Here is a 72,089-nt window from a genome sequence, read left to right as displayed (position 1 = left end):
GGCGCGGACTGAATATGGGCTACAGTGAAGAAGGAACCACTCTCCTGGACCGCACTTTGGGCCGTTCAGAAGTCCTAATAAAGTGTTTCCTCCTCCAGCTCCAGCTCCTCCTCCTGCTCCTCCTCGTCCTCCTCCTCCTCGTCCTCCTTTCCTCTTCCTCCTCCTCCACCGTCTATGCAACCGATCTCATCGCCTCCGTCCGCTACGGCAAAGACGGAGAAGTGAGATCGTCTGACACCGGGTTTGAGCTTTATAAAAAAAGTTTCCACTGATGTGCTACACCAATACAACTCAACGAACCCCCGTTCATTCCTCATGCAATAATTTTACCTGCGCAAGAATGTCTCTTTGAAGTAATACAGGGTGTGGTTAAGTACATTTCACTTCTCTCTGGTTTCAGGATTTGTAGAGCGACGTGAGTGAATTTTTGATGTCGCATCGATAATCGTTCTGGGTGCCGTTTACAGCTTTGCTTTCCAACCACATTCACCGAATGGATTGGCGCCGATTTTTTTCTTGTCGCCAAAAGCCCAGGAGTACATCAAGCGGAGTGATATTCTGTGCTGCCCAACCAATCTGGTGAAAGATTCAGCAAACCGCCGCAGTTCTGCTCATTCGGAGCTTCTGGATAGAAAGATGACCACCTCTCAGCTTTTTAGAGCCCCGTGATAAGCAGCCTCTCTGGGCGCCCTCATGGGAAGACAAATGGCTTGCTCAACCGCCATTCTAATCATTATATAAAGCATCTTTATGTCCTCCTTGCCGAGAAGAAGACAGGGGGTTGTCGTTAGTGATTCTGGAGAAAACGAAAGCTAATCGAAAGGTGTCGGATTTCTTGAGGCCTCGCTTCTTGGTGGTAACTGGCCGGATCATGTTTATAATTTATTAATGTCGTGTTTGACGCACTGCAAGGATATGTTACTCTTGGTGTTGTCCTGAAGATGTAGGCCCAGGATTTTGATGCTGGGGCATGGAGTGATGGCCTGGCCGTCAAGGAGTATTTGAATGTGTTTCTTGAGGTATCGCCTGGTGTGAGGGCGGACGACAAGGAACTGATATTTTTTTACGCGAACACTGGAAGCCACAGGCCCATTGGCGTCGTACTAGAAGTGAGACGCCATGGGTTAGTGTGTGCTTCCTTTAATCGCTATCGCGTAGAATTTAGCGAGAAGTCAGGCGTTAAGCCGTAGATGTGCTTGGTAAGTGCACCACTTGTCTTCGCCGTCTCTGTGTGGGCTCGTAGCTGAATCGGTAAGACTACGGGCTCTTGGTTTGTTACTCTGTTAGTTCCAGGTTCGATCCCTGGCGGTGCAGTAAATTCTTTTATTTCTTTCGGGGAGTTTTCTGGTGACACCAACGGTCGCGAAAGAACCCTTGGGGGGTAGAGGTAGAAAGCTTTGCTTTAAAAAACATCACAATATCCTAATGCAAAGTGACCGATTAAAAAGCATATTCCCCTAACCACCACGCGTTGTCTACCGACGTAATAAGAATTTAGGTGACTTTCTTACTAACTCTCGTATCAACCGACCGGCAACTACTGGCTGCATGCCCTGCAATAAACCCCGATGTAAAGTATGCGCACACTTGACCACTACACAGCGCGCCACCAGCATGGCTTCAGACAACTACGTAAATATAAAAGGTAACTTTAACTGTGACTCCGCTAATGTCGTATATCTTCTAGAGTGCACTGTTTGTTGGAAATAATATATCGGCCAAGCTGAAACGATTTCCGAATACGGTTCAATAATCACCGCTCTCATCCAAAAAGCTGCCCTTATTTGCCCCTGTCAAGACATGTGAACAGTCCCGGGCATGCATTTGAACATCTTAAAGCAACGATTTTAGAATCCGCCTTCAAAACGCACCACGACCGCGAGGTTCGGGAATCTTATCTCATTTATTTGTTTGGGTCAGCCACACTTGGAATTAATGAAAGTTACGGAAAACTAACGTGCTTATCCCTCGATTAAAATTAGCGGCTTCATAATTTTTATAACTATGTTCATTATTCCTACCCTCGAGTTTCCCATCAGAATTCGCAGAAACTCTCCTAATACAGCAGCTTTATTAGCCTAATGCGGCTCAACAATGCCATTTGTCCTGGGGAAGGAGGCCTCGTTCCCACCACCACTTAAGAATGTTTAACTCTTTGTGATCTATTCATGTTTAACCTTTTGTGACCCTACCTATTTCCTGTTCAGTTGCTAGCTTCTGTGAAATGCTCTTTTGTGCCCCCTATCTATTCTCTTCATCCGCGGGGGGCACACCCATCTTCGCTTCTGCCCCAACCAGTCCCCCCAGCCACTGAACACCTTACTGTATACTCTTCCCTTTCTTTTCAAACCGGGGTTGTCCAGTTTCCGCCATTGTCTGAACTTGCAGCCCGCGCGGCATACGTTGACCCGTCATGGTGCAACCTTGAACGCTGCATTGTTAACACGACCCCTTTTTCTCGCTCTCGCTTCCCCCCCCCCCCCTTTTTTTTTGTTTGTTTGTTTGTTGTAGTTGTAACATACGCGTAGCCCGACTGTATGCACACTCTCCTTTCCGAAACATATTCCCCTCCTTTTTAGAGTTTTCTACAAACCTATATAAGAAATGTGTTCGAAATCTTTGCGACAGCAAAATCATGTACCTTTACTCTGATGAAGGCAAGTCCCGTTGCCGCTACGTAAGTAAACCTTGTTTGTTATTGTTCTTGCTGTGTATCCAACTCTTTTACTATTTCTGCGCGCTTTGTGAGTTTATCTTTCTCTAGATTTATATATATATATATATATATATATATCAAGGTTGCAGTCGTCATTGCCAGTGCTATTCGGCTTTTTTTTTTCGAAATATATAATAGGCCGAATGACGTGTGCTTGTCACGTTTCTTTGATTCATTGATAAATAAGCGAAAATATAAGTCGAGAAAAAATCCGCCGTTTCCGGGAGCGGGACTCGAACCCACATCTCCGCATAACCGGTGCGGTGCGTTAACCGCACCGGTTATGCGGAGACGTCATTCGGCCTATTATATATTTCGAAAAAAAAAAGCCGAATAGCACTGGCAATGACGACTGCAACCTTGATATGTATCTTTACCGAGTCCCTCGTCCCGTATCTCTCTGTTCTGCTACATGCATTACGAGGCACTGGCTCCAGCAGTTCGGATATGCCAATTGCTAACCCCGACCTCCGACCACGTTCTACGTGGCGGCCGCTGGGAAAGAAGACGTTCTACGTCTCCCGCGGTAGTCGAGGGGCGGCGCTAGTTGACCGGCCTCAGAGCTCTTGTAAATATAAACCCCCGCTTTAAAGTCGAGAGAGAAGCCGCTGTGGGGATAGCGTAATTGGTTAACGCACCGCACCGGTTATGCGGAGATGTGGGTTCGAGTCCCGCTCCCGGAAACGGCGGATTTTTTCTCGACTTATATTTTCGCTTATTTATCAATGAATCAAAGAAACGTGACAAGCACACGTCATTCGGCCTATTATATATTTCGAAAAAAAAAGCCGAATAGCACTGGCAATGACGACTGCAACCTTGATATGTATCTTTACCGAGTCCCTCGTCCCGTATCTCTATATATATATATATATATATATATATATATATATATATATATATATATATATATATATATATATATATATATGTTTATATTTATGTATTAAAATTAGGTTCCGTGACAAATGTTGCAGTGCAGACGAAAATAAGGAGGGCACATTCGATGTTTGGAGAAGAAGGCAGTGCGAGGGAACCCCGTCGCTCTATGTGATGACTGCTCACCTTCCACATTCGGCCTCGGCTAGAATGATGAAAAGGTGGCACACATCCCCCGCAGGGGATTGACAATGGTCCTGATTCTTCCGGTGAACGCTGGCAATCTTCTGCATTACAATCAACGAAGTTCGGCACGGGCTTGCCATCAATGTGAGATTTTTGGCTGCACTGTTCTTCAGTGGTAAAAGAGCGAGCAAGTTGGCGGCAATCTTCTGCGTGCTTGGTGGCCTCAGAGGCTAGAGCCCACTCAGATGGATCGGGACGATACGGGAGAATGGTGTCCAACATACACAACGCCTAACGCCCGTATAAAAGGAAAAATGGAGAGAATGCAATCGGCGTATGAATGGCGGTGTTATAGGCATCCGTCACGTACGGAATTGCCAGGTCCGAATTTCTATAATCGGATGCCACGTACTTAGGCAGCATATATCCAAGGGTGCGGTTAAAGCGCTCTGTTAGACCGTTCGTCGGCGGGTGGTAAGCAGCAATGTTGCGGAGTTACCACTTCGGAATTGGAATCATTCCGGATTCATTCTACCTCTTTGAGGTGCCGGAATTGAATGGGAATGGAATAAGGGCAACGCTTGGAGGAATGGAATGGGAATAGAATTAAGCGCCTTTTTCCCGGAATGGAACGTGAATGGAATGGCTATTATGAGAAGACAGCGTCACCATCGCTGTCGCCTTCTGGCTACTCAATTAGTCAGTGGCGACGACTGGGGCATTATATCTCAAAGGGAGCCCCAGCGACGAAAAAACAAGAACACATACCCGGCACCTGGAATCTGCCTCGGCGGATTTGAAAGTGAACTTCGAGCTACGCAAGCGCGTCTGGCCGCCGGAATGGTGGCAACGTTATGTCGGCTCCTCGTGCCTTGGTGGCTTTTTGAGGCACAGCTTTGCTTCCTCTGTACAACTGTCCGTGGCGTCAATGGCAGACCGGCGTGTCAGTTGCAGGCGCCGTGTGCCCAGGCCAGCAGGCGGGGAATCTCATCGAGGTGGGGAATACTGACGGCGTGCATCCGAAGCAGTGGTGGTTCTTACCGCAAGCTGATACTGCAAAATATTGGAGCTAGCACTATAAAGAGTTCACGCATGAAACATGAAACAGCGAGTCTGCTGGGCGTTCTCACACCCTCCATGCCCGGAGCTCAATGACTATAGCGTTGTAGCGTGTGTGCTGACCTGGTACGCATCTCCCGGAAATATGGCACCAACCTGTCGGCAGTCTGCCCGTCTGTTGCAGCGGGGCCCCGGGGCTCAAGAAAATCAAAATCAAGGCAGCAAAAAGAAAATTTTAGGTGAGACCCTGCGTGCTTGGCACGAGCCATAGTCAAGAAGCGAGCTCCAGATGTGTAACTGAGCTTTTTACCTCCACGCTCTCCTACGGTAGTGGGAAGCTATGATTACGATTACATTAGATGTTGAATACTACAATGCAGAAGACACAGTTGCTAAAGGGCGTTTGTGTCTATCAGTTCCGGCTCCAGCAGCGCCCCTGGTTGGGAGTGTTTGACAGCTTTCAGCAGTTGGACGCCGTGCTTCGCTTCGATTCGAAATTAAGGCCTCCTCCTCCAGTTGCACCAAACTGATTTGTGGTTTGGTTGCTGTGTTTCTGTGCATGTGGACTTTAAGCTTGGGTACACACATACCTGAATATTGAAGCCTTAGTCATTGGATTAAAGGTTGGAGCATCGCCACTATTCAGGTAGTAAGTCCTCATTTCCAAATTTTAATCAGGTCCTCCTACATCTTGGTTGCGCATTAATGGAAACAAACTGCCTCAGCATACTTCTTTATTGTACAAGGGCTCCCTTCGCGATATGGTTCTGTCACTTTATCTGAGGGGCCCACAAAGTATGTCCTGTAATGAACGTATTGTGATGAAGTAGAGCTAGGCCAATGAAAAAAAAATCGCGCCAATCCACCCCGTGAATGTGGTTGGAAAGCAAAGCTGTAAACGGCCCCCATAACGATTACCTATGCGACGTCACTTAAATTCCCTCACATCGCTCTACAAATAGCAAAACCAGAGAGAAATGAAATGCACTTAACCACACCATTTATTACTTCAAAGAGATATTCTTGGTAAGGTTAAATCAATGCAAGATGCATGAACGGTGTTTGGTTGAGTTGTATTGGTGTAGCACAAGAGTGGAAACGGTTTTTATAAAATTAAAGCTCCAACCCGGTGTTAGACGATCTGACTTCTCCGTCTCTGCGCCGCGGACGGAGGCGACAAGATTTGCGGCAGAGAAGGAGGAAGAGGACGAAGAAATACTTCTATTCAGATTTCTGAACGGCCCAGAGTGCAGCCCTGGGGAGTGATTCCTTCTTCTGTGGGGCCCATATGCAGTCCGCGCGGCCTTTGTGCACCCGCTGAAGCTGGGTAGGTAGAGAGGGCCTGGACAGCAGCATCTCCCATTTCTCTTGTTAGGTAGTTGACGGAAAGAGAGGAGGGTGCTCAGGGAAGGAGCCGCATTGTACCAACCGTAGGTTAGTTTGTTGTTCTCTGGAAAGGTCAGGGTAAGGCGAAGGTACGGTCTGTCTCAGAAGGCGGTAATGCTGGGTTATCTCCCTGAACGTGACAAGCGGGTGACTGTCCTCGTGCAGCTCCATAGCCCGGGAGGTAAAAGCGCAGGCTTGTTGGGTGGGCGTATTTGTTGCCCTCAATGGAAGCGTGAGGGGGTGTCCAGATGAGCTGAATGGAACCGTTTGGGGAGTGTTTTTTTAGCACGCGCAGTGCAGGTCAGGACACCCAACCCGACTGGTAATTCCAGTAGGCTTGTTGGGAATCGGTGACTACCTTCCGAACCCCTGGTTGAGTGAGAGCCAAGGTGATGGCTGCCTCTTCTGTTGCCGTCATTTCTTGGGTCTAAGCGAGGTAAACGCAAGGAGGTTGGTTCTGGAGGTAGCCATGATGAAGGCGTATTGCTGCCCTCGATGTTTGGAGGTGTCTGAGTAGATAACTGCATGATAACCACCGAGGGTGGTGTTTAGCGCTTGAGCCCGTGCTTTTCGGTGACCCTCCTCATGTGAGGGGTTCATATTTATAAGCAAAGCGAGCATCTTTAGTCTTAGTCGCCAAAAGTCTGGGAGTACGTCAAGCGGAGTGACATTCTGGGCTGCCCAGCCAATCTGGTGAAGCATGCGGTTACCCACCGCAGTTCTGAGTCGGACCTTCTGGTTAGAAAGATGACCTTCTATCATCTCTTCCACCGTCAGGTGGAGCCCCGTGCTAAGCAGCCTCTGTGTGGACGCACTCACGAGAAGACCAACTGCCTGCTCGACGACCTTCCTAATCATTATATAAAGCAACTCTGTGTCTTCCTTGTCGAGACGAAGACAGGGGGTTGACGTAAGTGACTCCCGCGAGGACAAAAGCTTCAATTAATCGAAAGGTACCGGATTCCTTTAGGCCTCGCTTCTTGGTGGCAACTCGCCTGATCATGTGTATGATTTGATTAATGCTGTTTTTGAGGCGCTGCAAGGAGACGTCACTCTTGGCGTTAGCCTCGAGATGTAGGCCCAGTATCTTGATGCTGGGGCTTGGAGTGATGGCCTGGTCATCAAGGAGTATTTGAATGTATTCCTTGATTTGGCGTGAGGGCGGGCGACAAGGAGCTGTGATTTTTTACGTGAACACTGGAGGCCACAGGCTTTAGAACATTGGCGTACTAGAAGTGAGATGCCATGCATTGGTGGGAGCTTCCTTTAATTTTTGTAATTATTTGCACATGAGCAAGGTGCGTACAGGGCCGCTAGACGGGCATCAGTGGTCGCGTGACGCTTTCACGTGGCATTCAGCGAGAACGCAGGGGGTAAACCCGTAGATGTGCTTGGTGAGTACACCACCTGTCTTCCCAATCTTCGCGTGGGCTCGTAGCTAAATCGGTAAGACAACGGGCTCTCGCTTTGTAAGTCTATTAGTTCCGGGTTCAATTCCCGGCGGTGCCAGTGTATTTTTTTATTTGTTCGCTGGAGTGTTCTGGTGACACCAACGGTCGCGAAAGAACCCTTGGGGGGTAGAGGTAAAAAGCTTTGCTTTAAAAGCGAAATGGAGGGCAACGTCTAAGCGGTGTCGATTTTCCTATGGTCAATGCAAAACTGTTAACAGTATTGCGTGACGCTGCCCTACCGTCTGTCACGTCGGAACGGTAGCATTACTGCTCAATGCTGGAAATTCAGTAAAATATTTGAAGTAAGCATTTCGAATGGGTGTATATGTGAGCAAGGTCCGCGCGACATGGCTGTGAGTTATCCAAGGCACAGCAAAGGAAAGTTAATTACGCTGGTATAACGGCGGTTAATTACGCTGGTATAATGGTGCGCAAAGCAGATAGCAAGATCGAACGCGACAGACTGTGCAACGAAACGGAAAAAGCAGAGATCAACATAATAGCTGCTTCATCTAGCGTTCCGCCAAAACGAACTGTTAAAACATGCTAACATAAAAATGAAAATATCATAAGTAGCGGGATCCCGCTACTTATTATGCAAAAGGGGGCAGTGTGACGCTCCCCCTTTTTAAAGCGAAATCTTTCCACTGGGACCGATGGCGTTCTGTCAAGCTATAACATCCTCATAGACCGGTTCCGTGTCCGAAAAGCTCTTATAACATCTCTGGACAGATGGCACGTGCGTGATACCGGGGACCGCAAATCAAGCTTCTCTCTCTCTCTCTCTCTCTCTCTCTCTCTCTCTCTCTCTCTCTCTCTCTCTCTCTCTCTCTCTCTCTCTCTCTCTATCTCTCTGCTTCTGAAACCGGGCCTCCATTGTGTCACCACGGTTACTTGGAAATCACGAAAAAAGAAGCGTCCTAAATAAGACAACACACGCTTCGATTGTGAAGGAGTAAAATAGTATACCTTTATCTCACAAACCACGCAACCGTGAACATTCAGATCGCTCGTAGATGCGTTTACTTAGAGCGCAAAAAATCTTCGCATGGGTTCGTTCTTCGCTTGCGATTTGGCTCTTTGGAGGTTTGACGGTCGGTTTCACGCACTTTGGGCGAAGTTTGAACGCACTTTTATCTCTCGTACTTCTCTCTACTTTAGTTAGGAAGGCATGGTAGTCAAAAGGGTAGTTATGCACGAGATATGTAACCAATCTGCTGCCACCTTCTAAATCAGGGACGAGTGACAGATTTTACATACCTTTGCAGTTTTCAACGTGTATGATAACGTCATATTCACGTGGCGTTTCTCAATAACTCGATGGAGAACTTCAGGCAGTTTTTACACTGAGGAATTAAAGGAATGGAATAGAACTGCCCGTTCATTGCTGGACTTGGAATGGGGTACATTCTGTCATACCGAGGAATTCAAAGGAATAGGCCTCCTGCGCTGGAGTTTTGGCGACATGCAGCGCCCCTAGCGGCCGACGCCTCTGGGTAGTACAAAAGCAGACGACCCTTGCCGCCCTCCATTTGTTTTCAATAACAAGCCAGAGTGAAAGTTGGTTGTGGCGCTTTGTGGCGTGTTTAAATCACTGCATACTGTATGAAATAGCCCCTAAAGTAGCTGCAGAGGCTAAACAAAATAATATCCGCAAAAAGAAGCCGATTTGTCGGCTTTCTTATGAGCCAGCTGTCGCGGTGGTCGCGGCGTGGGACAGTATATTGCCAGGTCGGTGGTTTAACTGTTTGACGACAGTTACAGTTTTTTCTTCTTGCGTGCGGTCGACAAAGGAAAGTTCACGTAGCATAAACACGGAACGCTGCTCATCTTAAATCTTGAGGTAACTGCAAATGTTGCTTCATCGGGAGCATGCAAGCGAACGCAAGAATTGCGCAGCCGACTCAGCTGACACTGCTGGCCTGGCACCGCCTTTGAAACGAGTGGAAATTTTGTTTCGTATTTTCGCAAACTAAATGATTCTTGCGTAACGTTTTACGCCGCACGATTTACGAACGGCAGGGTACATAGCGAGTAGGTGGGGCAATAGCGCCAATTAAATAAACAAATTAAGCGCTATTAAAGGACGCAAAACACGCACCAAATCACACGCCCTGCAGAGATGAGTACTTCTATAACATCAAATAACACATCCGCATACACAGCGTGGGGCCCCGAATATTTGTATACGATCGTCACTGACTGTGTTGGTTTTCTAGTGCAGGGGTCGTACGCCGACACGCCAGTTATGACTTCAAATGGAGTTAGACAGCGAGACAAGAACAGAGAAGTGGCGTCCTCCAGTTAAATTGCACCCCCCCCCCCCCCCCCATCTTCACACTTCGCCAGATTATTGTCAAATATTATTAGAAATTCGCTGAATTTTTTCTCTTTGCATTCAAATCCCCCCTCCTCTTCCTCCTCCCCCCCACCCCCCTATTTGCGGTCCAGCCCTCGGCTGTGTAGGCTGCATGAAACTTAGCCGTTGCTGACCCTGATTCTAGGCTATCCGGTGCGAACTGGGAATGTATGCTGCAAGAGCGTAATTAAGTAAAGTGAGAGCAAACAAGGAAAGCGAGCGGCCTCTTAGTTCGCCCGACCACTTTGTTTTACGGCCACTAATTTCGGAATCGAAAACAGATTTCACGCTTCTGACGGTCGCGGCATTTTGTCACTGAGACACGCAACAAAACGGCAAGCTAACGCTGCACCATGTATTCGTAACGGCGACGCAAACGAGCACTGTTTAATGAAAGCGCACGCATAGTGTGCAGGTACGCAAAAGAGCGGCGCACCGCAGCAGGCGAGCCTGCGGTCCGTCGGACTCGCTGGCTTTTTACAACGCGATCATCGCCGATTGCGTCACTCTTCTTTTTTGATCGGCTGTTTTTAAAAAGTCTTTGTCACCTAGAGTATTAGTTTAAACTAGAAATTTTACTTAAAATTTCACTTCGTACGACCATCGATCGCTGAACCTGCGAGTAGCAGACGCCGTTACGGTCCTGGCACTTTCGTCGGCGCTGTAAACGTGTTTAGCGCTGCAAAGCTTTTTCCCCTAACGTCAAGTTGATCGCTGAAATAGATCTGACGCATTGGGGATGAGCTGGTGACCACGTCGCAAAATAATCGGGAGCGTCGAGCTCATTTTGCTTCTGTCAACACGGGATCCTATGGGACCCGCGCAGCTTTGTACTACCCGGAAGTACTGCCCGGAAGCCGCTTGCGCAGCTGCAGCGCCCCCTGGGCAGCGCAGGAGGCCTATAGAATCCCGACAAGTTCTAATTCCTCGTAATGGAATTGGAATGAAATGGGGATGTCCATTCCGCAACACTAGTAAGCAGTGGTCATGCCATGGGTGATATGGCATTCATTAGGAAGCGCCGAAATGACGTCGGACAGGAAGACGCTGCCCCGTTCACTGAGCAGTTCTTAAAGGGACCCCGAAAAGCTTTGTGAAGGTGGCAATCAAATGCATTCAGGTGGTAGAACACATAACGGGGGATTTTTGAGCCAAGTGTGAGCCCCATACGTTGTACAGATAATTTGTAAACAATTTTTGAAGATCGCCTTTCTCAGCCGATGAGCGCGACGCCGCAGCGAGCCGACCGCGGCTGACGCAACGGCGACCGCGGGTGACGCAACGGCGATCGCTGCTGACGCAACGGCGAAGGCGCCCCCTGATTCGCCCAATCGCCGGCAAGGTCGGCCGCCGGCGGCGTCACTGCCATTGGCTTCCGGCTGCTCTTCCTCCTTCCTGCGCGATCCCGAGGCAAAGGCGGCAAAGGCGGGTCCGCAGTGATTGACGCGAGCCTAGGCGCAGGAATGTAGCTAGCTGCTTTGAAGGAGGCAGAGAGGGAGGAGGAGTCGATCGGCAAGTGAGGAGAGGTGCCTTTAATTGCTTCTGGCGCAGCTAATACTGAATGTAGATCAATAATTCCAACGGCATTGAATCGCTATATTAGTGCTACGTGACAATACAGGCCTTTTGTAACTTCTACAGAAGGCTTTTCTGGGTCCCTTTAAGGTGCACCTGGACGAAGTATAAAGCGATGTAAGAGAAAAAAAAATTGGCGCCAATCCACTCGTCGAATGTGGTTGGAAAGCAAAGCTGTAAACGGCACCCACAACGATTATCGATGCGACATCACAAATTCACTCACGTCGCTCTACAAATCCTGAAACTAGAGAGAAGTGAAATGTACTTAACCACACCCTGTATTACTTCAAAGAGATATTCTTGCGCAGGTAAAATTATTGCATGAGGAATGAACGGTGGTTGGTTGAGTTGTATTGGTGTAGCCCATCAGTGGAAACTTTTTTTATAAAGCTCAAACCCGGTGTCAGACGATCTCACTTCTCCGTCTTTGCCGTAGCGGACGGAGGCGATGAGATCGGTGGCATAGACGGTGGCGGAGGAGGAGGAGGAGGAGGAAAGGAGGACGAGGAGGAGAAGGAGGAGGAGGAGGAGGAGGAGGAGGAGGAGGAGCTGGAGCTGGAGCTGGAGGAGGAAACACTTTATTAGGACTTCTGAACGGCCCAAAGTGCGGTCCAGGAGAGTGGTTCCTTCTTCACTGTAGCCCATATTCAGTCCGCGCCGCCTGTCCACCAGTTGAAGCTGGGTAGGTAGAGAGGGGCTGGATAGCAGCATCTCCCATTGCTCTTGTTAGGTAGTTGACAGAAGGAGAGGAGGTGCTCAGGGCTAAACTTGCACACCCCGATTATGTGGCAGAGTGTTCCTACTTATGAGCAAAATTTGCATGCAGCGTCTTAGCGATTCGGATGCATTAAGTGAACACGCATCCGGTGTGGGAAGGAGCCGGATTATATGAGCCGTAGGGTAGTTTGTTCTTCTATGGAAAGGTCAGGGTAAGCCAAAGGTAGAGTCTGCCTCAGATAGCGATAATTCTGGTTTATGTCCCTGATTGAGACAAGCGGGTGACTGTCCTCGTGCAGCTCCATAGCACTGGGGGTGAAAGTGCAGGCTTGGTGGGCGTATTCGTTACCCTCCATAGAAACGTGATCAGGTGTCCAGATGAGCTGAATGGAACCATTTGAGGGGCGGTTTTTTAGCACACGCAGTGCAGGCCGGGACACCAAACCCGACAGGCAGTTCTGTTAGGCTTGTTGGGAATTTGGGACTACTTTACAAACCCTTGGTTGAGAGCCAAGGCGACGGCTGCCTCTTCTGTTGCCATCATGTCTTCGGTCTAGAGTGTGGCACAGCAAGGAGGTTGGTTCTGGAGGTAGACACGATGATGACGTACTGCTGCACTCTATGTTTGGAGGCGTCTGTGTAGATAACTGCATGATCGCCACCGCTGGTGGTGTTGAGCGCTTGAGCCCGTGCTTGTCGGTGACCCTCGTCGTCTGAGGGGTTCATATGTCTAAGTAAAGGGAGCATATTTTTTTCTTGTCGCCAAAAGCCCAGGAGTACATCAAGCGGAGTGATATTCTGTGCTGCCCAGCCAATCTGGTGAAAGATTCAGCAAACCGCCGCAGTTCTGCTCATTCGGAGCTTCTGGATAGAAAGATGACCACCTCTCAGCTTTTTAGAGCCCCGTGATAAGCAGCCTCTCTGGGCGCCCTCATGGGAAGACAAATGGCTTGCTCAACCACCATTCTAATCATTATATAAAGCATCTTTATGTCCTCCTTGCCGAGAAGAAGGCAGGGGGTTGACGTTAGTGATTCTGGAGAAGACGAGAGCTAATCGAAAGGTGTCGGATTCCTTGAGGCCTCGCTTCTTGGTGGTAACTCGCCGGATCATGTTTATAATTTATTAATGTCGTGTTTGACGCACTGCAAGGATATGTTACTCTTGGTGTTGTCCTGAAGATGTAGGCCCAGGATTTTGATGCTGGGGCATGGAGTGATGGCCTGGCCATCAAGGAGTATTTTAATGTGTTTCTTGAGGTATCGCCTGGCGTGAGGGCGGACGACAAGGAACTGATATTTTTTTACGCGAACACTGGAAGCCACAGGCCCATTGGCGTCGTACTAGAAGTGAGACGCCATGGGTTAGTGTGTGCTTCCTTTAATCGCTATCTCGTAGAATTTAGCGAGAAGTCAGGCGTTAATCCGTAGATGTGCTTGGTAAGTGCACCACTTGTCTTCGCCATCTCTGTGTGGGCTCGTAGCTGAATCGATAAGACTACGGGCTCTTGGTTTGTTACTCTATTAGTTCCAGGTTCGATCCCTGGCGGTGCAGTAAATTCTTTTGTTTCTTTCCGGGAGTTTTGTGGTGACACCAACGGTCGCGAAAGAAGCCTTGGGGGGTAGAGGTAGAAAGCTTTGCTTTAAAAGTCAACGTCCCGTGCTATGGCAGTTAGTAGAGCCGCGGTCTCTGCATACCGTGTTAAGTGGTCAATGGCCACTATAGCCCAGCGGTTTCATGCGGCTGTGCTAGGTAATGGGCCGTACAAGTCAATGCCAACATGGTCAAATGGCTTGGCCGGCCGGGGCAGCGGTTGTAACTAAACGCTCAGATGAGACACCGGCGACTTTCTTCGTTGGTAGTCCTGGCAGTACCGAACGTAATTACCCACAAAGCTGTGCATCCCACAGCCTGCACGTGCCTATTTCTAAGGCCCGGGCCCGTCCCGAGCCCGCTTTATGGATCTCTAGCACGACCCTGGCCCGTAACAACTATTCGGGATCCGGCCCGGGCGCGGGCTTCAATAAGTGAGCTTGGCCCGGGCCCGTAGTCTCAAGCCCATGGCCGGCCAAGTGCCGGTTACTCATTTTTAAGCCTAAGGAGCGCCCGCGCGTGCGTCTTCAGGCCCAAGATTACACGCTGAAGGAAATTTATTATATTAGGGGTTCGGGATGTAGGTGTCTCCTGTCGTCATTATCGTTTCATGTAGTCACGGTACTCAAACACCGGGACACCCGTTTTCGGAAGCCTCGCGCGAGAACGTAACGTGTACTAAAAGAACACACCGGAAGACTCATTTTCCAACGCCTCGCGCTAGAACGCTTCATCTCCATGGGCGAAAACGCGTACTCAACGAACACACCGGGACACTAATTTTCCTTGCCTATGACACTGCCTATTTTTGTGTTGACAAATAAAGCCATCAAGAAGGTATCAATCTGAACAGGCGGTTTTGTGACGCGTCTGGAGCGGCTGTGACTATGGCACAAACAAAGGGATTTTGGTTTGGTGAATGGGGGTACGAAACCCCCCTTATTTTCTGGCATTACTTGGGATAAGGATGCACTTCAATATCTAGGTGTACCTTTGCACAAAATAAGAAGCAACGGGTCGCATTGGTAATTGGCACTACAAAAAGTCAAGCGAATCTCGCAGGCGTGGATGGGGAGAGAACGTTCTGTGTTTGCGCGTGCGCAGGTTTGTAAAGTCTTTCTTGTCAGAGAGCTTCTTTATGTTCTGCCAGTACTTCATTGTGCGCGTTCTAATAGAGATTTTGCGACTTTTGTGTGGGGGTCTCTATGGGAACCTATAGGGGGAATTGGTTTCTTCCATTAGTGTCTGGAGGTGCTGGGCTGACACATTTGTTTGTACCCCAGATTGTATCTCGGTTTCTCTTGTATAAAGTGACGCATCATCCACTACTGCAAAACGTTATTCAACAGCGAATAAGTTTTCATTTATCTTTTTTGCTTGTTTTTACGGGTGAAGTTAGTAGGAAGCGGCCATGGGGCTATTTAAAGGAGGTGGTAGACACCGTTCAGTTTATTACGGCGAGGTTTCCCTGCAATATCTGATTACCCTTTTTAAGAAGGTTTCGACGAACTCTTCATGGAGAGCCTGTTCCCAGGGCCGGTTTATCGCCAATCTTACATTGGCCACCATAAGAACAGTGTTTTGACGCGTGTCACACGTATGTGCCTCCCACCAAATGCAAAACGTTTTAAAGCAAAGATTTTTACCTCTACCCCCCAAAGGGTTCTTTCGCGACCGTTGGTTTCACCAGAAAACTCCAGCGAACAAATAAAAGAATTTACTGGCACCGCCGAGAACCGAACCTGGAACTAACGGAGTAACAAAGCAAGAGCCCGTTGTCTTACCGATTTAGCTACGAGCCCACGCAAGGACGGGGAAGACAGGTGGTGTACTCACAAAGCGCATCTACGGGTGGGTTTACCCCCTGCGTTCTCGTTGAATGCGAAGTGAAAGCGTCACGCGACCACTCACGCCCGTCTACCGGCCCCGTGCGCACCTTGCTCATGTGCTAAGGGTTACAAAAATTAAAGGAAGCTCACACCAATTCACGGCATCTAACTTCTAGTACGCCAATATGCTAAAGCATGTGGCCTCCAGTGTTCACGTAAAAAATCACAGCTCCTTGTCGTCCCGCCCTCACGCCAAATGAAGGAATACATTCTAATACTCCTTGATGGCCAGGTCATCACTCCAAGCCCCAGTATCAAGATCCTGGGCCTACATCTCGAGGCTAACACCAAGAGTGACGTCTCCTTGCAGCGCCTCAAAAAGAGCATTAATCAAATCATACACATCATCAGGCGAATTGCCACCAAGAAGCGAGGCCTAAAGGAATCCGGTACCTTTCGATTAATTGAAGCTTTTGTCTTCTCGAGAGTCACTTACGTAAACCCCTTGTCTTCTTCTCGACAAGGAAAACATAGAGATGGTTTATATAATGATTACAAAGGCGGTCGAGCAGGCCATTGGTCTTCTCATGTGTGCGTCCACACAGAGGCTGCTTAGCACGGGGCTCCACAACACGGTGGAAGGGCTGACAGAAGGCCATCTTTCTAACCAGAAGGTCCGACTCAGAACTCCGGTGGGTAACCGCATGCTTCACCAGATTGGCTGGGCAGCCCAGAATGTCACTCCGCTTGACGTACTCCCAGACTCTTGGCGACTAAAACTAAAGATGCTCCCTTTGCTTAGAAATATGAACCTCTCACATGACGAGGGTCACCGAAAAGCACGGGCTCAAGCGCTAAACACCACCCTCGGTGGGGATCATGTAGTTATCTACACAGACACCTCCAGACATCGAGGGCAGCAATACGCCATCATCGTGGCTACCTCCAGAACCAACCTCCTTGCGTGTACTTCACTTAGGACCCAAGAAATGACGGCAGCAGAAAAGGCAGCCATCACCTTGGCTCTCGCTCAACCAGGGGTTCGGAGGGTAGTCACCGATTCCCAGCAAGCCTACTGGTATTACCAGTCGGGTTGGGTGTCCTGACCTGCACTGCGCGTAATAAAAAAACACTCCCCAAACGGTTCCATTCACTCATCTGGACACCCCCTCACTCTTCAATGGAGGGAAACAAATATGCCCACCCAACAAGCCTGCGCTCTTACCTCCCGTGCTATGGTGCTGCACGAGGACAGTTACCCGCTTGTCACGTTCAGGGAGATAACCCAGCATTATCGCCTTCTGAGACAAACCGTACCTTTGCCTTACCCTGACCTTTCTAGAGATCAACAAACTACCCTACGGCTCCTATAATCCCGGCTCCTTCCCACCGCCTACGCGTCTTCACTTAATGCATACGAATCGCTACGACGCTGAATGTAAATTTTGCTCAGAAGTAGGAACACTCCGCCCCTTCATCGGGGTGTGCGACTCCTCTCTTTCCGTCAGCTACCCAACAAGAGCAATGGGAGATGCTGCTGTCCAGGCACTCTCTACCTACCCAGCTTCAGCGGCTGGACAGAACACAGGCCGCGCGGGCTGCATATGGGTCCCACCGAAGAATGAATCACTCCCCAGGGATGCACTCTGGGCCATTCAGAAATCTGAACAGAAGTATTTCTTCCTCCTCTTCCTCCTTGTCTGCAGCAAATCTCGTCGCCTCCGTCCCGGTGCAGAGACGGGGAAGACAGATCGTCTAACGCCGGGTTAGAGCTTACTTTAATTTTATAAAAAAAGTTTCCACTCTTGTGCTACACCAATACAACTCAACCTAACACCGTTCATGCATCATGCGTGGATTTAACCATAGCAAGAATATCTCTCTGAAGTAATAAATGGTATGGTTAGGTGCATTTTACTTCTCTCTGGTTTTACTATTTGTAGAGCGATGTGAGTGAATTTAAGTGGCGTCGCATGGGTAATCGTTATGGGTGCCATTTACAGCTTTGCTTTCCAACCACATTCACGCGATGGATTGGCGCGATTTTTTTTCTTTAAGCTGCAGACATCAGCACTCCCAGTGAAAACATGGTTGTGCGAGAATGTAATGTCTATTCCTTGGTCTTACAATTGCCGCTTATGTAATCAACCTGAAACCATTGATCATTGTTTTGTTTTGTGCCCGGATGCGGGGTTTTTCTATGATGGGTTGCAACGACTGTTCAAAAGGACATGGACATTACCCCTTATAGAATTCGATTATTGCCTTTTCGAGATGCTACGGGAGTGCCCTATGATATATTTGTTGTGATGAGATTGTATAGCTTGTGAAAGAGCTGCATGACTGACAGTCACGCGCAACCCCCTCGTCCAAGGAAGTCCGTTTTTCGAGAGCAGGCTGCGTTGGTGCAGAGGGTTTATCCGGCGCAAAGTGACGCACCACGATGGCTACATCTGTTGGACTCGTACGTCTGTTTGCCGGAGTTTTGACGGACGGCCAATTTAGCTGCAGTGATGTGCATCTTCTTGGATGAGCTATAGCTTTTGTAGGCTTTTATAAGTGCAGTTTTCCATGCAGTAAAGAAAAAAAAAACAGTGGTCTGGTAGCTCAATCGGAAAGACAACGGGCTCTCGCTCCGTTCCTCTATTCGTTCCAGGCTCGATTCCTGGCGGCGCCAGTAGTTTCTTTTCTTTGTTCACCAGAGTTTTCTGTTGACACCAACGGTCGCGACATAACCCTTGTAGGGTAGAGGTAAAAAGCTTCTGTTTAAGATACAATGTAGCAGTGAGGTAGCCATTAATGATTACCTCCGGGTTTTCACCTTGAAATAATGTAAGCATACTTAAAGGAGCCATGAAGACAAAATACAAGTTGGGTTTATTAGAAAGACTGCTTAGTCCCGATAACAATGATACCAATATCATCGCAATCTTCAAACAAATAGCGGAGATATTAAAGAGAACGTGTGAAGCAGTCGCGACCCCCTAGCCGATTTCCCGCAACCTTTGCATGACGTCACCGAACCTTGTTTGTGCGATTGGCGCCCGCCTAACTAACCTGTCGCGACGACACATGACTGGACGTCTGTAATGGGGCCTCTAGTTCCATTTGACCACATCACTTGAATGCTAACGTGCAGTTAACGCACTGAAAATTATGTTTTATTGCTGGCCCATATGACGTCACTCTTGCTCATAACACGTCACTGTGGCGCAAAATTTGAAAGCTTTTAAATACTTCTGGGGTTTTTTTCGTTAAAAAACATCTTTTGTGGCTGTAATGGAGCTCAGTGAGATACTGAATCCTAGTTCTTTTAAATTAAACGAAGTTGTATTTTCTTTTCATGGCTCCTTTAAGTGCCCCTAGGAATGTTTGCGTCCTTCTTGCGTTCGTTGCAGTGGCCAACGAAAATGTGCACAAATATAATTTAAGGACCTATGTTAGTAATAAATCTGCATGTGTTGCCTCTACTGCGGCACGGTTTACGGCTAACGTCGCGTAAAGAAATATATTTTCTGATTCCTTGTAATACCTTCCTGAATTCAGCTTGTGGGCTTTCCTAACCGCTGAACTATACTGAGGGTGGCGGCCTAGGAATAGAATAACACGCCGCTGGTACTCTCATTATTCTCGCACAGCACCGACTGTGATGAGATTGCCCACCACGGGACAGAACGAGCCAAGCCGTCAGGCAAAGACGGCTCGCGCCGCGCGTACGCCAGGCATTCCAAAGGTAAGACGTTTCTTTCATAGTACAGGGGTTTATTACGTGGACAACCACGATACAAAAACAACGCTGTACTATACACTATGCCGACGCTACGCTCGCTGAGGTAAGAGAAGGGAAGCTCACGGCGCCCGCTTTGCCCTGCAAGACCGATAGGCTCGACCAGGCGGCATGAGCGCTCGTCCGAGGACCTTAATGGCGCAAACCGGTCCAGCGCTGCCGCAGGTCAACCCGACAAAAGGTGAGAAGCCCGTAGACTCACCGAGTATTCTAGCCAACGAACAAGGCTTCCGCAAATCGACACGGTGGGTGTCGTGACCCTACACATGTAGGGAACAACGCCAATTGGACAAAATCCGTACGGAGTGTTCCGCCATCCCATGGTCGTTTCTCAGCACATCGCTCGCGCGTATCCGGGGGGGGGGGGGGGAGCGCCAGGGATATCCAGAATGCTCCCGCCCGCACCAAAGATGGGGGCGTCGTCAGCGCCTCCGTGCCCGCCTCGAGGGGAGGGGTTTGCTTCTCCAGAAGCTCAAACTGATAGCGGGCTCAGAACGTGCTTTTTTCTGCTTCCATCTGCGAAAATGGAGCGACCTATAACTAAGATAAGCGAAAGTTACTAGAGAATCCACTTCAGTATTTAATTATAAAAAGGGACAACCTCGTCTTCGTTGACAAGGCACTTCCTAACGCACGCACAAAAAAGTTTATTAGCAAGTTTTGACCCCGTGCATTGAAATGCTGAACTCCGAATGTATTGTCAGAGAGAAAATGATTTACAGTTCTTACCGAAGGTGAATTAGTTGCAATGAGTCCATCGCGGGATTTATTTGGAGCGCGTGTTGCGCAAAAATTTTGTCAATGACGATTGCAGTGTCATCAAATTCCATCTTGCCGAAATTTAAAGGTCGCTGCTTTATATTATGTACTCCTGCGTATACGCGAAGTTACTTTACCGATGAGGCCTGTTTCTGGAAAAACATTGCCAGGTTAAAAACTCCACCCAAAGAACAGCGCCTTCTGCGGCTTATAAAAGTCGAGAAGGAAAACGACGGCAGAGAAGAGCTCGTGCATCCGGGTGCTCGCGCCTACTCGCGTGATTAGCAGGGCGAACAAGAAGCGACGAGCCCGCCAGTCGCGTGAAAGGCTTCCCGAAAATCGAATGCCTCTGGGCTTTCCCTCACGGCTCGCTCTCCGATATTAGCTCGCCCCAACGGCGACGAAGACGACTTGGATAACCCTCCGCCTGGCGGATTAAAAAAGCCGAGGCTCGATGGGGCCACGTACAAGCAGCAGGTGGGCACGGCCTTCTCCGCAGGGTCTCCCGCGGCAAGTGGCTACTGTGTTCTAACCATCGATCGGGTTCGAGAGCACCCAGCCTTACGCCCAACGCACATTTGCCAGAACAGCCTGGACAACTACCTCCCTAGTAAGCCTAGTCTCAGTGGGGACAGGATGCGCCGGCGCAGACTGACGGCAGTGGAGGCCTACCTGAAGTGCAGCATGCCCATCCACGATGACGGCATCACAAGGCGCAGCCTCGACCAGCTGTTCTTGTGCCCCACATGCAACAAAGAAGAGGTCCCCCTCACGGCGGCCAATAGCGAGGCCGTCTACAAGCTCGTGCTCGACGGCTTCCAAACGCCGTCGGCCAGACACGGGTTCGTGGACGCGTTCGAGGTCGTGCTCCGGAACGGCCCCCGGGACAGCTGCTTGCCGTGCTTGTACGGCGGCCTGGTTGACTTTCCCTACGGCGACCTGGGCCTGTGCACATGCAGCATGCGCCCGCTGTACGTTGCCATCTACTACAGTACCGTGCGCATGATGAGCCTTCTGCTGCGTTACGGGGCCCACGTTATGAGAACCGAGCACACCTGTCCGTACGAAGAGCCACACCGCATGATGCAGGTACCGGGGCCCAACTCGCTCGCCTGTAGCATCTGGCTTCCCGCGCTCCCCACCAGGGACATACTGCGCTCGGAGGACTTCGTGCAGCGCCACCAGCTAGCCCTCCTCGTGATGCCGACGCACGATACGGAGCTGCGCGGGGACTGCTACTCTTAACTTTTCGTGCGCACTTCTAGTACGCCACTTCCCGAGTTCGAGGAACTGCTGACCTGCACCACATGTGCATAGTCACAGCGCGGGCTGCCCTGGCCACGGGTAGTGCCATGCTGTCGGGGTTTGAATATTTGTCCTTGCTAAAAACCGGCGTTAGGACTACATTTTGTACCAGGAAAAGCTGACGTCGCCGCGATGGATAATTGCAAGTGCGTCGGGTTCTTTTTCGTTTCGTTTATACAAATAAACCACCCACCCAACTCAAACCACGCGTGTTGCTTGTTGCAATTCACGAAACAGTGGTCGCCTTATTTGGCATGAAACCCGGTAAGCGTCGGCGTAATTTGTAGCTGGCTGTACTGGGCCATTGCGCCCTAAATTATTGCCGAGTGCTCAAGCTGTCAGCAACAGGGAGCAAACAATTCACGAAAGCTGTATTAGCTCATTTCATCGCGGGATGATTGTGTGTTTTCCACTCCCTGGTTATTACGTATGAGCTAGCAGTTCAATTTCAATCACGTAAGGCGAAAATGTACATTGAAGCAGCGCTTAGTGTAACACTCTGTGTCACTTGAGCCCCACGCAGGCAATGCATGCACCTGCGAACGGTGACCACCTGTCAGCTTTAATTCCCATGGGGGAAGTCTGCGAACCCTCAATTTTAAGGTAATTTCTCAAGATACTGCCTGATCGAGCGAAGTATTCCGCTTACGTATGACCGAGGCCTACGTCCGTGTTTTGGAACTTTCAGTCTTCGAGAAAGATAATTACACCATCTTCCCGTGGGGAACCATGCGTAGGATGCCAAGCATCATGGGGGTTCCGTGTAGGTTCCATTGTGTTGCCGTTATATTGTTTCATTTATCGGTGCATGAATGGGAAGGTAGTGTGAACCCCCATGTAGAGGCAGATAAATGTAGAGAAATGTAGAGACAGCGAGAAGACCGACACCCGCGTTACCTGATCGAACATCTCCAGGCCATTAACTCAATGGCAACCTTTCTGGCAGCACGTGGCCTCGAAATATCGGCGGAGAAGTCTGCTGCGATAGCTTTCACCAGGCGTGATCTCTCCCGGTATCTTCTTGAACTCGGAGGCGTTCCTATATCTTACGTTGACAGCCACAAATTTCTAGGAGTGACTTTTGACAGGAACATGACATGGTCCCCACATATACGACAACTGATGCACAAGCTTGAGGCGTACGCATCGATCTTTCGCATGATCTCCAGCAGTGCGAGAGGTTGCTCGGTGGAGTCTCTCATCAAGCTCTACAATGCACTTTGTGAGGGATTGCTTCGCTACAGATTGCCTGCCCTCGAGCCTCTCACAAAAACGAACTCACGGCTACTAGAAGGCTTACAAGCGAAAGTGCTTCGTGTGTGCCTTGGGGTACCTAAAAATACTTCAACCCTTGGGACTCTCAGGGAAAGTAGGCGCCTCTCTCCAACGGTTCTCTGCCAGCAAGAACTCTTTCGTGCACGCTTGCGGTTTGTGACCAGGACTGTCGACCATCCGCTGGCTTGTGGCTCGGAAGCCGAGGTACGTGCCTTATTACCAGCAGTGTATCAGAGCCCACCAGAGCATACCCAGCCACCATGGAGATTTGCCTCCTGGAAAATAACATTAACCGTTCCCGGCATCCAGAGAAAAGCTAAGTTGCCTCTGCCTGCTCTTAAATTCTTTTCATTGGAGCACATTGCTACTACCTACCAAAATTACACTCACATTTTCACGGATGGATCAGTGATGGATAAGTCATCTGCCGTCGGAATATGGACCCCATCAACCCACACAAAAATTACCGCAAAACTAGGTCAGAAAACTTCGTCGATGGTTACTGAACTCACGGCCCTACGTGCTGCATTGGAACACATTTTAACTGCTCCAGTTCAGGCATGGGCAATCTTCACCGACTCTCGAGCAGCCCTTAAGCACCTCATGGTGCTGCCACAGGAGCAGCTTGCTCAAGAAATTAATGGCCTGCACACGCAGGCAATAAACAACCACCACGTCGTTGTTCTGCAGTGGCTTCCATCTCACTGCGGTGTGGCTGGCAACGACGAAGCCGACAGAGCTGCTGCATCAGCGCATTCCAGCCCAAATATTACGCCAGTGCCTTTCACAAGGCGAGACGGAGCGACTCTGGCGTCATCGCTTGCCAAGAGTTCTCAGCGATTGCTGTGGAGCGACCCAAATAATACCTACGATCCGTTGCACACAATAGACCCAGAGTGTCGATTTCGGATGCCAAGCGTTCTGTGCAAGCGAGATGAAGCTGTCCTGCATGGAATACGACTGAATGTGGCGTACACTAAGCATTTCCTTTTTAAACTACGTCTGTGCCCTACCTGTACAGTTCGCGAGGACCTGAAACACGTTCTCTGCGCATGTCCTCGCTACGAACTTGAGCGTACCACGGCAAAGCTTTCTGTGGGCCTGCCCGCGTCCGCCCAGATCTCTTCGAGTCACCTCCTTGGGCCCTGGCTTACAACCGGCATGGCAAGTCGCGCACCAACAGTGCTCCTAACGTTCCTCCGGAGCACTGGACTTGTCAGTGAGCTATGAACTCTCAGACAAATGACTATATCACCTGATTGTGTGTGTGCTTTTTGTGTGCGTCTGTGTGTTTGAGTATTCAAGTGTAAGTGAGAGTTTTCATTAATCTTCATCACACCTTCACCCCCATTTGGTGTAGCAAGTCGGGCGCCCGGCCTGGCTGACCTCACCTGTTCATTAAAGATGTTTCTCTCTCTCTCCAGGTTCTCGTGGTGATGGTGATTCCAGTGAAATGGCGCATACCCACTCAGGGGGATTGGCCAGAAAATGGACGCCTTACCGAAAGAAATTACGTAATTTTTGAAGGGAAAGAAAAATATTTAATTATTAAGATGGATTAGAAGTAGATAAGTAAAGAAATAAAAGTAAGGGGATTAGAGAAAGAAAGAAAAAAAGGTAAAAACGAACACTATTTAATGAAAATTGGAAGTAAGAAACCCGAAGAAAGCGGTACAGACGAAGCAGTGAGCTTGGCGCGCATATTCCTAACAAGAAAATCCAGTTAAGCTAAATGCTGTCTAGCACGACAGACGGTCTGATTCCAGGATGAATGAGCGCAACGCACTGCAAAGATCCCCGTGGCAGAATCCCAGTTCCTTGGCCCTGAATGACAAAATAACTGTAGCATACAGCGGGAGGTTTAGCCGGCTGCATACACTTTCTAAGTATCTTCGTCTTATCGAGGAAAACCGTCGGCAGGAGAAGAAGAAATGGTCGATTGTTTCTGGTTCTTTGCAAAAGGCGCATAACGGCGAAAGGGCCAGATTAGAGCGGTACAAGTAATAATTTAAATTTGGCACGCCACAGCGAAAGCTAGCAAGGGTTACTTCACAAGCTCGCGACTGGCTTATGCTGCACTTCCATGAGTACAGGAGGTGCTCGAGCTCCGAGTCGTCGTAAGTAGAATCAGGCAGACTTTGAAGTAAGCACAACCTACGGAAGCGAGCCGAAGTTATGAGGGAAATGGGCGGCAGAACTACTGGACCGCCCAATGCCATTCCCGCCAGAGCATCCGCCTATACGTTAAGCCAGATACCTGCATGTCCAGGTACCAAGACCAAACGAACTTCACGAAGGGAGGAAGGCGCTAAAGAAGCAAGGACTCGACGTAGGGGGGATGAAGTTGAAGATGTAAGGGCAGAACAAACATAAAATGAATCCGTGAGAATTATTCCCTGTCGTTTCGAGGAACCAAGCTTGCGAAGGGCCAAGACTATTGCGAGAAATTCTGTGTGGAAAGATGTAGTAAAGTTAGGCAGCCGGAGGGAAAAGGCCCAATCTAGACCGGGAGAAAAAATACCGACGCCTGCCCTCTCCTTCCGGAAAGAAGCATCGGTTGCAACAATGGCGTGGAATGGGAAACCGTTCAGATGATCCTGTAGGAGGCCTGTTAAAAGGTTCAGAGGGAGTAATTTCGCGTTAGAGGGAAATATTTCATCAAAAGAAGTATCTAAGTGCGACACTCTGTCAAGTACTGGAGCCGACAAGAGGGCCACATTTAATGGGCCAAGCAGAGATTGTACAAAGACCGCCTGTGGATGTTCGAACCGCGGCCATAAACTACCGAAGAACAACGAAGGCCATGTAATGAAGGCAGTTTGCGGCCTGGATATGGGCGATTCCATGACTCGTAAAAATGCATCTACGGTGAGGACATGCATGCGTGAGACTAATTGAGGAATACGGGCTTCCATGTATAAACTTTTAATTGGTACGTAACGGGGAAGACCCAGGCATAAACGTAGAGCTTGTCTTTCGAGCATTATCAACGGGCGAAGTTTGTAGTGGGGACTCCCGGAGAATAGCACACATCCAAATTGTAAAATTGGTCGGACGTACATTTTGTAAATCATTAGTAGGGTGTCACGACGCATGCCCCATCTTTTGTGGCTTAGCCCTCTCAGGAATGACACGGCCCGAGCCCCTTTAGTAGTAATGTAATCTATGTGTGGACGCCAATTGAGGGTATATTCGTATAAAATTCCCAGATATTTTAAAGAATTGACCTGAGGAATGTCCTGTTGCCGGCAACTAAGAGATATGAAGACTGGACAGCTCACTGGGAATGGAAGCAGAGCACATTTGTTCGCATTTAGGGTCAAGCGAAGGCCATCCAGCGGAGTCTCTAAGGCGCTTAAATACGACTGCACACGCCGATACAACGTGTGTATATCCCTGTCTGAAGTGAAAAAAGCAATATCATCCGCGTCAATAAACACCTGAATGTCTGGATTTACCCGAACCGAGCTCATTAAAATATTAAACAGCACGGGAGAGAGAACAAAGCCCTGGGGAACACCTCGAGTTTGACTGTATATTGGAGAGGACAGGCCCTGCTGTGAACAAAAGAATTTTCTATCCGACAAAAAAGTGCCAATCCACGAAACAATGTAGTCTGGAAAAGGATAAGGCAGGATTGTGTCAAAAAGAATTTGGTATTTAACGCTATCGTAAGCTTTGCCAATATCCACGGTAACCAACACGCCCACTTCTTTACGTTGGCGTGCCAGCTGAATGCGACTCTCCAAATCAATGTGGGCCGACCAAATTGAGCAGCAAGGCCTGAATCCTATCTGTTAGGGTTCAAGAATTTCTCGCGTTCTAAGACGTTTTCAATTCGATGTAGCAAAATTTTTTCTACTAGTTTTACGAAATTCGATGTGAGGGCTATGGGTCTGATATTATCTAACGCGTATCCAAGACCTTGTTTTTTAAGGAGGGGACGATCTTTGCCAGCCGCCACTCAATTGGAACCCCTGAATGCTGTAAGAAATGGTTAACCACTTGCAGCAGTGAGTTGGGACACTCTTTGAACAAGAGTTTTAGCATGCGGGCTCTAATACCATCAGGTCCAGGAGCCGCATCAGGGACAGGGCTCAGTCCCTCGCCAATCTCCTGCAGGGTCACCTCCTCAATGTTGTCTTGACAGAGTCTCGTAAGGACTGGTGGTAATGCCGAAGTGAAACCTGCATGTAAGCCCTGCGCAATCTGGTTAATAAAATCCTGGATTTCATCCGGGGAGCTGATAACTGATTCAATGTTTTGCTCTGGAGGAGCCACATTCCAACTGCGCAAAAATCGAAATAAGTTTCTCTTTTTCCGTGGGTCCGAGAGTAAAGCAAAGCGGCGCGACTTATTCTCCTCTTTTGCCTTATTGATAGTCCGCCTAAATACAGCGTGGTCGAATTTGAAGCTACTCCAGTTCGCAGGGCATTGATTGCGGAGCATTTTTTTCCACGCAGCATTTCTGCGTCTGTGTGAATACGTACACTCCTCGTTCCACCACGGGCTGATCGTATCCCTAGTTACCGAGACTGGGAATTTGGAACTCATGGCTGCATCGTTAATCGAATTTAAAACCTCTGCGGCCGTATGCTCTTCATCCCCTTGGGCCATCGTAGACAGGGCAACTCGTAATTTCTTAGCAAAGCGGTTTACGAATGCGTGTATGTTGCAGCTGGGAGTACGCACGGGGTATAAAATTTCGAAAAGCACAGGAACATGATCACTATTGGTTGCCTCCGAGATTGTTTCCCAATTGACTACCAAGCCTGGCTTTGAAAGAGTCAAGTCCACAGCCGAGCGGGATTGACCCCTCACGCAAGTTGCCGCACCAGAATTGTAGCATGCCATGTTGTTGTCACCAATCCATTCCCACAACCGCTGCCCACAGGCATCTGTACGGAAGTCCCAGGATACATGGTGAAAGCTGAAATCACCTGCGAGCACGCTGTGGGGTTTGCAGGAAGCGAGGGCTGTGTCCAATGGTCTCGTGGATATTACTCCAGATGAGAAGTATGCGTTGATCACAGATACGGGAGCATTATTCGGGAGATAGAGGTCAACCACGAGGATTTCGCAGTCACTTGTCGACAACGTGAACGAGATTGATTGCGTGCTCACGCTCCAACCCCGCTGCATGCCCTCTTCGTTCTCTTCTCTGGTTGAGCTGCAAGGCGCGTGGCGCTTCCCGCCACAGCTTTCCCACGGGAAATTCAACATCCTCTAAAGTTTTCAGCTCGTCGTTTCCGTTGACGTCGAGCTTCGCGTGCCTTCGTAGTATCAGTAGCTTCTGGACGTAGTTTGAATGAGTGAAGAACATAAGGCGCGTTCGTAGCACATGCTGCCGTCTCGGTTTGTAGCGCAGTGGGAAGAGCGCTACGTACGTTCCGTTGCAGCTAGAGAGTCGTGGGTTCGAAACCGGGCGCCGCCTAACTATTTCTTTTATTTATGGTGGTCTGCTTGGACGTCAGGCCAAGCGCTGACGGGGCTGAAGAGACCCGCAAGCGCAGTAGAGTGCGGATGGCGGACAACAACGACAACAAGGGAGGGAGGAAAACAGCCCCGAGCATGAGATGCTTCACATCTAAAAAATGAATGAAGCACTCACTAATGCCTAAGACGTCAATGTAGCGAAGATGTACGAAACCTTCACGACCATAACGACGGTTCAAGGCGACTATTGCAGCCTGTTTGCTTCGTCTTCGCCGCGGCAACAACTATTACTCCATCACTGTTGCTTCATGGCCATGTTTAGGGTGCCGTCTGACGGTATTATAAGCGGTCCTCTATATCGATGTCGACCGGCATTTTACAAGAAATTGCCGCGTAAGACACTACATCGCTGTAGATAACGTAATGCTAGGCAACCTAACCTAAACATAACATAAAAAGTGAGCTAACGCACACAAAGAAATCATTTAAAACACCAAACCTAACATAAGCCATTAAAATCATGGTTCCATTTAAAGATGAAAAAACGTAACAACCGAGGCAACAGCTGGTCTCGAACCACCGTCCTTGGGACGAAGCTAAGGCGGATCCGTTACACTAAAACGGCAGACGGTCTGGCCTGTGCAGCCTAGTCTTAAATATTCGAATGTCGTCGGACGGCATTCTAGCCATGCCTGCAGCGATCAGCTAGAGTACTGATGATGATGATGATGATGTCCTCAAAGATTTTGGTACGTACCCAAAAGGGATGATTGGCCAGGGCTAAATCGGTTGTTGAATACGTAGGAACTTCAAAATACTAAATTATTTCCGGAAAGAGGCTGTAAAAGGAAACATCGGTATGAATAAAACCGGAATTACCCATTAATCAGCACCCTTCAGCAATTCAAACGGCCTCAAGCAGAAAGAAAATTTTGAATACAATTATATATATCCCTTTTTGCAAACCCAAATTTGATGCGCCAATAGATAATATCAGTGGAATCGCAAAAGTCGACCCCAAACGCTCAATTGGGCCCTTTAAAAGCAGTTGTCTAGCTGTTGGGAAACGGCGGCAGTCGAGAAAAAAATGTTCTATTGTTTCAGGGACCTGGCACCGCACCCATAGTTCAGTACGTGAAAGTCCTGATCTGAACAGATAGAAATTAAGCCTTGGAATCCTGCAGCACAGCTCGGTGAAGGTCACCTCGCATTGCCGAGAACCACAAAAATGAACATTCCACCCGAACTTTAAATGTTTGCACTCTTCAAATGATAAAAGTGAGTCTGAACTTGTAGCGTCGAAATGCCAATATCGTCTTAATCTTGAAAATGCAAATAGAGCCAGATTAGGAATTCCGAATTGACTGGGAGCTGTGACAGCGAGATTAGCTAAATGATCCACTAGGTCGTTGCTCCTGATGTCCGTATGGCCAGGGACCCAAGACAAGCATACCTCCTTGACGTGCCTAGGAACAAAAAATAATAGTGTGCGGCAGAATGGAGAGTCGGAAGAGAACGTTAATGCCGATATTACTGCCATCGAATCGGATAATATGATGGTATATAATATGATACCCGAGGTGGCGATGGTTCACCAAAACAAGTGGCCTTAAAGGGCGTCGAACAAGGGGCCGCCACGCAGAAGCTCAACCGACGACATGTCAAGTCTCCCCACCAAAGAAAGGCAAGGGCGCGAAAAAGCGCAAGTTTGCGGCTATTCGTCTTACAATAATACTGCGAAAAACAATGTTGCACTATTTTGTTGGTGATAAACGTCGAAGAGGCTAAGCTCGTGCATTGGTAGGCTCAACGTTGTGCCCTGCATGCACTGTTACTTCACGGGATTTTATGACTGCCTATTTAGAAACAATTGTTATTTTAATGTGAGATAACAACCGGCCATTGTAAATGATCAAGCCTGGATGTTAATTTAGTTGTGATGTTTGAAGGTGAGCTTACCTACACTTGGGATATGACTTATTTGGTTAAACATAATCGCCAGCATCATGGCCAACACGGATTTCGTCAGGTTTTTCTTGTTCAACGCAGCTTGTTGAGTTCATGCACGATTTGCCTCTAGCAATAGATAAGCTTAAAGTAGTTGACTGTATTTTCTTGAACTGCAAAAAAAGCATTTGACGGTGTTTCATATCACCTTCTTGTTGGTACAATGCGGGCTATAACGTGAATGAATCGGTTATTGCATGGATAGCCAAGTATCTCTAAGACAGCAGTCGGTCGCTCTCAGTGGTTTTTCGTCCGTGACCTCAGGAATTTCCCAAAGCTCAGTTGCGGGCCCTCTTTTTTTCTTTTATATATAAACGTTATTACTATTGGCTCCAAGTCTTGGTTCGAAATGTTCGGGAATGACTGTGTAGTTTACAGGACTGTAGCGAATGAACGTGATTCTGAATACCTGCAGCATGATTCGAATTTAATAACATCCTGGTGTGCTGATTCAGAAAAGTAGTTGAATGTTAAAAAGTGTGTTAACGTCACCTTTACAAGAAAACCTTCATTTCAATTGAATACGTATGCCGTAAATTACGCTGTTTTAAGAACGACCGGGGAATATAAATAACTAGAAGTTTATTTAATGGGTGGTTAGAGGGTAAATAGGCACGTTCACAACATAAAAGTTACCGTTGCACGTGTTTCTGTCTTTGAGACAAATTTCAGCGAACCTCTATCTAGCTTAAAAGAACAACCGTATTTCGCTCGTGTGTGCTCGATGTTGTGGTACGAATGTGTTTTCTTGAATCCCTACACCAAAGAGCTTACAGAATAGGGCAGTGCGATTCGTATTAGGCAATTGGTACTGTCAACTTAGCATGAGGAAAAAGAAAAGTAAACTGAAATGGCAGGACGTGAAAGATCACAGACGAAACCACAGGTTGAACTTTTTTCGTAATATCTATCATTGGAAAACTGGAATAAATGACAAGTTTATCGAAGCGCCATTCTACATATCCCAAAAAGAGACCGCTAGCTTAAAGCAAATTATTAACGTTTCTTTAAAGGTGACGCTTTGCGCAATACAAGAGTGTAATTATCTTCCACGTATGATTGATTGTACCCACGGTTTATAATAACGATTTTCTTCGAGCTTTGTAAAATTATTTTGTTATGTGTTCTCAAATTTGATGGTTAGTGTTATGTATCATCTCGCTGCTGCAATGTATGCAAAGGCGAAGCAGGTATCAAATAAATAAATAAATAAATAAATAAATAAATAAATAAATAAATAAATAAATAAATAAATAAATAAATAAATAAATGAACTTGCGGAGCCGCAAGTTCGCCTCCGACGGGTTGAGAACCTTACACATTCAAACTCCACTAATAAAATATTAAATGTTTTATTCGTTGCAATATGCAAGGTTTACTGCATGAAGAGTACCATTGCTATGTTATTGATTTGAAACAAATTATGAAACTCTAGTCTTACGCCTTTAATTGCGTGAACACAGAGGGATACCACTGCAGCCACCTGAAGCAGGGCGTCATTCGCAACGCGTCTAGCATTTTTTTAACGTAGTACGACATTATAGGAAAATTAAGTTCTTTTAGACTATTAAGCGGTGTGCACATACCTCTTGAAAACGACATGAAAAATATATTGAAAATGAAAGTACTTGTTCGATCTCTCCTAGGATCAGCCCTGTGAAAGATCACCAGAAAAGTTGATCGAGTAGAAAATTTCTTTGGAAGTAAAATGAGCAAAAACTGGACATACTTTTTGTGGGAAGGAAAATATATTGAATGCCCCTCTGTTTTTGTGGTGTACTAAAACGCTTCGTAAAGGCATTCGCGCCGGTTTTGTATACAACAAAACTGGTGAAGCAACTGTTGTGGAAATATTTCCTTTAGTCAAAGCATGAAAGTGTTCAAGAAGATTGTCTTAAGAGAAATGGGCTAAAAGCAGCACTTTCATTTTGTGAAATTCAACCCACTAAAGTATGCGCCTTCCGCCCGCCCCCCTCCTCCTTCTCCGTTTATTACAGGTAAGCCGCCCCAGAGAAGCTATCAGGACCTGGACAATACATCTATTCCAGCTCTGCAAAGAAATAAATATTTTCTGTATGCGACAGTAAAAGACGCACAGCAATGAATGGAACGGCCATTTGTGAGCACTGTTTAATAAATGAATTTTGCTATCAACTGACGCTGATAATTAAGCAAGGCTGCGCTGAAGGCTGGGCGGTTGGTGTTAGCGCGCGGGCTCACTTTGAAGTGGATGCAGTGGGCCCAAAATGGTGGGTTTGTGATGCTGCCAATCGCGACTGAGTCATCTGCTTGCGTTGCCTGCAGTGGTCGTCCAGCGGCCTCAGTACAATTAAAGTACTGTGGCTGAACTCCAATGCGCGTAGCATGGCCGAACTTCCGGCAGCTTTACTCCGTCTGGAGTCCGACGACCGCATCTCGGCTGTCTTCCGGTGGCCGTACTTCGGCCGCTTACGGGTGGCTTTGGAATGGCCGGTGCCCTACGGCTGAAATGTGGCCGTATGAACGTAAGCCGGTCGACTGGCCGACGGACACTGGCCGTTGGACAGCAATGTTAGTACGGCCGTATACGGCCAAAAGGCCCACATTTGGACACGGGCCCAACACGGCTGCCGGGAAAAGGCCGTACAGAAAATCACCAGCCAAATTTGTACACCGGCTAGAGTTAGGCCGAACAGCCCTGTGCTGCCTCAACACTAAAAAAAGGAGTCCCTGTGACCCTCTTTGGGGGGTATTTACTTGCCACAGGCCACGCATTTGACTCTTCATCGACCCCCTTTCGCAGAGTCACGCTACTCTTATTGAAAGGGGGTCACACGGACCCCATCACAGTAGTCACAGTAGAATATGGGTGACTACCTCCTTAGAGTCAGCACTGACTGCCACGACCCTATCTAAAGAAAAACGAGAGTCACGGGACTCCTGCCTGATGATCATCGCGACCCTGTAACAAGAGTTGTGAGGACGCCCCTTTTTAAAGAGTCCCATGATGCTTATGGCGAAAGAGTCGTGGAAGTGTATGGGTGACCTTCCCAGAGATGGTCAGTAATACTGCTGGTGGAATCATTGCAGTATACGTGCAAGTGCAATTTTAGCCCAGATGCATGCAGCTTCATGAGCAGTTTCATACAAGTATAGCAAAGCAAACCAAAAGTATTTGAAAATTATTTTATTAAAGACCAAAGTGATACTCATTTGAATGAAAAGCCAGCTTAGGGTATCACAGCTGTTTTAAATTATAAAATAACCAGCAAATAGCTTAAAAATATAGATACACTAAGCATGTTTTACTGCTTGCTATGGCTTTTCACAACACAGGTTCGCTATACTAACAGGCATGATATTAAATCACAAAAACAAGTTTTGTGTTAACCAGCTTTGCATACCTGCTGGTGCAAGGTTAAGCTGGTGTGAAAATAAATTGCACTAATTTTTAAAGGCTTCTTTGCTTGTTGCTGTTTTTCTAAGGCAGACTTCTTACACAAGAAGTCCATGAAGTCAATCCAGAAATCTTCACAGGCCTTGCACAAGCGTTGCAAGGTGTCCTCGGGTCCTGGCGTCTCGGACCAGGCCTTGTCTCGGACCTGCCAGAAATATCAATGAAAAGAAATTGAACGATAAGACAAAAGCAAAATGAAATTGTAGCCAGCACAGTAAAATCATCAACAGGCGAACTGTCCAGTGCCTGACAAAAAAGAGGGCGAGGAACACACCTCTTGCCATTACATTTCCTTGCTTCGCCATTTGGCTTTTGTTATGAAATGTTTTGTATGAGGGAACATATGTATAATCTATGAAGTTACATATGGACACCCCAGAAATGCAAAGGCTTCAAAAATTATTGCATCCATAAAGAGGATCTGAAAGCTCCAGGGAGGGAGACTAAGAATTTATGAGTGCAAAAGGCTGCTACTTCCCCCTTTTGATGGTATGAAAATATCTATGTAAAGCTTAAAGGCAGCACGAGTAACAAAGCAGTAAGTGAACTGAGACACCTGCTGCAAAAAGGGCATGCGCCACACTGCAAAACACTGGAGGGGTACAAAGTCTAACTCAAACTGCTCAGTAAAAAGCATGAGGCAAGTTGGTAAATAGTTCTTAAAAAGTCGAGTCCATAGCACATGACAAAGAAGATGATAGGACAAGCACTTGCTTGCAACTAAGTTTATTGAGTGCATCGTCTAAAATAACACCCTTTAATAGTGGGCCGCACAATGGTAACAAAGGAATCTTAGCGAAGTTTCTAAATATTCAAGCTCATTCCAATACAGGTTCACTGTGCTCCTGCTTTTTATGTAATAAACATCTAAAAGCTCCCAAATCAGTGCTTTAGCTTCCTTGCAGAAGTCAAACTTGGCCCAAGAAAGGCTTGTACTTGCATGATTCGTAATGAGTGGGTACATGCAAAAAGCCCAGGGACAAATTGGATACATCGACTTTCCAGATGGGAACGACACATCATAGATCCCCCCCATTCCCTGGGCAAAAACCACTGGGTGTGCTGCTTGTTGCGCTTTTCTTTTGTTTTTAGGCTTGATAGCAATTTGCCTGAACCTTCTATCTATGCTTCACTGATTACCTTTGACGCTTTTTTTAAGTTATTCAATACGCTGACTATATTTTCTACTCTGCATGCAATGTCTGCACCCCATTTAGTTTTTTCCTTCAACAGCATGAAGCACCAAATAATGCTTACAGTTGTAGTTATCGAGATCACACTTATTACTGATGGAAAAGAAACCTAAGTAGTACAAAGGGCACCACTGCCTTCTTAGGTGCCTCGGCTTCTTCATGTTTTTAGTGGCCACAAGAAAAAATTTTAAACCACTTGTCTATTTCAATTATTTTCAACGCGTTTAGTTTCCGTACCCTGATTTTTTAACTTCTGATATAATTAAATTTGGCACAAAACTTGTTCCAAAGTTTCTAATTCCCTGGATGGGCTTTTCTGCACGAGTTGTGAGTGATGCAGTAAAGCTGACACTACAGCCTTGATGGGACATGCCACAATAACTAGTTTCCCTATCCCAGTTTATTGACTTTGGATGTCCAACTTTTTGTTCTCGAAGTTCTCATGCACTAGAGGGGCTTCTCTGCACAAATTCAGAGTGATGCAGTAAAGCTGACACCAGCGTTGATTTCAACTCTTTTGTTACCGCAGAAAATTGACCAGTTTTTAGGGCTCTAAGAAAACATTTCTTTCTGCTAAATGTGTTGGTTAGGAACATAGTGCAGTGGCAAAAATGCGGATGATTAAACGCCCTTGCTAGCACCAGCTGTGTAATGTTTGCATAAATAATGATCGTAAAAAAAACCCAAATAAAAATTTTGTCACCGTAAAGAAAAATGAAAAAAAAAGTTGTGTATAACAAACCACCAATAGTGGAAAAAATTTAGAATACGCATTTTGAAGGTTTACATTTAAAAATCCTGTCCAAGAAAAAATTCACTAGTGCAAATTAATGTGTCCCCGTGGTGCCCACGTGGTGCTTGCACGCATGGTGCCCGCGTCTCGTGGTGAAGCCGAACATTCATTCCAAAATACGCAATTTTGGATGGTTCTCTGAAATGGTTTGATATTATTACGGGCCCAACTCAGTCCCCACGTGATGTAAAAACATCTTATTAAGGACTACAGCAAGCACCAGATTCACGGCAAGCAAGAGATGCCAAAAAATCCGCTTGTAATTTAAAACCAATCTCAGTGGTGCATTTTTGTTGACATTCTGATCATCAATTATCTACCAGAACTTCCACTTGCGGTTTATTGTCATCTTCTGACTCGCTATGGTAGCCCTGCTTGCAGGAATAACTTCCGATGCACTAGAATTGTGCCCAGCAAGCTTTCGCATGGCGAAAAGAGTGCTGCCTAACATTTTCAAAAAGACACCATATCAAACCTTTTGGAGACTGCCAGAATAGACAGTTCCAGTAAGAAGCAACACTAGACCTCCAAAACTAGCCTCGTACTAATAAAACTGGCCAGTGAACAGCTGGCAGTGTTCAAGGCTGATTGGAAATCTCTACTTGTCTGAACTGATATCCGATGACTTGGTGTTATTTTTTGAGTTTCAGCTGGAGCTGTTATCGCAAAAGTAGGGCATGAGTGAAGCGATATCACAAAAGGCGCTCTTTTTTCGAGGAATAGTAGAGGGCGACGGGGGTGCTATGGCAAATCGGCTTGAAGTTCGGTAACTGCGTAGTAGCACGAAATATTAAGTTTGCAACACACAAACAGAATGAAAACTGCTGGAAAGTGGCTGAAAATGCCAGGTCCACTTGATACACATGCGGGGAACCTTCAGAAATAAGCTTTCACAAAATAGAACGACCCTTTCTTCGAACAAAAGCTCAGTAGTGGAAAGCTGGTGTCATTTCCAGGTAATTATCATCTGTCACTGCCATCGGATTGCAAAACTGGCAACATGATTTGGTATTTGGCTTGCTGGAAGACTTTTGATCAAGAAAATTTAATGGTAATGCAGCATGACCACGAGTCGCATGCTTTTTTATCAAGCGCAGCAGCAACGCTCCCTTCTGAGAAAACATACACACCTCACCTTGCAAAAAACTGCCGAAAATCTCAAGGTTTCCTAAACGTGAAAATTTAAACCAATTGTAAAGGTGCAGTTGCCTAGACTAACCACCGGGATGCATGAGAAACAACTACAACATCACAAAATCGGCAATATAAAGCACCGATCACCGATGATCAATGCTGTATATTCCTGATATCCATGTTGTCATTTCTCTTGCAACTAACGCATCCCACTGATTAGTCTAGGCACTGCAGTTTTAGAATCAGTTCTAATTTTCCTGCTCTGGCTACACTGAGATTTCTGACTGTGTTTTTGAGGGTTGAGCCGCATGTGTTGTTTCGATAGGTGCCATGGCTGCTGCGCTATACAAAAAAGGATGCCACTTGTGGTTACGCTGCATTACCATTAGATTTTTTGATCAAGTGGCTCACAGAAGTCAAGTATCAAACGATGTCGTCAGCTTTGCAATCCGACTGCGTTTAAAGGTGAGAACTACCAGAAAATGACACCAGGTATGCACTAGTAAGCTTTGGTTTAGAGGACGGGTAGCTTTTTTTCGGTCAAAGTATTCGTGGATGTCCCCGCATATCTGACAAGCGCACTTAGCATTTTCAGCCCTTTTCCTGTCATTTGTTTCATTTCTGCATTGCGCAATTTATATTTGGCACTACTAGACAGAGAACTTCAACCCGATTTGCCTTAACGCCTTCGTTGCCCACTACTTTTCCTAAAAAAGCATGCCGTTTGTGATTTCACTTCACCCATGCCTTACTTGTGCAACAAGAGTTCCAGTTGAAAGTCAATTGATAACCTCAAGTCATCGGACATCAGTTAAGACAATGAGAGACAGCTTAAAATTGGCTTCAGTTTTGATTCGAGGATACTTTCGGAGGTCTAGAGTTGCTCCTCAGTAGAACTACATATACTGATAGAGTCTGCCACAAGTTTGGTAGTGCTTGTTTTCTAAAATGTTAGGTGAAGGTGCAATGCAGGAGGCTCATAGAGCAGAACGCCTTTTTCATTTGTCACGCAACAGTTACTCGGGGATAGCTAGCTGGGTACTGTTCCAGTGCATCGCACCTCATTCCTGAAAGCAGGGTTAGAAAAGCGAGCCAGAAGATTATAACAACCAGCAAGTGAAAGCTTCAACAGGTGCACGATAGTAAACTGACAGTGAACGAGTTTTGTTTTCAGCCCCAAGCATTTTTGTCCTATCCCGAATTTTTAGCTGACCATTAATGCGATGTCAACCATTGACAAGATGTTTCTACATCATGTGGGGACAAATTAGTGCCTCTAATAATGCGAAACCACCCGATTTTGTTCAGTAAACTATCCGAAATTGCATATTTTGAAACAGAGGTAGGGCTTCACTGCAGAACGAGGGCACTACACATGGTAACATGTTTTTCATATCTGACAAATTGTACTGGGCAACTAAACTTTTTTCCAGGACGTTTTTTATGTTTGGCAAAAATTATACTCCAAACGTTTTAAACTATTTGCGAATTGATATACACAACTTATCCATATTTGCAACGTTTGGACAAAAACTGATTTTGTTAATTTGCGAATCTGCTCTTGTTGGAAAGGGCATCGAATAATCTGCATTTTGAGCTGATGCAGAATGTGCCTAATCAATATGTTTACACAAAAATGTTTTGTTAGACCCCAAAAACTGGTAGACTTTCTGCGATAAAAAGAAAGTTACCGCCCTGTCTGTGTGCCATATTCCGAAGTCTATTCTTAGCAGATATCAGCGTCAACGCCAGAAGTAGTGTACTTAGCGAGCATCGCAATGCATACGGCAGCTTCTGGATTTTCGGACCGTCTCGAGCGTTTTGATGTTCGGGACAGGTTTTAGTAGTAGGAAGCATCGTTTCGTTCACAGAAAAAGAATTACCTTTAAACTCTAGCTTTAATCAGCTGTCATGAGACAAATTCAACAAAGCTATTTTTCTTAGAATTTTCTAGTGGCTCGATTTATTCATGCCTACGCTGGCTGAAGTTGTTTAAATTGCAACTGTGTGAGAGCTTTTTATGAGTTGAATATGGGAGCTTTAACCTAATTGCTTGTAGCATTAGCATGACTAGGCCGATCTGGAAGACCATTTCGTAAGAAATGAGCGTTATCACTGCCAAAATAGCTTAAAAATACAAAACCCACCCACACATCAAGATATTCATTGATGCCAGGGTCCGTATTGGAAATTTAGGAGGTGTGTCACGGTTTCACAGTGGTGGCGTGGTTATCAAACCAGGTAGTTGTTTTGAAGGTCGGTAGCTAGTAGCTCACAATATGCCTTTTTTGTCTGCTTCTTCAGGTTTTTTTTGGAAGATTATTCGGAGCGAGATTATAGAGAAATCGATAGATGATTTTTGAAGACTGGGAACGATTCCAAGAAATTTAAGCAATTTCGCTGACACAACCGTTTTTCTAAAAATTCTAAAACCACACAAACAAGCAACAATTAGTTTTTCCAAAGCTCCTGCGAAGTGATTTCATTAAAAGTAATAACTGCTGTACTTACCAGTGCTTCTCTGAAGGCTTCGACACCACTTTCATTCAGCAAAACAGGCCGCAGGACAGTGTATCCACCCCTCTTGCATCTAATGATAAAAAAAATACATATCACTGTGACATGGAAATTAATAAGATGTGGGGGACCAACAAAAGAGTATAGAGGAGGCCATAAGGAAAAATATCCACAGGGCTCCAGCTTCACAATTGCAATGTGGTAATTGCTACGTTCCTCATATTTTCACGGTGTATTAACAATTGCTTTATTATCAGGGTCTCTACTTCCACACACTACTTTCATTTAGCAGTATTAGAAGTGGAACTGGATTACAAGTTTGTGAAAAACGCGGAATTGCTGTAAACACACAGATGACAACGTCAGCACTGTTTCTGCAGCAAGCAAGCAATAACACATGCAGTAAAGGGTCCATAAAGACTGAATACAGCTTTGTTTAGTTTGAAAGAACTAGCTTTTGAGTAATCACTCGGCTCCCTTCCAAGCCGGAAATACATTATTTAGTCAGAAATACGCAAGCAACACAGAATATTTTCAAATTTCTCACTGAGGCTTTGGCATGAGAGATGCAATATGGGCTAGCACTAAAAAATGTCGACAGACAAGAGTCTTCTGCCGGCCCTGCTACATTAGAGTGGCGCTTCTCCACCACGTCCTCTTAGGTGTTTTCGTAGCATTTTCTGGGCACGTGTTCGCTTCTAAACTTTACTTCACATCAGACTACTGCCCTGGTCAATGAAAGGTGGAAAACTGCTTCTCCCTGTGTTGTGGCCCACAAAAATGATTAAACATATCAGATGTGCAATATACATAGCAAAAGTTGCCTCAAGTGAAGACAGAAGCCGCACCGCACGTAGTGAGCTCGGTATGGAACAACTTCTATCTGATAATTTTACTTAGATTTTGTTTCGACGGTAGGCCATATTTGGCCCCTCGCACCAATTTGAGCCCTCCGCGAAGGCGTTGTTGCACTGTTCCCTTCAAGTTTCCGCTCTTCTATTGCTCCCTTTGTCAATTTCTGCTCTTAAGGCTGACGAGCCCTCCTTTTCTTGTCCCCTATTTTACCCTCTCCCAGTCTCCTTTGCCTTTGTGCTATAGAGAATAACTGGTTTGCATGTTTTTATTTATGTTGGTTGCATTGCTCACAAAACCGGAGGCTGGAAAAAAAACTTTTCCGAACTAGTGTTTGCCGTGCTCGGCATTATTTTAGTGTAATATTGCCTTGAGGAAGCTTTGTCCACTGATCAAATCTGTCTGAATATTCAAATCCTCGTTAGGGTTTCTACAGCTGTTGTATGAAGGTTTCGACACACTCATAGTATTTCAGGATTCCTTCACCTGCTTTTCTCAACGGAATTGGCGGTGGCCAATTTTTGGGCCAGAACATTTTGCGTGGAATGACCCATTAGTATTATAAAGCTTTGGTTTTTTTATGTGAAGCCTTTGGTGCGTAAACGAAAAGCACAAAACTGACACAACCTCTCTGGGAATAAAAAAGAAGTTACACCAAGGTTCAATTTTTAACAATTTTCACAGCATTTTAACATCCAAGGATGCCTTCGTGCAATAACAGTAGCCAACCGTTACTTGGAATTAATTTGAAATCAACAATATTTATGCGATCTCTAGGAGAGCAAATGGCGCTTATGAGCTGAACTGAACGAACTAAGATAGAGACAAGTGTAATACAAACCTCCAAAAAGGCAAAGTACCCCGTGAGCATGGACATCCACAGGACTTGATGATTAAGAGCAGCCATACCTGATAGAGCCAAAGGTGAAGGCAAAAAGTAAGGGCAGGAGCAGTTGCAACAGATGACAATTTTACACAGACGTCAACCGCACAAGCAATTCGAAGTCTCAAGGGCCAGTCCAAAGCAGGCACAAGCAAATTTTATATTCCCTGAAACCTACAAACCCGCATAACCTCACACAGCCATGTCGATGAAAATCTGCAGCCCTGCAAGATTTTATCTGCTGTCATGACATGTTTCAAATGCTGGGTCTTTCCATGCCAAACAGCCAAGTGTATGGTGCTTGACACTCTAACCTTTCGGGAAAAATTAATTGTTGATGCGAAGATTCCCTTGGCCTTGCATGAGTGTGACACGTTCTCACGGAACTCGGGAGAAAGGGAACAGAATGAGTTACAATGGCGAATGGTGAAAGGGAAACTTAGCACCAAACAAGGACACAAGGGTCAACGTGCAGCCCCCGAAATCCAGTTCAAGCGAAGAGAAAAACGGAAATGCTCTCACCAACACGAGAAGCACCATTCAGCGATGTGTGCCGCGGGTCATTGTTGATCCAGGTTGCAGCAGAGCATTGGCCCCCGAATGCATGTACTGCTCGGACAAAGCAGCACAGGCAGCACCACGCCCTGCGTGGCAGGTGTGGTGATCTATCCTGGGCCGTGGCCACCAACTGCGGCCAGGTGTAGAACCGAGCCCGGTTGTCCGCAAGCCAACTCGCTCGTCTGGAACCTCTGGTACACAGAATCCGCAGGCCCATCTCCAGTCCTGGTTAGCTCACCAGCTTCAGAGTCCTCTGGTTCCGCGATCGGCCTCCACCCGAACCTTGTTTCTTGCTTGAGCACCTTCTCCTTAATTAATGTAGACAAGCTGATGTGTTTATGGCTCCGTAATACAGTACATAGGAAATATAACGAGAGGGAAGATGAAGACTTGGTTGCTGGCTAGTTGATTTACGGCACACAAAGACTGCGCAAAAGATGAGGGTGACAGGAAGAGCGCTGTCATGTCACCCTAGTCTTCATCCTCATCTTTCGTAGAGTCCTATTCCTTCGTGTGAAGATGAAGCATGTCTACTTGTGCAACACTGGTCTGCACGCTGGAGTAATGCCCAAGTTACAACATGTCTGGCAGACAATAATGATGCAAACAGGCGACTCACTAAATACAGAAAGTACACTCTGAGTGTGTGATCAGGACATGTAATATTTTGCACAGCTTTATGTCGGGCTAGTTGGTGTACGCTTTTGAAGGTAAGTTGCTCTTGTTACGATCACAGAGACGGGCACAAGAAAAACGTACGCTTTCACGAGAAGATGGCGCCGTCTACTCGTGAAATTGTACGTAGTTTTCTTGTGTCCGTCTATGTGATCATAAAAAGCACAACCTACCTTCAAAAGAATATTTAGCATGCTCCAGACTTCTTTTGATGCCTATATTAAAGGATTCATTTTGCATTGGGGCCTATTTTCTTTACCTGCAAATATCGTGTGAACGTGACAATGCAAGCCAATATGCCATTCATAATCGCTTTTCCACATAAAAAGGACACTAAACGGTCCCAACAAGTTTGCCTATACGGGCAGACCAGTGTTAAAAATGACGCTGCACCAAAGGGTTCAAAACGATTTATACTCCCCCATGTACGTTTTTTTTGTAGTTCGGTTTGTTATTTCACAAAACGTCAAAGAAGAAAACTACAGAATGAAAAAAGGGAACACTTGACACACTTTTGAATAGCCTGCCATTGCAAACTAGCGCCGTGTATTACAGAATTGTACCGCCCCGCCCAACAGTCAAATGGTTTTCTGCGACCGACGGTGCAAAAAGCAGCCGTTAAAGAGCGAACACAACAGTGGCGCTAGAGACAAGCTTGACGTGGGCTAATGGACGAGGGCAGAAGGAGGGTGTGCTGAAGAATACGGACGGCATGAACAAGTTAGAACAGGCGCCTCGTAGGCGCTGTAAAATCCCCCTCCTCCCCACACACACACCCCGAGATTGTTAATTCCCTGCGAGGCCACATGTGCGCCTTTCACCTCCAATTTCCACGTATATGAATTCTGTGCCCCTGTGAACTCTACGTGAACTCAAAGACGGGCTTCGTCATTAGCTCGTGAAGCTTGGCAACGTCAGGCGTTGTGGAACTGCCGTACTCGCTCGCTTGCGCGCGGCCCGAACTCTCTCTCCGTATCCTGCATTTACATACTATTTTCTCCCCCTTGCACATTGCAAATTCTCATCTGTTTAACTACATTTCCTGCGTCCTCACCTCTTGCCAACTTTTTTTTTCCCGACAACGCCGCCAGCACACGGTCAACGCGTACGCTGTAGGGGCGCGTTGGCGAGCGAGTACGGCCACAGAACAGGGAGTACGGCAGTTTCACGACGCATATCGCGGCCCGCAGACCGCGAGCAGCCGCGAGGAAGGACGGTCGCGGCGGCGGCAGCCGGCGATAGCTTCGAAGCGCACTGCACGGAATTAACAGTCTCAAATAGGGAGGAGGGGGCGAAGGAGAGATTTCACAATGCTTACGAGGCGCCAGGCAGCAAGCAAACAAGCACAGCATATGCAACTTTTTCGGCATGTGTCCGGAAAGCTAACCGAGATAACTATTTCACTTAGTATTATTAGCAGGGACAGTACTCACGTGAAAAAACACGATGACACAGCCTTTGTTCCGGCTTCGCATTCAACCGTAGCACGCCGTCGACTTGCCGAACTGAAGAACTCTAGTAGACGATTTCAGGCGGTGCGCAATAAATTCCGCACAGCAAATTTCATACCGGTGTCGGGCCGTTTCCATCCCGCAGCGGTTTTGATACGCGAATTCGACAAAAATGCGTCGAACTCACCCCGCTGCCTTCGCGCCACTCACTGGCTTACTCCACTTGGCTCGCAGTGGATTCTATTGATTCGCGTTGTCTAAAATATTTGCATTTGTATTCTTGTTGTTGAGTTTTAAAGCAAACGCTAGACAAAAGAAATCTGGTTCTGGCAGAAACTTTTTATATATGCACGTTTTCCGTAATGTACACAAGTTTTTTATGAAACGAACGCAAATCAGTCACGTACTACTGGGCGGCTTTTTTAAACGCACTAAAAGAGGTGACGCTCGCACACAGGTTCAAATATATAATAATTGTGGGCAACATGCATTAATCATTTAAATAAAAAGATTGTCGCAATATGAAGTAGTTTTTATTGAATAAAAGCAACTACAAGTAAGGATTTGAATGACTAACACTTGAATTCTGCTTTTTGGTCGGTCAGCTTGGTGTAAGTTTACGCGACATCTGAACACAGAGCTCTGTACGCGCGCAAGTGCGATGCCTTACATCGATATGTACTTAATGTAGAAAATTACTAGTGGCACATGAAGCATTGTTACATACTGCTTAATTGGTAAAACGCGAATGAGAATAACATCTGCAGTAAAGTAGGCTTTGTTGCACGACAACGAAGCTTTGCAAGAAAGCAGGCACGCAACATCGTGCATAAAGAGGCTGAATTGTAGAGCGGCAGAATTGTGGCGCAAAAGCTAGTTACGAACACGCCACGCGTCCTGATATTCTCCCGCCTATTTTGTAGGGTTCCTGAGAAGGCCATTTAGTTGCGTAGCAATATATAATACGAAGCATAGTTTTATTCGTGTTCTTATTCACAGAGCGTTATCCGGTGCACAGTTAGCAATGTTTTTAACGTAAAAAATAGTGAACCCATTTAAATCATATACAGAAGCAATGTCAATCATACTTTCTGCTTGTTTCATCAACATTGAACGGCATTGCAGTAAAGACTTTAATTCGTATATATTAAGTATATTGTGTTATTGTTACATGTGGTTTCTATGCAATGTTAAAATATTTGCTAGTCTTTGCGCACTTTAGCATTTTCATTCACCCATAGTTACCGACAATTGTAAGAACAAAATAATTGGGCTACCACAGGTATGGTATGTATTACAGATGATTGCTTTCTGATACGACATATTAAAAAAAATGTTAAAGTGAAGCTCTCTATGCCCACTCATGGCGCTTTTACGCCTGAACGCACTGCAGGAAAGCCAGCTTTATCAAATGCGAGGGTGATAGAAACCAACCAAATACCAGAGGACTGGTTAGAAAGTAGGATGAATTTAATATATAAAGGCAGAGGAGACAAAGCCAGTATTGATTCATACAGACCACTCACAGTAACGTCAGTGGTGTATAGATTCGTAATGCAGGCGATAAAATCAGAAATTCAAGCATGGATGGAAGAAAATGAAATACTTGGGGAACTGCAGAATGGATTTAGACAAGACAGGCGACTCGATGACAATCTGTTTGTGATAACGCAGTGCATTGAAATTGCGAAAGCACAGAATAGACCACTATGGATTACGTTCTTGGACATTAAAGGGGCATATGACAACGTAAACAGAGAACGGCTATGGAGGATGCTGAAACTCCAGGGATTAGATGACGAGTTAGTACAGTTCCTTATAGCAATCTATAAAGACAATAGAGTGCACCTTACTTGGGAAGGACAGAAATGCGCCCAGCAGGTCAACATCCATCGGGGACTGAAACAGGGATGCCCTTTGAGCCCAATACTGTTCATGCTTTACATGGCAGGGTTAGAAAAGAAAATGGAAGAAAGTCAAGTAGGGTTTAGCCTAACCCATATGCTGCAAGGCGAAGTGGTACAACAGCATATTCCGGGAATGTTATACGCAGACGACATTATTCTTTTAGCTGATAACCAAACCGATATGCAGCGGCTAATAAATATTTGCGGCCAGGAAGCCACGGACCTCGGATTAAATTTCACTGCAGAAAAATCAGGAATAATGGTTTTCAATGACGCTACCACCGACGTAGTGTCTATCCAGCAAGGCGAATTACCTAGAGTGAAGGAATATAAATATTTGGGAGTGTGGATAAACGAAGGGGATAACTACTTAAAGGGGCCCTGAAAGGCATTTTGAGCACACTAAATGAACTAGCGCAATCGCTAGATTGGGTCGCCAACGTCACCTGTGCCAAGTATTACTCTTTTACGCGCAGCGGAAAGCTCACACTTTTGTTGCAAAGTTTGTCGCTTTTTTCTCACCCTTTCCTTCGTGTTTTTGGACGCCGCCATCTTCACATGTCTACATCATCGATTCCCAGATGTTCGTCATGAGCTAGACATCCTGCTATTGGGCGGCTTTTTCACGCACTTCCGGCAAAGAGATGAGTCGTCTGCTCAGCGTCGGCTCGCCGGCTGATCTGCCAGCGGAGTGCCGGAGTGCTTTGACATTTTACGACAAACTAAACAAGTGTAAACAAACGCTTAACCGTTTGTATGGAATGCAACACGGCCATAACACGACGTGGATTTTATCTTACGTGAGTACGTACCATAAAGAAAGTCCCGTGGCACTTCTTTGGTGCAATCGCAGAGAACGCCCTGAGCCGAATGCCCGGGTTTGACGCGTACATTTTATTCAACTTCAAAACAATCCAGAGATGCGTTTCGAACGAACGCAACGTCACAACATGCGTTGCAAGTCTGAACCGCGATTGACAGACGATGAGTTGCCTCCTCCTGCCCGTCGTAAATTCGGCACTCACCTCACACCCGGTTTGCGGGGACGAGCAGCAAGTCACAACTCTGGCGCGCAAGCGAGAAGGCTTTTAGCCAGGCACACTGCACATACCCCATGCGAGGTTGAGTGGTACGTCGTTCGAGAAAGATAATCCAGACCATGGGAAGCACTATCCACCCGCAGAAGTACAATGTCGCATTTCATCGCGAAACGAACGCGTCCAGAACACACAGGAGGCGATGCACACACACACACACAGCTTCGGTCGCTGCATTGGCTTAGCTGCAAGCTTCGTTCGGACAATCAGCGATGCTACGACGATACAGAGCTGCGTGAGGACGACGTGCTAACCACTTCACGTATTTAAAAACACAGGGGCAAAGAACTAGCTTCATCGGAAGCAAAAAATCTTTCCTCCATTATAGTGCCTGAAATATACTGGCTAGTGTGCCGAGGGCGGGCTCCAGGCGGGCACCGGGAGCGATGTACGCGGCCGTCTGCCGCTTGGGGCGCTGCCGTGCGGGAGTGTGCGCGTTCATCCGGCCCGAGCAGATCGCGCGGTTACCTCCGAGCTGCGTAGCAGACGGCAGCGGCAGAACTTTCCATTCCCGCGTGCGACGAAAGCGAGCGAAAGTGACGGGAATTCTGTCGCGCAACCAAAATTTGTCCCGACCATTCGACAAAAACGATCGTCGCGCGACAAAGCGACGGAATTCCTGCCGCTCTCACTCGCTTTCGTCGCAAGTGCGAAGGGGCCTTTATGCGCAATCTCCGCCCCACATAAAACAAGCTCTTGCTTGTCGCCTGAGCATACGGTTGATATCTAACTACGTTACACTGTGCTTGCCAGTGTATTTAAACGATGTCACTAGGTTTGAAACGTACGCGCTCGGCGTGCAGCTTTGTAAACGCAAGCGGTTTCACATACGCACGCTATTTTGCTGCTAATAGAGTTTTAGTACAGCGTTTGTGGCCTTTGCATACGCTAAACGCTAAATTTTTGCGTCCCGCTACGTGACACCGCGATGGGAGTTTTAGTAGAGCGTCTCATCAGTTTTGCGCAGCGACACACTAATGCATACGGCGCCATCTGTCAAATGTTTTCCGAAATGTCTCGCCGGCTGATCTGCTAGCGGAGTGCCGGAGTGTTTGGACATTTTACGACTATCCAAACAAGTGCAAACAAACGCTTTCCCGTGAGTGTTGAATGCAACACACGGGTGCAGCTTGTCAGAACACGGGTTCTCGCTGATCGAGTGCAGCGTTGGTTTGCTCTTCGCCTTCACGTTCATCGCCGCTGATAAAGCGATCCGATCCGGCGCGTTTGGTGCACGGGTTCTGTGTCGGTTGAAAATGTCTTTTTTCACATGCCGCCGGTAGTAGGAATTACAACCACCGCAAAATAACACCCGGCACCAGCGGGGCCACATCTGAGACCGCGCTTTTTGGATAAACAGTGCGCGGTGCACCAAAGGGAACGAGCGCATGATTCTCCCCACGCGGCTGCGAGTTCGCCGCCGATACCAACTGCACCTACGTACACCGCGAAAGGGCAAGGCCAGGCCGCACACATGCGGCCAGGTCATTCGTTCGCTTTTCCAGCCTGTGTCCATGGTGTCTACAGAGATGAAAAAGCCGAAAGAGCTGGCCCGTAGCAGACGGCAGTCTGTGGGAGCGCAATAGCGGAAGTACGTCACCGCTGAGGAGCGGAGCATCATGGGAGGGGAGGCCAACAGCGAAGAAACAGTTGAAAGGAGGAGGAAATACGGCGCGACGATAATTCGCGGTTTTTGATTTACGATTTCTCAGCTAATACTCATCGCTTTAACAAAATTCTTGCAGGAGGAGATTGCTAATACATTGCTTTATTTGGTTACATGTACATCCATGCATCGGCGGAAGGCATTTCAGGACCCCTTTAAGTACTCACGAGGAGCAACTTAAAGGAGCACTGACACCAATTTTCGGTGTTAATATTATTGCACAGTTCGCTTCCTTCACTCAACAGAATACCCTGGCTGAAATATGAGCGGCCTGCGACGCGAAGCACATAGTTCAATTGGATCACATTTATCGCGCCGACGGAGCAGCGCGCGGAGCGGCACTCAGCAAATGGACATCAGCGTGACATCACTCCAGGAGAGGAAAAAGAAGTGACGCGACAGCGCTCGTCAAAAACTCGTGGCGTCACTTCACGCGCGCGGCCCCACGAGCGGCGAGCGGGCGCAACACCCTCTCAAGCGGGCGCCGGGGACGTCCGCACGAAGCGGTGATGTCAAACCGGGAGGCTGTCATATGCGCCGTTCGGGATGAAAGCGCGGGAATTTGAAACAGACGATTTTCAGGCCGTTCAATGTAATTAACTATCGCGCGCTGAAGTATTTGAAGTGCTGTTTCAGGTTCGCCAGACCATTGAGCATCGATAAAAGCAATAAAAGTGTAACACAAAATTTTCGCGTCAGTGCTCCTTTAAGGTTAAGGGAAAGCGAAACGCAGCTATAATGAAGCATAGAGCTCTGTGGGGGTATAACAAATATGAAGTAGTAAGAGGAATGTGGAAAGGAGTAATGGTTCCGGGTCTCACGTTTGCGAATGCTGTACTCTGCTTAAAATCAGACGTTCTATCAGGCCTTGAAGTAAACCAGAGAACGGTAGGACGTTTGGCCTTAGGTGCGCATGGAAAAAACAACTAACGAAGCAGTTCAGGGAGATATGGGCTGGGCGTCGTTTGAAGTTAGAGAAGCTCAGAGTAAAATATGCTTTGAGATGAGGTTGAGGGCAATGGATCAACGAAGGTGGGCAACTAAGGTTTTTAGGTACCTATACTTGAAAAGCGTGGACACGCAGTGGTTAAGAAAGACTAGAAGGCTAACGATGAAATACGGAAAGGACAGTGGGGAATCCAAAACAGCCAAGGTAACCAAAAAAAGAGGCAAGGCAGATTGAAACGAATAAATGGAGGGAAAAAATGGAAGCTAAAACGTCGTTAGAGATGTACAGGGCTGAGAAGATGAACATCAGAAAGGAAAATTTCTATGATAATTCCCAGGGCAGTGCTTTGCTTTTTGAGGCTAGAGCAGGTTGCCTGCGAACTAAGAGTTTTGTGGGGAAGTATTCACAAAATGATGGGGTATGCGTGGTCTGCGGAAAAGAAACAGAAACTATGCGGCACATCGTGTTAGAATGTGAGGGTATCCATCCAAATCTACATGAAGGGAATATTGGGCTTTCAGAAGCCCTAGGATTTAAGGGTATCACAGAGGAAGTTACCTTCAAGGCTGTCGAGGGGACGAAAAGAAGATTAGAATGCTGGTGGACGAAAAGCAGAGAGGGGAATATTGCCTAGGACAGTTACCACCTGTAACAGGAAAAAAAAAAGTATTTTGTGCCTAATAAGCTTTTTGTGCCTGCCCTAAGCAGCGCTAGTATTAAACCAAAAGTGTAAAACATATGTATATTAGTCCTTTTTGGTAAGATGACATGTCATCACCCCGATACAAAGGGGAAACCAATAGAAATCATCATCATCATCATCATCATCAGGGCTTGAGGTGGTGATGATGATGATAAACTCAGCGCAGGAAAGCCAACTTTAAACTATGGGAGGGCAAATTGTGGTGTAGTTGATAAAACCGAAGTACGAAAGCCTACTTTACAAATTTGGAGGGCACATATTGAAAAAGAATAATAAGAAGACGAAGAGGAGCAGGAAGAAAAAGACAAAGCTTTCTCCGATACAAATAAAAAGTCCACACTCCTATCCGCCAAAGTCCAAATCAATGACAACACTAAGCTAACCGAAACAGCATATTCAGATGACCCAATTACACACTAAAAATCATAAACACCACATTAGCTTAGCTCAGCACTTTGCATTGTGGACTTTGCGTTTGTGTCGTAGAAAGCTTGGCGTTTCAACCTTGTGTGTTCCATAAACAGCGATAGATTTTTTATGCTTTGCAGTCCTAGAAAATCAAATTTTGTACCGTTTGCGCAGAAGCGGACAAAGTCACGGGGCACACACCTGTGTGCCCTTACTTTTCATGTTTTTGTATCTGCGCCACAAAATCTTGCAATACGGTAGCAACAAACCTAAGTACCACTGTGGAAATTCAAGCAGTCAATAAATATATGCTAAAAATGCTGTTGACCCGTGACTCCCATTGCAAAGTGCAAGAGTCCCGTGACCCCTCCCTGTTTTAAAGAGGGTCGTGGAGCGTAAAAGAGTCTTAGTAGAGTCTAAGGGAGTCATTACAGCGACGACTCCCTTTGGACTCTTTTTTTTTAGAGTGTAGGTAGCGTCTGGCGCGGGCCAAGCATGCTGCCCTCCCCCGAACCCTTTCGTCACACTTTCCTCCGCAGTTTTCTTTCTGTCGCTCAGTTACAACGACGTCGCCGTGCCCGTGCCCATGGCCGCCGCTATCGCCGCTGCCAAACTGCAGTAGCGGCGGCCAATGTGCTTCGCACTAAAACTCAAATTATAGGGTCTCACGCGCCGAAGCAGCACCTGTGTTATGAAGCGCGTCGTAGCGGAGGGCTTCGGAATACTTTTGGCCACCTGGGGATCTTGAAAGTGCGCCAAAATATCGACACACGAGCGGTCTTGCTTTTCGCCTCCACTTGAAAAGCGGCCAGTGCAGACGAGATCGAACCCCCCTACCAGGTAGGGAGTATGCGTGTGATAACTAGCAAATACACTCACACAGGATACAATTTTCTCCGTGTTGAGATAGCATGCGTGAGCAAATGAACGTGGTACCAGTGTGGTTTGAATGTTTTCGCTGCTGTCTTGATAGCTAAGAAGTGGATCCGGGCTGACTCCTACGTGCTAGGCGCTGATGCTTACGTTTCGTGCATTGCATGCTAGCAGTACGAAGTCCCGGTGCAAATAAAGAGCTGCTTGTGAAGTGGAATAGATTTCTCCGCACTAACGGCGAGCGCCGTCCTTACAGAGCCATTACACGCGCCCAGCACCTCCGCTCTTCCAGCGCGAAGTTCTGCCGCCAGACCCACTGCCAATGTACTGGGTCGGTCGACAGCTGCAACTGTGTTATAGTGCTCTGTACACGGGCTTATTATACACGTGGAGCTGAGCGCAAGCCTTGGCGCGTAGACGTCGACGCGGCTGGTCACCGGACAGCGGACGGACGCGTCCTTCAGGCGCGGCTCACGCGCCCCCCGGCAGCGAGCACTTGAGCAGAGGAAGCCGAATGAGGCGGAAACGTGTCTGACTGTTGTTTAACAATTAACGCTCGTGAAAAGTTGTATTTTTTCTCCCGAAAGGTATTCCGAACCTCTTCCTGTCTGAGATTTGATCACACCGTAAAATTTTGCTGGAGGTAAATGTAATTTCTATTTCAAGCAAGCAATTTCTGAATAAACAGGCCTGTTAGTACTCGGGGCGGTGCCTGAAGACAATCCTCAGACGTCAGCAAAAGAAAAAACGCCGTTCTTTGGAATATTTTAAGTGCAATGCACTTTATAAGCGACCCCAAACCTTCCACCGCCGGCGGCGCCGTCCGTCTGCAGTCCTCCTAACCCCTAGCAACGGCGTGGAGCGGAGAGGAGCGTCGGTAGCAACGGCGCAGTGACGTCACTCACCACGTGACGACACGCCCCTCACCGCTCTTCGCGGCGCGACGGCGTGGGCCGCGCGCGTCCCTCTCCCTTCCCCGCGCCGTGACGTCACATACTCCACCTCCTCTCCCCGGCAGCTGCCGTGCGCTGCTGTGTGTCACTCTCCCTCACCGCGCCGTGACGTCACGCACCCGCACCTCCTCTCCCCTCGCTCGGCTGCAGCTGCCGTGCGCCGCTGTCCCTCTCCCCTTGCGCTCGCCTCCTCTCTCAGCCACCTGGCTCGGCGCGGCGTACCCCCCTATATATGCAGCGATAAACCGCCAGACCTCCGTGGGTCGGCTCGCGCGCGCTCTCTCGCTACAGTCTCCTGCTCGCTCTGCTCCAGTTTAGACCGTTCGCTGGCTGGGCGCCTCTCAAGGCGATGTCAGAATTACTACGCCGTGTACTCTCGGCGCAAGAAATGCATTCGCACTTCCTCACGATTCCCTTCGGGGAGGTGGGGGCAATTTTTTGTTTGTTTTGTGTTTGTGTGGTTTCTGCGGCCTGCGACTGCAGACAAAGGGAACATCGCGGGAATGTTTTTATCGACTTGTTTCGCGATTTCGTCGTTTAAACATCTTTAGACTGTAAAAAGCGCACTAAAACGAGGACACAAGAAAAAGGCGGTGACACGGGACGAGCGCTAGACATCAACTATGGCTTTATTCACAAGAAAGGCTATATATACACACATACAAATGCGCAGAAAAGCAAAAAGATACACAGGGCGCAGCTTTCACAGAACATGATATTGACGCTGTAGATAGGCTTTCTCTTTTGTGTGCAAGGCCAGCGACGGAGTGCTCACGCAGTCATCTTTTTCCTTGAAAATACAAAACGCCTCAAAGATTTTTCTTTGTAGTTGCGTCCTAAAGCTGCGCAGGACGCGGGTATTATGAAAGTCAGGCGTGCAGGTGCACCGCCGGCAGTGATCTGCCAAATGCCCCCCCCCCCCCCCCCCCCCCCCCGCCAATGAGTTTACGGCTGCGCGGTGCTCTCTCAGTCTATCATTAATGCAGCGTCCCGTCTGGCCGACGTAGCATCTTCCACAATCTAGTGGGATCCTGTATACCACACCTACTTTACATTCCGTAAAGCGTGTGGCGTGCTTAGTTGTGCAGGCAGCTTTCCCAGCTTCATTATTCACGGCTTTGCACATGCGTGCAAAGCCGTGAATAATGAAGCTGGGAAAGCTGCCTGCACAGCTCGACGCTTGAGAAATGCCGGTTTTCCAGCAGAATTGCTGGCTTCCATAGCTGGAAGCTTGATAAAAGAAGCAAATTCAGAGAACCAGCCCAGAGCCAATCAACACGAACGCTTGAAGGTGCGGCCCGTGATCGTGCCGTACGTGCACAACCTGTCCCACCGGCTTAAAAAAGTGGCGGGAAGGTGCGGCACCCAGGTTGTCTTTTCGGCCCCAGGCAAGCTTGCACGCATGTGCAAAGCCGTGAATAATGAAGCTGGGAAAGCTGCCTGCACAACTAAGCACGCCACACGCTTTACGGAATGTAAAGTAGGTGTGGTATACAGGATCCCACTAGATTGTGGAAGATGCTACGTCGGCCAGACGGGACGCTGCATTAATGATAGACTGAGAGAGCACCGCGCAGCCGTAAACTCATTGGCGGGGGGGGGGGGGGGGGGGGGGCATTTGGCAGATCACTGCCGGCGGTGCACCTGCACGCCTGACTTTCATAATACCCGCGTCCTGCGCAGCTTTAGGACGCAACTACAAAGGGAAATCTTTGAGGCGTTTTGTATTTTCAAGGAAAAAGATGACTGCGTGAGCACTCCGTCGCTGGCCTTGCACACAAAAGAGAAAGCCTATCTACAGCGTCAATATCATGTTCCGTGAAAGCTGCGCCCTGTGTATCTTTTTGCTTTTCTGCGCATTTGTATGTGTGTATATATAGCCTTTCTTGTGAATAAAGCCATAGTTGATGTCTAGCGCTCGTCCCGTGTCACCGCCTCTTTCTTGTGTCCTCGTTTTAGTGCGCTTTTCACCATGTCGAAGTCCCATCACCAACTAGCCCAAATTTCTGCCCTGTTTAGACTGTACTTAGGCCCAAACACATTTAAGATGATCCCGCTATCACCTCAAGGGACCCTGCAACACTTTGGATAAGCGCATTCACTCTTTCCTTGGCGTCTGGAACCACTCTGAAAGCTACAGTTATCGCCAGCAGGGAGCGGCACTGCGTGATTTGCTCGTCGCATCAGATACGCCTTCCATTTCTGCTTTGTTTTTGTGGGTTTTTTGTAAGTTGCCCTAGAAAATCGTTCATTACCGCAACTGAAGGAAAACCGACCAACAGCCGCTGCATGGCCTTAGTGACGTAATTCGAGCCGTCCAAGAACGTCTAGCCCGGGAAAAACAAGAACAAGCATTTGATCTAGTTTACTAGCTATAAGATGGGCATAGATCAGTCATTTTTGACGGAGGTACTTCGCGACCCCCTAATCTACGTACTGGGTGTGTTGGGGTACGACGTTCTCCAACCATTTACGATTTCAAAAAATGTTAAAAATAGTGTTGCAGGATTCCGTTAATTATCAGCATAAAGTTTGATGCGCAGGAACGTTACGAATGTATTTTTTGTGTATTACCTTATGACACATTGACTATAAACGAAGATCGAGCAGTACTGTCAATGCTAATGCGCGTTATGTAGCACGGCTGTACCAGGACTGTATGACCTCTGTGCATCAAAATGTAGTGAATTTTTTTTAGTTCAGGCAATGATTGTGGCGGCTTATTCGTTGTGAAATATTCAGCGACAGTGAGAAAGCGGGTACAACGATGCTTTCAAGGACATTGCGGGCAGCCCTACTTACGGAAGTGGGGTCATAACTGTTTACGCGTGCGAAACGAAGTTCCTATTAAGTAATGCACCGTCGTCTTGCCATCACCGTTATCAAAGTTTCTGGTCCTACAACGGTCGTGCCTATTTACTATTACAGCTTACATTACATTAGCTTTCTTGGCACAGATTTCAATGTGTAATGTAATAATATTTAATATAATTCGATTCAGGTTCCGGAGGCGAAGAAGAGCTTTACGAAGGCTGCAAAGACGGACACAAGGCGATGACGTGGCTCCCTTGGCTCCCTTCTACTCTACTTTCACGTCATACATCTCTACCATTAACAAGAACTTATCAAAGTTTCTATGTCTGCCGGCATCATTGTGCTTTATTCGTTGTCTGCCAGAAGATGAATGAATGTGAAAGAATGCCAAAGTGAGTATAAAATCTTAACGCTGGAAATAGCCACATCCTCTTTGCTATTTTGCAACGAAAGGGAACCGACAATTGGAAGTGCATGGGGTTACATTTGAGCGCAGTAAAGCTGAGGCGAGACAATTCAGTGGCCGCTGCCCGAACAGACAGCGAAAAGCGTGAAGTCAAGGACGGGAAAGAAAACGGCCTTCACTTTCCGAGTCTGCGAGTGCATCTTTATTGCAGAATTCAAGAAGGCCAATTACTTGCCAGAACTTCTTGAAATTCAGCCAGCACCAATCCTTGCGTTGGCGTCCGGAGGTCCAACCCATACTCAAATATAAGCCTTGCCAGCTTGTTTAAATCGCAAAAGGTGGATAACACTCGCTCATCCCTTCGCGTCTACTTGAGCACACTGCGAGGCCTGGTCGAGAAGCACCGCAACTGTATATTAAGCTGACACACTCATCACAAAAATAAACTCGCCATAATGGGAAACAACAGAAAAGCAAACCCGAGGAGGCGCTAGACCGATTTGGAAACACCGCTCAACTCTAGCTCCACCTGCGCCACTGTAACACTGAGACATGAGAGCCCCGACTTTACCTTCAGGACAACCGCTGCATGACTGGAGGACTGGAAACGTGTCAGGAGGCTGGGTGCACTAAATGTAATGAAACTACCCAAAATCCTTTGTATATAGAGCATCATGGGGTCTTAAATACAATAAATACGCGATAAGAAATAATTTTCAAGTACGAGAAACCATTGAAAAAATAAAAACACCCTCGCCAACGGTTGTGAACGATGGTTTCGACGATCGCTGTGCAGGAGCAAAACCACTACCCTACATGAAAAAGCCATTCTGAGCGAATTAATAGGGTGTCACAAGCACGTGGATATTGCTTCAAACATGCCCCATATAGACGGCACCATGTGTCGTCTCGCTGTTCTCTCTAGGAAACGCCTATTGGGACCGGGCAGCTGGACGGCTGGCGCTCCCACACGGCGATCCCCTCGTTAGTGGAATGAGCCGGTGCATTGGACTACGCAGCAGCCCGTTGTTTTTGCCGTGTTTGCTTCGTTGCTTTGAATGTTTTTGTGGTGTTGTGAGCGGATATCTGCGGTGGAACGAAGTCTAGACAGATGTGTTGGGTTCTTAGAGGCAATAACGGCTACGTAAACTTGTCAGACACTTCTAAAGTCGGGTATGGGTTACATTGACATGAGCGCTTTTTGCAGTGCTCTGCCCCGGGCTCCACCCGACCTGAGCAAGAATAAAACTATTATAATTAGTATACAGGGTGTTGCGGCGATAACTGGAACACTTTAAAAATTTTTCCTGAGCGATCCGCCGCTCTGTTCGCGCTCAAACTTCACACAAAGGTCGCATTTTGTGGTCTATTTTGTTTGACACCGGGAACAACAGCGGTACTTACCTGTTTATTCTGAAAATAAATAAAAACGATTTTCGCCTATGGGAAAATGGCCGCTGATTTGGACGTGCGAGCCAGCGCAAGTTGATGTTGGAACGACGGAACCACCTGCAGAGTGAAACGCATGTTTGGGATTCACGTACGGAGCCAAATGGTGCAGCAGACGATCAGAAAATGCACCTAGAAATGAGCTAACAGACGATCAGAAAACGCGGTTTTCGGGCTCGCACGTCCAAATCGCCGCCATTTTCCCATAGGCGAAAATCGTTTTTATTTATTTTCAGAATAAACAGGTAACCACCGTTGTTGTTCCCGGTGTCAAACAAAATAGACCACAAAATGCGACCTTTGTGTGAAGTTTGAGCGCGAACAGAGCGGCCGATCGCTCAGGTACGGATTCTTGGGCAAGTTGGTGTGGCGATCGTGATGAATTCATAGCGCAAAAAAGGACGAGGACAAAGAGAGAACACACAACACAGCGCTAACTTCCAACTAATTTTATTTCACACAAACGTACAAATATGCATCCCCAGCCTACCCGCAATCACTTCCCATCGTCACCGCCAATGCTGACGTGTTGCAGCCATGCCCAGAAACGTTGCCTCCTTATCCGACAAATTCAGTGACGGCACACTCACACAGGACAACCCCGCTTTACTAATCAAATCTGCCTCTACTATTTCTCTTACTTTTTGTTCCTTGTGTCTCGACCGTATCACACATTGCTCAAACCTTGGCACGCAGCCGCAGTCGTGGCAGTGAACAGACAAATGGCCATCCCTGTATTTGCTAACCTTCCGCCTGTGCTCGCCTAACCGGTCGTTAAGACAACGGCCGGTTTGGCCTATATAACGCTTTCCGCACGAAAGGGGAACATCATACACCACACCGACTGCGCACTTAACACATGGTTTCCTATGTCCTTTTACACACCCAACCGGTGCTTTACGGAAGGGGTTAGTCAACTTGCAAATTTTGTTCAATTTGTTAGGTGCAGAAAAAACAACCTTTACGTCCACCCGATTTGCAATCTTTTTGAGACGGTGAGACGTATTGTGCAGATATGGAATTACTGCTACTTTTTTCTTTTCACCCTCCTGTGACCTGCCCTTCCTCGAGCACAGGCGAGCACAGGCGGAAGGTTAGCAAATACAGGGATGGCCATTTGTCTGTTCACTGCCACGACTGCGGCTGCGTGCCAAGGTTTGAGCAATGTGTGATACGGTCGAGACACAAGGAACAAAAAGTAAGAGAAATAGTAGAGGCAGATTTGATTAGTAAAGCGGGGTTGTCCTGTGTGAGTGTGCCGTCACTGAATTTGTCGGATAAGGAGGCAACGTTTCTGCGCATGGCTGCAACACGTCGGCATTGGCGGTGACGATGGGAAGTGATTGCGGGTAGGCTGGGGATACATATTTGTACGTTTGTGTGAAATAAAATTAGTTGGAAGTTAGCGCTGTGTTGTGTGTTCTCTCTTTGTCCTCGTCCTTTTTTGCGCTATGAATTCATCACGATCGCTCACGAAAAATTTTTAAAGTGTTCCAGTTATCGTCGCAACACACTGTATATTTCTACCACTTTAAATTACCTTCACTGGTTTCAATGACTACAGCTTCCACGCCAGCCTTAGAGGTTGGATACCTCGATACGTGTGCTTTGAAGAGAGAGACACTTGCGAATGAGTTTGATTACCGAGTGGCCGTTGAAACTTCGCTCCAATTTACACTTTCTGTAACGGTGTAAGTGTAACCATGAGTGGTCAAAATTAATCCGGAGCCCTCCACCACAGCGCGCCTCATCACCGGCGTTGCCTCGGCGCGTTAAACCTTACGATCAATCAAATCATGAAAAGCAAAGAAAAAAACGCTACACATTAAACTGTGGCTCGGAACGCATGCTTGGTCTGCGCCCTCTGTTGGCATCATGTACCTTGTGACGGTCACTCTCGAGGGCACCAGTAACTGAAATCTTGAGCGATGCATTCCGCGGCGCAACTCATTGAAGTAGATTGTTCTAACGGTGCATTTTCAACGTAGCCCGATGCAGAGCCACAACTGGAGCTGCACAAACTGGAAGTTCGCCAGTTCAACTCTGTCATTTCATTCCAATAGGGTTCTCATCGTCGGCATAGATGGTTATTGTTGTAAAGCCATTAGGTTATAGAATAATTAAAACTTTCTGCAACAAATCTGGCAAGAATTAAGACACAAATGCATACGAAACAATAAAAACTAAGGACATATATCCAAAAATTGTCATATCGCATATGCCACCAAACCAATTTTGTAATGCATAATATTAAAATTTAAAACAATGCTCACACGCGCAGCCCTATGTGCTGGCTCGCGAAATATTTGTATGTGTTAACAAAGCTTGATCCCGCGATTTGAGCGTTTATGAACTTCACTGTGAGCGCTAAATATTATTTCGTGATATGTGCCCTGCCTGCGATCTATCGATGATCCCGACCTAAACGGCACTTCTACTGGTCGTCGGAAGGCATCCGGACCCGATTGACACCCTGTAAGCCCATCTCCGACCGACGGGAGCATCAGGAAGCCACCCCTCCAGTTCGACTTACGCCGGTGCCGCAAGTAGGACTACTTTCCAGGCCTAGTGCGAGTGGCTGCCTCCCCTCCGCCCCGCTGTCGGAGAGCACGCTCCTCTGCGTGCCTTCCGCCACGTCTACCCAACCGCCGACGACTGTTTCTCCGAGAATGGCTACAGCGCTTGCTCTTGGCGTAATCGCACCACTACAACCAACCGACCAGGAAGCCTCTAACCCTGCGAACAACCAGGCCGCAGTAATGGACTTTAACACCTTAGTGGTCGTACCGTGCCACCCCAAAGCCCGTGAATACAAGTCATCAAATGGCGGCAGCGGCAATCCTTGACTCACAACGAGGTACGTCCTTCTAATGCCACCAATCGCCCTGCATCTGCCCGCCCAATACCCCCTCCGCGGTTCCCCGAACCTACCACGTCACGGTTTTCCGCCCCCATGGTGGTCTCCGAATCAGCGACTGGCCCACCTCAGAATTGGCTCGCAGCCTGGCAACCGCAAGCCAGATGTCAGACCTGCAATTCCGCAAGGAAATCACGCTCCAAGCCCAGCCGTGGTCCAACCTCATTGTCGCCGGCACTCCGGGTCTTTACCTGGCCGATCGACTATCTCAAATCGCCCCCATAACCCTTCGGGGAACCGACTACGCTGTTTCCGCCTACCTGAAGCCACCACCCGGTACCTCCAGGGGCGTTATTCATGGCATCCCGGAAAACATCACGAATGAGCAACTGCTCGAACTCACGGCTACCAACCGCCCATATTTGACCCACGCCCGGATGATGGGTAACACAAGATCTACACTGCTCACCTTCAACAGGCCACGCGTACCATAATACATTAAATTTGACTGCGCACTAGTGCGTTGCCGCCCCTATCGTCGTGCCGTCCAAACTTGGAAGTGTTGTGGCGATGTCGGCCACCGTCATGACGTGTGCCCCCAACCCAACCAGCCACGCTGCCCGGCTTGCGGCATCTCCAACCCCCCTGCGGATCACCCCTGCGTTCCACGCTGAAAGGTGTGCGAAGGCCCTCACCTCACGGCCCACAAGGACTGTCCCAAGCGCCTGCTTCCCACCCTAGCTCCACGCAAGCCTTGCAGCCAGCCCAACCAACAACCTCTTCCGGCCTTATGTACTGAAGATTTCCAGGCGCTATATACCCCACCGACGGACGCCCCCTCCAGGCCCCAGCATAATCTTCAAACACAGGTGAGCTGGTCAGCCGAACTTCGCAACACTCCCGCTGCTCCCAACCCAATCCCTTCCCACCCTCACAACCTCTCCCTCGAGTCCCCCCTACTTACCAATCAGTTCTAAAAGAACTCAAAGAACAACAACAACGTTTTCAAAAACAACTGGTCACTCTCACCAAGAAGATTGAGGCCCTCGTTGCGCCCCCTCTCCCCACACCTGTCGCACCAGTCGTTCCCACATCCGACCAGACAAACGCCACCATCGACAGCAAGCTAGTCGATGTCTTACAGCAACTCATCGACGCCCATGGGGAGAGTCTGGTCCCCTTATGCTCTGGCATTCAGGCGCTCACTGACCGACAGAACAAGTTAGAACAAGCTATTCAAGGCATACATGACACCATGGCGCCCTCCCACCCGACCAAGAAGCTCAAGCATCACCCCTATCATGAGTAGCGCACCGGAGGCCTTTCCCGTCGATACCAATGGAATTTTCGATCTCTCAGTAATAAGCTACACCAGCTAGCCCGCCTTACCCAACAGGACCTGCCAGATATCATTGCTATCCAAGAAACAAATACTCCTACCCCCTCGCTTGCCACAATATAACGCCTTCACCCAGTACCCGCAAAACCGCACAGCCATCCTTGTACTGAATTCCTACCCATCCCAAGCACACCAGCTCAGCAAGACCATTCGTAATACCTTCGTTTAAGTCATCTCCACCCGCCCATGGCAACCCAGCGTGTATGTACTAAATACTACAGCCCCCCACCAGTAGTCTTCACACCATCGAGGCGCTCTTGCATGAAGCTACACTCAAAGCCAATGACAACGCGCTGCTCCTCCTTGGTGATTTTAATGCCCCGCATACGGCTTGGGGATATATACGCGCTTCGAAGAAGGGTACGGCTCTGTTACGCGCCACCCAAAATCATCAGTTAGTCCTGCAAAATGACCTTACAGTCGCCACCAGGGCCGGTAACAGTGTCACGCGTGACATCCCACCCGATTTAACATTTACAAAAACCATTAGAAATATCACGTGGTCATGCTTGAATGGAACTCTCGGCAGCGACCATCAGATCCTCTCCACCCAAATTCCGACGTCGAAGCAGTCTCCTCGGAAGGGCACTGCCCGTCTAATAAATTGGTCCGTGTTTCGAGATGACGTCACTCCTCTACTACACATAGATCAAAATCTTGACAAATGGACACTGGAGCTTGAAAAGCTGGTCAAGAAGCACACCCAAGAAATCGCGCTCACTGACAGTACACCAGCCGCGGACCCCCACCTTATGCCCATCTGGGAAGCTCGACGAAGCCTAACAAAACGTTGGAAACGCCGGTAACACAATCGTTCTTTGAAAAAACGCATAGCCCTTCTAACACAGCTAGCACAGACCTACGCTGCTGATCTTCAACGAGAGAATTGGCACTCTTTTTGTGACAAGCTCCAAGGCACTCTGCACACGAAGAAAACCTGGCATCTGCTTCGGTCCCTCCTCAATGACACCACTACCAGGCGACAAACAAGCCATAAAATACACCAGTTGATTCTGAACAGCTCGCTGTCTTCTCAAGACCTCATGAGGTCTATCCAACTGCACCTTTTTGGAGACCCAGCCTCTTATCCGACCTACCCGGAAACACATTACACCGGCCAGGCAAATGATCAGTTGGACGCACCTTTTATCCTCACCGAGCTCCACGCTGTACTTGCCCGCTTGAAACGCAATACTACACCAGGCAAAGATCAGATTACATATCGCATTCTCCGAAACCTGGACGAACACACCCTGCAGGCGCTCCTAAACCTGTACAACCCCCACTGGGACGAAGGCACCTTACCAGAACAATGGAAATATTCGGACATCACTCTAATCCCAAAGCCAAACAAGCCCCTCTCCCCCACGACCCTTCGGCCCATCTCCCTGATGGCCTGCCTGGAGAACCTTTTCGAACACCTGGTCCATCAACGTTTATCTACGTACTTGGAAAATCAAAATCTGTATCAATTAACCATGTTCAGGTTTCGACAGCATCTCTCTACGCAAGACGTACTAATTCAGCTCAAGGAACAGGTCCTAGATCATCTGAGCAGAGCCACTCCTAGGGCCATCTTAACACTTGACGTCAAGGGCGCGTTGGATAATGTCACACATCAAGCCATTTTGGAAAACCTCAAAACGACCGATTGCGGCATCAAGACTTCCCACTTCGTAACAGCTTTTCTCCGAAACCGGACCGCAACACTACGACTTGGGCCCCTTCGATCCCCCATCTTCCACACTCCGCCCAAGGGCACCCCCCAAGGCTCCGTTATTTCGCCAATGTTATTTAGTTTTGCCCTCTTTCACCTTCCGAGTCACCTACAAGCGATCCCCGGCCTCCAGCACGCTTTTTACGCGGGTGATTTGAGCATTTGGACAACGCAGGGCTTCAGCGGCTCACAACAAGACGCTCTCCAACAAGCGATCGACACAACTGTCCACTATCTCTCGCCCAAAGGTTTGACATGCGAACCTAACAAATCGGCTCTCCTAGTCCTACGCGCCCACACGCGAGGTCGGCCTGCTGCGGCTACTCCCGATCCTCAAGTCACCATCCAGGGCTCTCCCATTCCCCAAGTGCGCACTCTCCGTATATTGGTGTGTGCCTATCCACTACGATGGTTACGGCGCCATCCTCCTGCATCAGCTACAGAAAACGGTCACACAGCTCACTCACCTAATACGACGAATAAGAGGTTCCACTCACGGCCTCAAAGAACAAGACACCTGCCGCCTGGTCCAAGCACTGCTGGTCAGCCACATAACCTACGGAAATCCTTTTATCAACCTAAAACCACAGGAAGCCAACAACCTGGATGCTCTAATTCAGAAAACATACAAAGCTGCCCTTGGACTCCCAACTTATACTTCCAATGCGCGTCTGCTTCACCTCGGCCTGCAAAACACGCTCAGTGAACTACTAGAAGCACAGCGGACGTCCCACCTACATCGCCTCGCCCTCATTCCTTCAGGTAGACGCGTTCTCCAAAACATTGGCCGGCCTACCCCCTCTCCTCAACACGAACTCCAACGCATCCCACTGTCCATTCGTCAACGCCTGACGGTTAGCCCGGTACCCAAACACATGCACTCATCCTTCAATCGAGGACGTCGCAAAGCCCGGGTGGAGATGCTCGATAAACGGTACGGCGCCGACTCCCAAACACGATATACGGATATTGCTATAACTCCCGACCACACGCGCACCACCCTAGTTACTGTGAACTCGAACGGACATCTGGCCACAGCTGTCCCCGATCGAGATCTGCCGGTCACCTCAGCCGAAGCGTTGCCACCGCCCATGCAACTACCACACACCAGCATCAACCATACTTGATCATCATTACTGACTCCCAACAAGCCTGTCGGCTGTATCAAGCTGGCCTTGCACCACCCCAGGCCCTCCATGTGCTCCAAGACCTTCCCGAGGACATTGAAATTTCGATCGTCTGGACACCAGGCCATGCTGGCCTTGCAGGGAATGAGGCGGCTCATGCCGCAGCCCGCGATCTCCTTACCCGGGCACTCCCAAGCGCAAGGACCGACACCGCCGGGCGCCTCATCGCTGACCATGAAATCCTAGCTCCGCTGGACTCTACATACAATTCCCTCCTCGCGCACTACACACACACCAGAAAAACATACCCTTCTCCACACCACAGTCTCCCCAACCACCAAGCTCACATATTTATTTGTTTATTTATTTATTAGGGGCGAAGCTCCTAAAGCCATGGGTCTGTCCATCCGTTGTGTCTCGTGGTACGTGACCGCCGCATGCTTTCGGAGATGTCGCAAAGTGGGCCGCGTTGCACGCGCAAGAACCGGCTGCAACCGGCAGCGCAAACTCGGCACCGGGAGCGCGAGCTTGTATGTGTTCGCCAACGGAGGCGCGAGCGCAAGTGCACTGCGAGGGGGAGATCACGCAATAGATCACGCCACGAACGCAGGCAGTCGTTCTCGGAGATCGAACGAGACGCAAGGACCTTTGCTCGTTTCCTCTCGTCTTGTTCGGGCACAAGTTCGCCCTAAATAAAAGTTACTAAATGCAGCGCATTTCAGTAACTCACGATGTCACCCGCGTTGGCGTCCGTAGTCCGCACCGTCGTTGTCCCTACTATATAAAAAAAAATTACAATCCGTCGCGAGGTTTCGATCCCTCGACCCTGCGGGTGGGACGCAACCATGGAGGAAAACCTACGCAACGCTCTACCCACTGCGCCACAAAGCCGACACAGAATGGAACGCTACAGACACGCCTTATATCCTTGACTCATTCATATTACTGCTGACGAGCGCTCTCTCGTCAGCAGTTGCCACAAGTGCAACAACATTAACGTAACGCAAACTACTTAACGTCGTGCGCCCCCGGAAATGCTCTGCATTTGATCGTGCCCCTCGCGAGGGGGATGTTGACGCTACCTCTTGCAAAGACCGAGTACAACCGCCGAGAACAAGGTCCCACGAGCGGCGCGTGCGCCATGGACTGGTGGCGCCATCTGTCAGATGCGACGCGAAGTACTATCAAGGCAGTGCGAAAAACGAACTTGCGAAATACAAACATTTTTCTTCTATTTTTATGTACTCGCTAATAACAAAAGAGAAGCCTAAGGGCTGTAACACCGTGTAATAAAACGCAATTCTGCATGAATTAATAACGTTATAAAGCTTGCTTGAACGTTCTCCTTTCTGGCAAGATGTTTGGCTGTGGGCGCATTGTAATATGAGTGCGACGGGCTGTAAAACAAAATAATCCTGCATGGGTGTGGAAGTTGTATGTTGCTCTTTTATCGCTTTTTCATGTTAAGGCGTGCGATTAAAAGCTGCGGCGCTCAGCATTATAGTTCTCAGCTGACTTACAACTGACGCCGTCAGCCTTGGCGCACCTGTTCCGCATTATCAGCTGTTACCTTTTAGGTATGTGCTAACTTGCGGCTATGGAAACAACACGCATTTTGAAACTGCCATACGGCGCATACATTGGACGTAAAAATGGCATATGCGAGGATATTTACGTTAGGCGCGCTCGCGCACATATGGTGGTGGTAAAAAACATTTTTTATTGAGCAGCCAAGGGAGCTGGAAAGGGACGTGGTTAGCGTCCTACGTCCAGGAGGCCGCGAGCCTGCACCGAATCCAGGGCTCGCTGCACCAGGGCTATTTGATGCTCCGGCGCCGAGCTGGTCAGCGCAGACTCCCACTGCTCAAGGGAGGGGGAGTGAATGGGGTGGGGGTGGTGGGGACATGAATACACAAGGTGGTAGGTTGTGAGAGGGGTGTCAAATTGTGGGCAGTTGTGTGGAAAAATGGACGGAGATATGTGGGAGAGGATAGTGTGGTTGGAGAAGGTTTCTGTTTCTGGTCAAGCTTCCATGCTACAAGACCTGAAGGCAATCCAGCAGAAACTGTCTTAAAACGATGATTTGATCAAGGAGATGAACAACAGACTACCTAAAATAGAAAAAGACAGCGAAACAGTATTGGGCATAAAAACGCAATTAGACAATGTCAGTAAGCTTTCAGACCAAAATGCACAAGATGTCACTACAATCATGACCAAACTGGATGAATTTGAAGACCGAGCACGTCGATCGAACCTTGTTCTTTTTGGTTTACAAGATCGCGAGCGTGAGACTTGGGCCGAATTGGAAGCCTCGGTGCTACACTTTTGTAGCAAAGAATTAAACATCACTATTGATGCAATGGATATCGAAAGGGCCCATCACGTAGGTAAATATAAGGCTAACAAAAACCGACCAGTCATCACTAAATTTGCACACTTTAAGGTTAAGGAGAACGTTCTGTCGAGTTTGCGCAAGCTAAGAGGTTCGAACTTTCGTATATAGGAGGACTACTCACCTAACACACTTAAGGGAGAAAACGTCTCGGTGAATTTGGATTGGCACAGCAGCAACCATATAAACTCCGTCATGAAAAGCTTATCATGGGCAACAAAACTTTCCTTTATGATCATAAGACTAACAAAGTTGTCCTGCGCCCTTTAAACACATAGGCCCAGAAGTAGTAATCCTAACAGGAAATCATTCTTCTTTCTTTATGCTAACATCAGAAGCATTATTCCGAAAGTTGATGACTTACAAAACCTAATTAGCTAACCAGAGTCAGATTTATTTATAACAACCGAAACTTGGCTTAACCCTTCAATAGCAGACTCAGTGTTGCTACAATGTTTCCCGGACTTCAACATTTTTCGGCGTGACCTTACTAGCAAACGTGGATGTGGAGTGCTGATGGGCAGTCATAAAAGCCTTCAATGTACAGAAATTAGTGTATCCTCGTGCTTAGAAACTACGTTCATTCTCTGCAATGCTTCCTATCCGTCCACGATAATTGGAGTTTGTTACCACCCTCCCGGTCTTGACCCCCTTTTTGTACCCAATTTCCACGAGGCTATCCACTCTGTAGCTAGTACTTTCTGTCATTATACGATACTTATCTTCGGTGATTTTAATTTTCCAGCCATATCGTGGAACAATCTGGCAAGCACAGCCGCCAAACTCGGTCCTGTAAGCGATTTCGTTGACTCATGCCTAACATTTGGATTAACGCAACTCGTCACTGAACCCACACGTCAAAACGATAACTCCTCCAATACTCTTGAACTTATCCTCACTTCCGAGCCTGACAAAGTTTCCAAGATGACGTTCTTGCCTGGTTTAAGTGACCATTCAGTGATCCATGGTACCTACCTCTGTCAACTAACACGCTCGTCTAAAATAACAAAAACGATAACTTTATATAACAAAGGAAACTATTCCGCCCTAAACAATGAATTCGCACAATTCGCTAGTTGCCTGTTAGCCGATTTTTCCCAGCGCTCTATCGAGACTATCTGGTTGCTCTTCAAATATAAAATCCATGACTTGTTTAAAAAATACGTGCCCACCATTACCGTCACCGAAAAAAAGACATCCCCATGGTTCACTGCCACGCTAAAACGACTCAACAATAAAAAGAGAAGACTTTTTAGATCAGCAAAACGATCTAATAACATTTGTGCATGGAACAACTACTACGCTGCGGAAAAAGCATTCAGTGCGCAGGCTATCAAATAAAAACGCTCTTTTTATTCACAGACTTCGCCGGTTATGCTGACGAATAACCCGAAGAAATTTTGGAGCGTTATCAACCCTCACAATTCCCAACCACTGGCATTGTTTGATAATCATAACCCCCCGATTCCCGACAATGAAGCCGCCGGACAACTTAATCATTTTTCACTTCCATGTTCAATTCAATTCAATTTATTCAGCATTCTCAACAGAGAGCCACAAGAATGCTAGGGCAAGAACAAAAAGCCGCCATACAGCAGCTTGACAAAGGTGCCCATTGTGACAAAGGTCACAATGGGCACATTGGTAACGAGCACTGAACACACAAGAAATGGAACCAAAAATTTCTAATTAGACAACTAGCAACTAAATATACAGGAATACATAGTTCTACGTAAATAAGGATACCAGGATATACAAGTACAAAAGGAATTTCACATCAATTTCCTCAAACAGAAATTACGCAAACTCTAAAGACTGGCAACAAACAAAATTAACGCTTTAACGTCACGCAGTACGCAATGTGCAATATATTAGAGTATCGTTAGCCAAATACTCTAGAAAAAATGGTTATAGGTTACAAAAATAATTCCTCAATTCTTTAAGGTTGTAATTTGTTATATGTTTATATTCATTAAGAATGTGTGGCAAGTTGTGCTGCAGTGACTGCAATTTATAGTTATTACGAAATTTAGGTATGGACCAGATATCACTATTCCGCGTACACAACTATGCTTAAGGGAGGCTATGGTCGTCAAAAAATGTTTAAGCGAATCGGAACTAAAATAAAAGGCGCGTAAAATTCGAAACAGGTACATGTGTTCAACTTTGACTAAATTGAGGTCTTTGAAGGCTGTGTCGGTTGAAGCGCGATATTCCAGGTTAGCAATGTGGCGGACAATTTTCTTTTGAAACATAAAAATTTTGTTAATATTCGTTTTGCTTGTCGTTGCCCATGCCAAACTGCAATAGTTAATATGCGACATAAACAAAGCATGGTAAATTTGAATCTTCGCCTTCAGAGGAAAAAGCCGTCTACAGCGAGATAACACTCCGGTAACTTGAGCGAGCTTTTTACAGATAGTTACTACATGTGAATCCCAGTTCAGATGAGAAGTAAAATTAATTCCTTAAATTTTGCGTTCATGGGTAATGCAAATTTCATTTCCATCGTATTCAAGGACATGGTTAGGTTGTACTGGTTTATTCTTTGCCCGAAATATCATAACTTTTGTTTTATTGGAATTGATTTTTATGCGATTTATTTCTGATCAAATAGAAAGCTTGCGTAATATTTTATTACATTTCATTGCTAAGGTATTAACATCAGGCCCAGAGATTTATATACTACTATCGTATGGATAAATTACAAATTTTACGGTGGCATCAATATTCACGATGTCATTAATGTACACATTAAATAGAAGCGGGCCCAATACGCTTCCTTGTGGTACGCCATGTATGACCGGTAAATAAGAAGATTTGTAACTGTTCAACTGAACAAACTGTTTCCTGTTGTTTAGATAGGATTTCATAAAGCGAGAGGTATACCACGAATTCCACTAAATAATAGCTTATCCAATAAAATGCAATGGTTCAGATGGTCAAATGCTTTACTGAAGTCTATAAAGATACCAAGAGTAAAAAGATTGTTTTCAATGTTTTCTAATACGTGTTCTTTAAGTATAAGTAAAGCTGTTTCCGTTGATTTTCCTTTTGTGAAACCAAATTGTGCATCTGATAACATATTTTTAACATCAAAGAATTTTGATATGCGAGTAAACAATATTTTTTTCTCGACCCTTAGAAAATACTGGGAGGACCGATATTGGTCGATAATTGGAGGGGCTATTTGGATCACCGCTCTTGAAAAGTATAATCACCCTGGATTTTTTCATATCATCTGGAAATACGCCGGACTGATTAATCAATTTAAAAATATGAGTCAAAACAGCATTGATAAGCGGCAAAACGTATTTTACTGGTTTTATTTGTATGCCGTCTGCGTCTAACGCTTTACTATTGTTCAAAGCCATAAATGTTCTGTATATTTCCATTTCATTCGTTGAATCCAGAAATATGCTATCAGAAGAGGTATTTGTCAGTGTTTCTACAGTTGGCCCGGCAGAGACGGGCACACCAACATTCGTGAAATGACTATTAAATGTTCGGCAAGTGCTACGCCGGACAAAAACTTGCAGTTATTGTGAATTATCTTTGTGGGGCAAAGGCTTTTCCGTTGGCGTCCTAAGACGTCATTTATCAGCTTCCAAACAGCGTCAGGGTGTTTTTGCTTGATATCAAAAAAAAGTTGTTGGTAGTAGGCAGTCTTTGCGGCTGTAAGTTCAGCATTTAATTTGTTTCTAGCTCTGTTAAACTTTGAAAGATCTCCCGGCAATCGAGTGCGCAAGAAGGTAGGAAAAAGCTTGTTTTTGTTCCGTATCAATGCTAGCATTGAGGGCGTAGCCCATGGTTTTTTTATTCTTTTTGACTGCTTTATCTTTCTTAAAGGAAAATTTGCTGTGTATATTTCTACGAACGCAGCGATAAACTTCGAGTAGGCCGTAGTTGCATCTGTTATTTCAAACAAGTAAGACGAGTCGTATGCACTTATGTCTTGTTTCAAGGATTCCAGTGAGCAATCAGTTATGTGTTGTATGGTCAACGGCTCATCTCGATGATGCCTAGTTTTGCCTTCAGCGTAAGACATAAAAATAGGACAATGGTCACTGACGTCTGATGAAATTGTACCGGCTTCAAGAACGAGAGTATCGATATTTGCGATTAAAAGATCAAGGCAACTGCAGGTGGTTTGTGTTACGCGGGTAGGCGCATTAATTACGTTATCAAAACCGGCAGAGCATAACCTGTTTGTGAAGTCACGTAGATTACGGTTACTGTCGAGAATGTTTTTATAAAATCACCTCCGCAAACTAACCGATATTTATTTAAGGAGACGTATTCCAGAAAACCTTCGAAGAAATCGAGAAACCGCAAAATATTTCCATTAAGAGGCCGGTATACGACCGAAAGAACGTCTGCATTGTGGCGTATTGTTAATATTTCATAATCACCTTCGATTATGGAAAACTCTTATACTAATTCATAATTACTACTAATTCATAATTACTACTACAAGCACAGACAACCACCACCACGCCGATATGGCCTATGAAGAAAGAAATGTCTGTAGCCATCAAGGCGCATAATATTACTGTCTTTACTGTACCAAGTTTCAGTAATCATTATTACATTAAGATGGAATGAAAATTGCTTCACAACAGAGCTGATGTCATCGTCTTTGCTTTCTGCAGAATGTGCATTAAAGTGTGAAACAGTGCTTTGCGATTTGTAGGGAGGTTTAATATTATGAGGTAACGCAAAATCGTGGTATTTCATTTCAAGTGGATGGCTGTGAGCGGGACGCCGCTAGATTGCAGGCGTTTAGGAGCTTACCACTCCCTGTTCCGCTGCAGAAGTACTGGGCGGAGCAGCCGTGTTGTCTTTTTGTGTGCTGCGAATTTTTCCGAGGTCCCTTTCGCAAGAAATGTGCACAGCATCAGAGCTGTCGTTTTTCCTTGCAAAGGTTTTACCGTTGAAGGTCCAGACTGACTTCCAATTACACTCGTACTTCCGCTTCACGGCCATTCCTAGAAGTTTTTTTTGCGCAGGGCAAAGCTGCTCATTCACGTACACTGGGCTGGTGTTGTCTATTCCTAGATCCTTGTTAGTGAGCCTCAACTTCTTTGCTTTCTTCAAAGCACTGTCGCGCTTCGTTCGGGACTTAAACTGAACAATTATGCTTGATTTCTCAGGGTTGCGGGTAGGAACGCGGTGGCAGGCAACGATGTCAGCTTCTGTGATGGTTTCACTGATTGCCGTTCCTAGGGTTGACACAATTTCAGTGACATTTTCGTTCTCTGCTTTAGGGACGCCCTGAATTTCAAGATTTCCGTTACGAGAGTACTGCTCCCTTTGAATGAGCCGTTTCTCGAAGTCAGTGGTTGTTGCCTCCAGTGTCATGTTCCTTCCCTGAAGTTCTCGGTTTTCACTTTCCAGTTTGGTATTCTTCGCTTGCTCTGCACTCAATTTCGCCTTTAAATCTTCAATGTCCTTGTGAGCATACTCTTGACTTTGAGCCTGGGTACGCTGCTCAGTGCGGAGTTCTCGAATCTCCACGCGTAGTACACGTTCTTGTGTCTCTTTGAATCTTAAGT

At 47.2% G+C, this 72,089-nt stretch overlaps 1 long non-coding RNA gene across 1 annotated transcript; it reads right to left on the bottom strand.

Moving 5' to 3' along the window:
* Positions 1 to 33,729: 33,729 nt before the first annotated feature.
* Positions 33,730 to 41,202, bottom strand: LOC144163996 (uncharacterized). The gene is made up of 3 exons (XR_013320988.1): positions 41,089 to 41,202; positions 39,390 to 39,468; positions 33,730 to 33,903 (listed from the first exon to the last, which is right to left on the bottom strand). It is a non-coding gene; the product is annotated as an uncharacterized LOC144163996 (long non-coding RNA).
* Positions 41,203 to 72,089: the final 30,887 nt, after the last annotated feature.

This window comes from Haemaphysalis longicornis, unplaced genomic scaffold (genome assembly GCF_048455015.1).
Source record: "Haemaphysalis longicornis isolate Haplotype H1 unplaced genomic scaffold, Haemaphysalis longicornis Haplotype H1 scaffold_1, whole genome shotgun sequence".
NCBI lineage: Eukaryota > Metazoa > Arthropoda > Arachnida > Ixodida > Ixodidae > Haemaphysalis > Haemaphysalis longicornis.
Note: the sequence above shows the minus strand (reverse complement) of the source record. Positions and strands in the feature narration are given on the sequence as shown.